The sequence below is a fragment of the Lolium perenne genome, chromosome 6 (genome assembly GCF_019359855.2).
Source record: "Lolium perenne isolate Kyuss_39 chromosome 6, Kyuss_2.0, whole genome shotgun sequence".
Taxonomy (NCBI): domain Eukaryota; kingdom Viridiplantae; phylum Streptophyta; class Magnoliopsida; order Poales; family Poaceae; genus Lolium; species Lolium perenne.
This window is the reverse complement of record NC_067249.2, coordinates 31,227,263-31,299,351: the sequence shown is the minus strand read 5'-3', so window position 1 is coordinate 31,299,351 and position 72,089 is coordinate 31,227,263. Positions and strand designations below refer to the sequence as shown.

Here is a 72,089-nt window from a genome sequence, read left to right as displayed (position 1 = left end):
AACCTAGGATTTGACCAAGATTCAAATCCGTATAAAAATTAAAAAACAAAATAAAAAAACAAGGTCTTCTTATGTTATATAGTAAGCATTCAATTAAGTTGATAAATAAGGTCTAGACATATTCAAACCAGAAAAATCATGTATCTACCCCTAACCCTAAGCATGTATCTCGTTGTTTGCGCTATGATACAATATCTACCTATGTTACACTAATCTCCTCTCTCCTACTTAATTAGCTGCCACATCAGCAGTTTTGTGGGACCAATGTGTATGATACTAGCTATAATACTAGCACTATCATGTGGGTACCTAAATCTCGAGTCAAAGTATGACACGAGACCGATGTGGACTTTATTAATGGTGGAAGGGAGTAACAATCATAAGCACATTATTATTATTGATTGAACAACATTTTATTTGATGTGCCATAAGAAGTTTAGAAACTCCTAGCCCCTGGAGGTGGCGTTTTGGCACACACGTGCATATGCACCGATTATTGGAAATAATACAAAAAACAATTATATAAATGTTAAAAAAATCTGATATAAATTTTTTGGTATACATTGTGACATCCTATGTTCGTTCATAAGTTTTCGTGGAAAAACAATATTTTGTGTGGTGTGTACAAAAAAGGCAAAAAATGTACGTAGTCGTGTTACAGCATCAAAATTTGTCTTTTTTTACAGGAGCCACATATTTTTTTTAAAAAACTTATGTACCAACATAAAATGTCTAGATATACATGTAAAATTTCAGTTTAGAATTTTTGGACACTTTGAAATGTGGATTCACATAATGGATTCCTCTACCTCAACCCCCTTGGATTATGAGCAGGACTTACGGTACTACTAGTAGGGCCTACTATTTATTATTATTATTACCTCTGCAGGCAAAATTTAATCTCATCGAGCGGTAAAATTCCCCGCCAACGCCCAAATATCTCGCGCGCAAAGTTTCAGATCTGCGAATATTTTTTTCCCTCAAAAGAAGGACTGCGAAATTCCCTTCTTCTCCTCTATCGCCCAGCCTTCGCCTAGTTTCGCCCGCAAGCCCTCGGGAGAAACCGCTCCTCTTACCTACCTCCCACCTTCCACGGCCGCCGCACCGGAAAATCACCGCCGCACTTCGCCGTTCAAGCTGCCACGGCTTCAAACCTCGAGGCTGCCCTATCCGCTTGATCTGCACCTACTCCGGCGTCCACCGTACCGTATCTCGTTCGCCGACTATCGACCACCGCACCTGACCAGCTTCGCCGACACCGCCGGCCCCGTGCAGCGCACATCATACGCTTCACCGACCTTCTACTTCGGCCGCACGCTGAACACTTCATCGACCGCCCAGCATGTCCTTCTCCGACCCCCCAAGATCTGCTTCCCCGGCACCCACCGCAACAGCAGTCCCCTCGCCGACCTCCACGTCACCCGTAAGAATGCGGAACACGTCTAAACGCCGCCGTAAATAGGTAACCAGACATCCTGCGCGTTTTGTTACGTTAGGAGTATTGCAGTGATCGTATTTCTGAATTTGTGCTAGTATATTTTTAACTTACAAGTGCTTTCGTTTGTAACCACCTCATCCTTTAGATTTAAACACGACGCATAAGTATTTTTTTCCGTGACCTAACCCACCCATTTGCTGAAACTCTACATGGTATCGTAGCCTATGTTTCCTTCCCCGCTAGTGCTAGCCGCCCCAAACAGTACCATACAAGTTCTTCCTTTGACCACAAAAACCACCGTTGAGATGTACAAATCCAGGCGGCGGGAGGCCGCATCAGGTGCTCTGCGTGGGTTGCGGCTATCACACACAGCGATGCGAGTTGTGTGAGATCGGCGGCTGCTCGCGTGGGGACAAAGAAGAGGGTCAAGATCGTTTTGGTTTAGAAAGGAGAGAAGAGGAAGTGAATCCGTGGCAGAGAGATCTGGATCCGTGCGAGGGGGAGATGTTGGAGGCGTGCGGAGTGGGCCGAGCCTTTGAGCGCAGGGCGGAGCCGGAGGTTGGTGTCGGACGTTGACCAGCGTGAGCCGGTCGATGTGGCCAGGTGCGGTCTGCTGTGTTGGCCGGGCGCGCAGACGAGGCGCCATCCGAGTGGAAGTGAGGAGAAAATGGAGATGTGAGGCTGTGAGGATATGTTGTGATGGAGTTGATGAGGCTGCGATTGAGTCGTGATGGAGTTGATGAGGCTGCGGTTTAGTGGTGATGGTGATGGTTGTGGATATGTCCAGGGGAAAGGCATGCGTGCTCGAGGTGAGATCGGTTGAGGCCTGACCGGGGGATAGGCATGGGTGCTTGAGGAGTGGATGGTTGAGGCAGGAGTTGGCTGGGGGTTTGTGGGAGAGACGGAAGAGGTCAGTGGCTGGGCAGAGTGGAGAAGAGAGGCTGAGGACATTGAGGCGAGTGTGGATGGTTCTGCGGAACTTGTGTGGTGAGGCAGCCGGGGTTGTTGAGGATGTGTATGGTTAGGAGTTGTGCGTATCCCAGATGGTTGAAGCTGGATGTCTTCGACTAGCGATGAAGAGATGAATCGAGATGACAAGATGATGGAAAGTGCAATCTTTGTCATGTATCCTAGGAGTTATCTTTGAAAGTTCATTACTCGTAGTTGTCATATGTGTCATGTTGTTGCAAGATGGCCATGGTTGTTTACCCATGATCATCTTGAGGGGGTGTGTTGGACCATGAGTGAGTTTAGTAGTAGCGCTGTAGTAATATTGTATCCAGTGTGAGGCCCATAGAGGCCCATGTCCAAAGTGGTATTGTAACCCTAACTCGGATGATATAAATACAGAGTGTCGTGGTCTCGAGTGACCTAACCCACCCATTCGCTGAAACTCTACAAAATATGAGCCACCAATCATGAGCCGTTGAATGCTCTACATGTCCACGATTGACAACAACAACAACACCACCAACAACAAAGCTTTATTCCCAAACAAGTTGTGGTAGGCTATACAAGTCCACCATTGACACGATTACAATTTCTCACTATTTGGCCGTAGGCTACTGCTCTAGTTACATCATGTTTGATATCTTTCTGCGATCCTGTATTACATGTTTATGCACGTCATAATGTTTCTACTACTGTTTGGTGTCAATTTAATTATAGCAAATCCTTGACTCAGAATCGTTTGTTGTTATTACACGTGCAGCAGGCACATCTTACACTCGAAACGTAGAGTAAAGCTCGCCTATAATCATGTAAGTACCTGGAATTAGTTGTATATTGCTTAATGCAAACTTCTATATCTTGGATCCTGTTTACATTTACAATTGGCCTCTCCTTCATGCAGAGGAGAAACAGTGTGGCACCAGGTTCTTACGCCCAAGTACCCGATGAGGTCCGTGTGACTCAAAAAAAAGCTCACGTAAGTTCCCCGTTTTTTTTTTGGAATGTTAATTTACCTCCCGTGCGTAGTTCAATTGCATCATTTTCTCGTATGTTGCACTACCTAAGTTGCCTAATGGAATCTAATAAAATATAAACAATGACCATATGGAATATTGCACACTTTGCCTTTGACCCATCGGCATCCGGCATGCTGGGTATAAGTTACATGATTTGGCTATGTTAAACAAGTCCTAAAATTCTATTATGTTAATTTTTTGCCTGTTGCTTCATTGAGTTTGCCTGTTGTTCCATGGCTAGTGCATGAAGTTTGATAGAAATGATCCTAGCTGAAATGATGCACTTCGTGTTTTTTATTGCTTTATTCCTAACCTAGCTTCCTATTCTACTTGAAACATGATTGCTTTATTCCTAACCTAGCTTCCTATTCTACTTGAAACATGATTGCTTTATTCCTAACCTAGCTTCCTATTCTACTTGAAACATTGTGAAAAAATAGTTATATTACTTGTTTAAATGTCTAGCTTTGTTTTTACGAGTCCCATTGACATGATGTGGTATATCCATATTCAAATGATCTTTGTTTATATAATACGCTCCATGTTCAATTGCTTCATTCATTTTCTAGTAATCTACTAGTAAGTAGCACGTGCTTTGCACGTCACGACATATATAATTTTAAAATATATTTCCATATTTTATTTGATGTTGATAATTATTATTTTTGCTAAAATTAGTCACAAAGCCTAAAGTTTGGCTTTTGAAAAACTAATACACCCTAAAAGAAGTAATGGAAGGAGTAATATGTGAGTTCATTACAATTAAGTTTTTTAGTCAGTATGAAATAGAAGTATACCCTAATACGAAAGTGACAAAACTTTTTCATGGACACCCCATTAGGATTATGTATATTTTTGTGATTAGAGTCGAGAATTTTTAAGGATCTATCTTACCTTTTGCGGCATGCATATTGCACGACAAGACTATCTAATTTATATATTTCTACCATATTTTTTGAAATTTAAAATACATTATCCAATATCTATGTATAAATTTACTACCTCAATACTTTTTATGTGACCCACACATGGCCACCGTTAGATTTTATATCAAAACTGGGTTGTCATGGGGAAAAAAGCTAGACCTTAATATGAGTAAATACGAAATATTAGTACTAAATTAATATATATAATATTTTATCAGCCTTGGTTGGTGGACCAATGAACTTCGTATCTTCGAGCTTGAAGATGGTTCTTGTAACATAGTAATTGCTATTTGTTTTCCTAGCACAGAATTATATATCAATATCTTCACATAACCATGTACGATGAAGATGATATCTTTCATAACACAGTGCCAATGTAGACGATGGCTTGTGCTTCTATAAACTCCCAAAATAAAAATGTTTTCTTGAGTAAAACAAAAGAACGGCTGAGATTAAATGATACATGTTTGGTATTAGGGGTGAGATAGCTGAGATTAAATGATACCATGATACCCTTTCGGGGATTACACTATTTTAAATTTTGAGGGTATATGAAAGCTAAGGCCCTGTTTGTTTGGGCTTCTGCTTCTGCTTTTAGAGCTTTTGAGGTCCAAAAGTAGCAGCCCAAACAAACACCAACAATTAGAAAAGCGCTTTGCGAAGCGCCGTGCCTAAATGAACTAGCAATCCGGAAGTTGGGCGAGACCTGCTTCCCGAGCATCTTCTGAGCCCGAGCGGCGGTGGACCAAAATGCCCCTACCACTTGCGGCTATCAAGGAAAAACCTGCCCTCACGTACAACTCTGGCCCGCCCCTTCCAATCGTTCCCCGCCCGAGAGCCCAGTGCCCATTTTCCCCTTCTTCTGTCCCGTTCAATGAAAGGATAGGGTTAGGGTTTCTGCCCGGCCGCCGTCGTCGTTCCGGCCGGCATCGTCGCCGCATCCGCCGCCGCCGTCCCAGTAGTCCGTCCCCACTTGCAAGCTCGTCGGGAACGCCAGAGAGCATGGTGTAGGAGCTCCTGCAGCAGGGGCGCGCCTCCGCCGCGATAGCATGCGTGGCCCCATGGTCAGCCTCGAGGCCGAGGGCCAGGTCGACCGCCTCCTCTGCGCGTAGGCGGACAAGCAGGGAAGCGCGGCCTAGGAGGAGGACGGCGAGCAGTGGAGGCGCGACCTAGGAGGAGGAATACGAGCACGGCCGCCGGCGACAGGAGGTGCTCGAGGCGTCGCGGGGTCGCAATTTCTCATTCAGCAGACCGCCCGGAGCTGCTCTTCCATCGGTTGGTCCATCTTCACTCCGGCGCGAGGCTCTTCACTACCCGCTCGCCGCCGCAGGAAATTCTTCCTCCACGATTCCGTCCAATCCACGGTATTGAAGTATTGATGTACGAGTAATTGGTAGTTTGGTACAGAGCACGGTGTTCATGCGATGCAATTTTATTTTCCTCTCTGTCTTGTATATGGTAGCTACCAGTTTCACATGACGGTGAAGATGAGAAGGATTTGACAATCCTATTCATATATAGTTTATTTTGGATATCATCGTTTACTTCAAGCAATCAAGGCAATACTTCTGCAAAAATCCTTTTGTGCGCTATTTTGCAAATCTTACTTTTCAATATACAGTAGCATATTTTAGAGCTTAGAGCCTGCCCATTTAAAGCAACCTCGCTGATTAAAAATCGACTGATTAATTCCTAAAATTAAGGTGATCGATCAATTAACGGTTAGTGAGATGTCTTGTGATATTGTTTACACTTTTTTTAAAGCCGTAAAAACTTTAACTTAGAAGCCAAAAGCTATATTTAATTCTAAACAACACTCCAAAATATTCCGATACAAAAAGTGTTCAAAATTATTTTAGCAAAAAAGAAAGATAAATTGAAGTATTTTGGGGTTATTAAACATGATAATTATGTAATGAAACTATTATAAATAGCAAATTCGTTTCAAATCTGCATATATTCAACATCTTCAGCACTCAGGGCATTTCAGACATTTCACTCCTAAACCAACAAAGCAGCAGCCTATAAAAAGCACTTCAACCAGACATCACATCTCTGCTTCCAACAATGCTTCTCACAACTGCTTTTTCACAGCCCACCACTACAAACTGCTTCTCAAAAGCTGCAGCCCAAACAAACAGACCCTAAATCCTTAGATTTTGTTGGCAAGTGAATGTTGTCATTGGCCCTGTTATGGATTTTGCATTTCTATTGCCACTACTTGTACTGACATCTCGCTTCATTCTTGTTTAATTCGGTCCCGTTGGTACTCGAACCCGGGTGGGCTGGCTGTGCACTCGCAAGCCTTGCCACTGAGCTAGCACTCAGTTCTCAGATTAAGCAATGCCTCATTATGCTTAATTTAAATGTTATGTCACTTCATACAAGCCATACAATTAATTGTTGCATTGACCTTCTACGTTGTCGAAGGCACTATCTGAGCATGCTTAAATCAATCATACATTATTTTCCTAATTGTATCCAATCCAACATGCACATGTTTTGACTGTATTTGGCAATTTGCTAGATTTCTTCTGTGCAAAGTGACTGGCTTCGTTATTGGGCACATGATGTCTAGTTGCTTGGTTCATTGTATACATCATCGCCATGATCTAGTTTGGTTTGTTCTAGGAGGCATGTGGCTTAACCGGTTTCTTTGTTATATCTGCCCATGGTTCTTTCAAAATTATGTCAATAAAGGTCGTTTGTTTGCCGTGTATTGTATTGCATTTTAACTTGTTTTGTCTTAGTTTCAGCCTGCAAACAAAGCTGTAATGTCAGTAGGGACAACCCATTTATCAAGTGTTGCGGTCATTTCACAGAGCAACAGTGACAGTGGCACGTGCTCTCATTGGTCCACTGAGTCCAGTACACCAACCGTTCTAGAAGAAATAGATGTACGAGGCTCTATTTTGGATTGCTTGCTATGTTATATCAGCTCAATGATGCTCTTGAAATTGGAGGTCTTTTATTGCATCATATGATGTTGTAACTTGTTTTATCTAAATTTCAGGCTTCAAATAAAGCTACAAAGCCGAAGCAAGGGCCAATGCCTCAAGTATTGATGTTTCACAAAGCAAAGTGAGAGTGCATATTGCTCGCATAGGCCCATGGTATCTATTGCTCAACTTAATCCGGCACAAAGAGATTTGGGGATGCACTCCAAGAGGCAGTTGATATATTTGGGCGGGAAAACAAAGATGTTGATGAAATAATTGCCAACACACGCCAAGAGATACATGAATTGAAAAATAGGCAAACTTTGACAGAAAAAGTTCTAAAGAATCTCCTATGCACTTGTCATGGTAAGCCAGTTGTGATGTGTCCGGGAATTGAAGGTGTCTAAATAAACTTTGATTCTGTTGTTCGACCAAGTGGATCGCTGATGCCAATGCTGTAATTAATTACTGCTCAAAATTTCGTTCAAAATTTCCTGGTCTGTAATAATTGCAAATTTTGTTGTTGTACTAAAATTAGATATGTTCCATGTGGCTGCTGTATTTTGTGTGAAATAATATAATGATGTGTACTTCAATTGAACCATAAATCGGCTGCATGCTGAAAATTTGAATATGAGCGCACGTGTGAACTGTTTCGCTCGTAATGCAATAAAGGCTGTTTCTTCGAAGACTATGAACATGGTAGCCCATTAATAATACCTTAATAATTATGCCTCGCTAGCAAGATAGACGGTCCTTATTATAGTCGAGGCATGCCAACTTGTATGATTAAAAGTAGTTCGTACACATTAAATCTACCATCTGCATTTTTCTTTGTAATAACTTTTCTTTTTACATAACTCAAAACTTGTCATGCTAATATGAAATTCGAGATGGCAAAACATGGGAAAGATAAAGATATCTCTTTCTGCGAAATGCTGGGTTTTGAAGCCCAAGTCCAAGTCTTTCTCTGCTCAAGTTTTGGAGGAACAACTCCAAGTAGAACGAGTTGCAACAGCTATGCTAAGAACAAAAGTTAACATGTTGAGATCGAGATTAGAAGCATGTGATGCCCTATTGCACGAGGCCAATCAAGTTCGTTATAATCTTCCAAAGACTTAGAAAATGCCATAGATAATTGGAGATGAACACTACATAGTGAGTACATTGGTCTTGTGAAATGTTTCCTTAGAATAAGGCACCGTTCCTACTATTGTTGGTCGATGCATTTATCTGCGGTTGGGATCAACTTGGTAGTTGTTCCTGTGGATGTTATATAAATTAATTGCATAGCCTTTTTCAATCAGTTCGAACTTAAATGGTATCATAGCCTTGGTCTCAAGTTTGAATTGTCGAACGCGTGGTTTAATTTAATCTCAGTCGGGCGGCAAAATCTCCCACCAATCCTGAAATATTTCAAACGCATTTTTGATTGGGATTAAGAAGATAGGGACATAGATCCAGTGCCCCCACGTTCACAGGGCACATCAAACTTGAGATTAAATTATGCGTTCTAGTTCTATACAAAACCCAGTAGGAGGTTGAGCGCCAGCGGCTAGGGTTTAGTGTGGGAGGAGATGATATGCGTACGCTCCTGTTTATATAGGTCGGAGGCACGCGACGGCCGCTGCACGCGTGGCATCGCCATTCGCAGAGGTAGGTGACGACGCGTGCCACACGAGTCATCGCCATTTTACGCGACCGCAGACTGCCGAAGCGGCGCCGCTGAGAAGACGCATCGACGCTGGGTCACTGCCAAGCGGGCCCGACGAAACGTTCTCCAGACGCGAGCGGATACTTTACGCGTCCACGCAGTGTCCGCGACGGATCCGAGACACATATTTGGGCATGTTTGCGTCGCTGCGAACGGCCCAGTCACTATGCGTCGTCCCGCTGGAGTTTGTACCAGATACACTTTTGGCCCGGACAGATGCGCTCGGAACCGAAATCATCTTCTGTTCCCTTCTCTATTTCTTCGAGTTCGAGAGAACACAAGCAGCTCTTCGGCTCAGCAGAAATTAATCGGGTCACGCCGTTGCTTTCCTTGCCGTTGGATTGAAACGAATGGTGGATGGGAAGCCTCAGGTCACGTTGTGCCCCGTGAACGTGGGGCACCGGATCTCTCGTCCGTAAGATAGATCATGATCATGGTAGTGACCTATATTCAACGTGATGATGATTTGATTTTGCACTCGGCCTTGAACAGAGGTACTAGTACGGTGTCACAATTTTTTATCATTATACTTGGACGGTGGCCAAATTCAAAATCTCATAGCGGCAAAACTTGCCGCCCACAAAATACAAAAATTTCACACGCTTCCAAATTCCTATTCTACCCCTGTGGAGATGGCAGCAAAGTCGGTTGGTGGGGGGGTCTGCTCGTCATTTTTTGGATCACCACCTCCCTAGCCCAGGAAACCCTCCCAAAAAAAAAACATTTCCTTCAGACCACCCACCGGAACTTCCCAAGTCCCTCTCTCCCACCTCCACGACCACCGCACCGGAACATCCCCGCCGGACTTCCCTGGCCTACCCGAGCCCTCGCGATCCTCGTCATCCGGCTGCCTGCCGGAGCCGCTTCATCGACGCCGTCATCAACCGGACCGGATCATCCCCGCCGAACCTCGAAACCATATGCTCATCCAGCAGTCTACCGCAGTCGCTTCAGCTGCGGTATCATCCACCCCACCGGAGCTGCTTCGCGGGATCCGTCGTCCACCGCATCGTATCTTGCTCACCGACACCGCTGTGCATGAACCGGATCTGCTTCACCGGCGCCGTGCATGATCTAAACTCTTAATCTTGGGGGAACCTGTTTGTGCTAACGACGCGCCGTTACGTTTTTGCAGATGAGATGAGTAACCATGAAGTGTAATGGCCGTCTCTCCAACCCCAAGTAGCACATGTAGCGTACTTCATCACCGGATCTATCAACCCCAGGAAGATCTGCTGTGACTCCCACAGAGTACTTCTCCTAATGTAAGTCCCTTGTTTTAGCGCCATGTTCTGGGTTCGGATGCTTGTTTGTGCGAAGCTCTTTTAGTTCATTCCTAGCTATGACCGTAACACGTTGCTATTTTCTACTTCATTGCTAACTTTAAGCGATTGAACATTTTGGTTTGCATTCCCTGCTCTGTAGATGTAGCCATCATAACTTCTATCTTGCTCAGTCGTTGTTACAAAAATTATAGGTATTATAGTAACATCCTGCTATTATTTAGTTCATGGCCAATTTTAAGTAATTGCACATGTTGGTTCGCATTCCCTGCTCTATAGCTTTTGGCATCGTAACTTCTATATTTGGTTTACATTCCCTGCTCTGTAGATCTAGCCATCATAACTTTATCTTGCTCAGTCGTTGTTACAAAAATTATGGCCTGCTACTATGTTGTTTGTGCCAATTTTTTACTCCATGAACATGTTGGCTTGCATTCCCTGTACTACAGTGTGATGCCATTTTTTGTATCTAGTTCATTGTAAGCTAACAAAGTAAGGACTTAGTTTGGCATGCTATCACTCTGCTATCTAGCCTCGTAGTACAAATAAACTTGTCATACTACTAGATAATAATTTTGCGTGCCATCTTGTTCTTCAAAAGCTTGCATTATTGACTTGTTTCTCCGACTTGGCATGACGCTCACAAATTGAAACCTGAACATATTGGTTTGCATTCCCTCTTATACAAGTTCACAGGTGATCCCACTATATTATGTATCTGGTCCATCCTAAGCTCCAGCATTAACTATCCTCTATGTGTTGCTCATTACAAGTTTATATCCCGAAACATCTTGATTTGCATCCCCTTCACTATAAGTTCAGGAGTATTATTTAGTTCACGGCCAAAATGAAGTAATCGCACTTGGCACATGTTGGTTCACATTCCCTCCTCTTTAGCTTTTGCCATTGTAATTTCTATTTTTGGTTTACATTCCCTGCTCTGTAGATGTAGCCATCATAACTTCATCTTGCTCAGTCGTTGTTACAAAATTTATAGCCTGCTACTATGTTGTTCATGCCAATTTTGTACTCCCTGAACATGTTGGTTTGCATGGGACTCGACAGTAGTAAGTCTGCTGTTTCATTCTAACATGCTCTGTTATATTGGCTATTGGTATGCGGCATGCACTCTTTGTTTGCTTATTGTGCGCATTACAATGATCTTGTTATAACGACGAAATGATGAGTTCCAAATTCTTTGGCAAACAATATTGTAGTGTCTTTGCCTTTCCATTGTTGCTGTCTTAACTTGTAATGTCTTTGTTTCGGATATAGGTGCTGCATGGACAACTTAAAAGATTGCCGGATCCCTTCATTGTATTGCTAGGTTTAATTACCATTCAATTTCTCTGGGTTCTGTAATATTTTTTCAATGCCTTGCAGCTGATGTAATATTTAGTTAGTTTTTATAGTTCTTTCGCGCATTTTTTCTTTGGTGCTTGTGGTAAGTGAGGCTATCCGATTTAAATCAATGCTGCGTAAATATTCTCAATATCTAAATCACGAATTCCCATCCCTTAAACGGCCCAATCAAGCGAAATCACATATGTGCCGGCCCGCAAAATCCTAAAGCGCCTATTACGCCGGCATATAAACAGCAACTAAACGGGCTGGCCCACTTACTTATTGGGCCAGCCCACTTGATTTACTGCGGACCCCACACTTTTATTGGGCCAGCCCACTTGCTTTAAGGTGGACCCCACCCACTACTGGGCCGGCCCACTACTAGTTGGGCCAGCCCAATTGCTTTTGTGGTGGCCCCCACATACTAAATGGGCCGGCCCTTTAAGACGAAAGTGGGACCCACCTGTGTTTTTGGCCGACCCACTATCTTGTTGGGCCGCCCACTTGCTATATGGTGGACCCCACATACTAAATGGGCCGGCCCTTTAACTGGAAAGTGGGACCCACATGTGTTTTTGGCCCGGCCCACTCGCGTTTTGGGCCGGCCCACTTGCTATATGGTGGACCCCACATACTAAATGGGCCGCCCTTTAACAGAAAGTGGGACCCACCGGTGTTTTGGCCCTACCCACTATCTTGTTGGGCCGGCCCACTTGCTATATGGTGGACCCCACATACTAAATGGGCCAGCCCTTTAACTGGAAAGTGGGACCCACCTGTGTTTTTGGCCCGGCCCACTGTCTTGTTGGGCCGGCCCACTATCTTGTTGGACCGGCCCACTTGCTATATGGTGGACCCCACATACTAAATGGGCTGGCCCTTTAACAGGAAAGTGGGACCCACTGGTGCTTTTGGCCCGGCCCACTGGCTTGTTGGGCCAGCCCATTTGATCAAATGTGGACCCCACGTACTAAATGGGCCGGCCCGATAGCAGGAAAGTGGGACCCACATGCTTATTGGGCCGGCCCAGTTGCTTTAATGTGGACCCCACTTTGTAAATGGGCCGGCCCGATACCAGGAAAGTGGGTCCCACATGTCTTGTGGGCCGGCCCTTTTGCCTGTTGATCGGTCAAACGAGTGCATTCGGCTCGGCCCACATACTTAGTGGGCCGGCCCATTAAAGTTTTGACCAGTCAACCTTAGAGGTTAGGCCCGGCCCACGTAACTAATTGACCAGCCCAGCTATATAGTTGACCGGTCAAACTAAGTCAGCTGGCCCGGCCCGCAAACTTAATGGGCCGGCCCGCTTAAGACGTGGCAGGCCTCGTGTGGGCCTACCATCTACCACGGGGTTTCAGCCGGTTAACGCCGTTAATCGCGGTTAACGGCGTCGCCACGTGTCGCTTGCATGACGTCAGCAGTCAACGGGCTCCCGGAAACACTTGGGCAACGGTCCGATTTTCCGTGGCGGAAGGGCGCCCAAGCGCGACGGACCGAAAAAATCGTCGTAGGACTTTGCCTGACGCAGTTTCCACAACAGAACCCATATCGTCGGGTTAGGCCCATAGGCGACGAAAAATACCCCTTAGCGGATGATTTTGAGACGTTGTCTATCAGAACTTTTCTTGTAGTGAACGGAGAGCATGCAAGATCATAAACAACACATAGGTAATAGATTGATAATCAACATAACATAGTATTCTCTATCCATCGGATCCCAACAAACACAACATATAGAATTACAGATAGATGATCTTGATCATGTTAGGCAGCTCACAAGACCCGACAATGAAGCACAATTAGGAGAAGACGACCATCTAGCTACTGCTATGGACCCATAGTCCAGGGGTGAACTACTCACTCATCACTCCGGAGGCGACCATGGCGGTGAAGAGTCCTCCGGGAGATGATTCCCCTCTTCGGCAGGGTGCCGGAGGCGATCTCCTGAATCCCCCGAGATGGGATTGGCGGTGGCGGCGTCTCTGGAAGGTTTTCCGTATCGTGGCTCTCGGTACTGGGGGTTTCGCGACGAAGGCTATAAGTAGGCGGAGGAGATAGGTCAGGGGGCCACACGAGGGCCCCACACGCTAGGTCGGCGCGGCCAAGGCTTGGGCCGCGCCCCGGCTGTGTGGCCACCTCGTGGCCCCACTTCGTATCATCTTCGGTCTTCTGGAAGCTTCGTGTGAAAATAGGCCCCTGGGCGTTGATTTCGTCAAATTCCGAGAATATTTTCTTACTAGGATTTCTGAAACCAAAAACAGCAGAAAACAACAACTGGCTCTTCGGCATCTCGTTAATAGGTTAGTGCCGGAAAATGCATAAATATAACATAAAGTATGCATAAAACATGTAGATATCATCAATAATGTGGCATGGAACATAAGAAATTATCGATACGTCGGAGACGTATCAGACTCCACCGCCTCCACTTCGACTCCATGATTTTTTGTTAGTAGTTTCCCCATGGACTACGGGTTCTTAGCTGTAGCTAGTTGGTACTCTCTCTCCCATGTACTTCAATACAATGATCTCATGATCTACCTTATATGATGTAATTGGTGTTGTGTTTGTTGGGGTCCGATAAATTGTGGAATTGTGATCAGATTGTTCATGAAAAGAGATTGTGTGTGAGAGACTCCCCTTGCAGCGTGTCTTGATCTCCCCGGCAACGGCGCCAGAAAAGTAGCTGTTGACGTGGGAGTTGAAAATCTTTGTGGTGTAACTTTTGTGGTGTAACATTTCTTCGTTCCCCGGCAACGGCGCCAGAAAAGTAGCTGCTGGCGTGCGACAGGGATTGCAACGGCGCCAGAAAGTAGCTTCTTGTGACGGTAAAGCACACATCCGTTGGGAACCCCAAGATAGGAAGGTGTGATGCGTACAGCAACAAGTTTTCCCTCAGTAAGAAACCAAGGTTTATCGAACCAGTAGGAGATGAAGGCCACGTGAAGGTTGTTGGTGAAGAAGTGTAGTGCGGCGCAACACCAGGGATTCCAGCGCCAACGTGGAACCTGCACAACACAATCAAGATACTTTGCCCCAACTTAACAGTGAGGTTGTCAATCTCACCGGCTTGCTGTAAACAAAGGATTAAACGTATGGTGTGGAGAATGATGTTTGCTTGCAAAGAACAACATCGAACAATGAATGCAGTAGGTTGTATTTCAGATGTAAAAGAATAGACTGGGGTCCACAGTTCACTAGTGGTGTCTCTCCAATAAGATAAATAACATGTTGGGTGAACAAATTACAGTTGGGAAATTGACAAATAGAGAGGGCATAACAATGTACATACATATCATGATGACTACTATGAGATTTACTTAGGGCATTACGACAAAGAACATAGATCGCTATCCAGCATGCATCCATGCCTAAAAAGTCCACCTTCGGGTTAGCATCCGCACCCATTCCAGTATTAAGTTGCAAACAACAGACAATTGCATTAAGTACTGTGCGTAATGTAAACAATACAAATATCCTTAGACAAAGCATTGATGTTTTATCCCTAGTAGCAACAGCACATCCATAACCTTAGAACTTTCTGTCACTGTCCCAGATTCAATGGAGGCATGAACCCACTATTGAGCATAAGTACTCCCTCTTGGAGTTACAAGTATCAACTTGGTCAGAGCCTCTACTAGCAACGAAGAGCATGCAAGATCATAAACAACACATATAAGATAGATCTATAATCAACTTGACATAGTATTCCATATTCATCGGATCCCAACAAACACAACATGTAGCATTACAAATAGATGATCTTGATCATGATAGGAAGCTCACAAGATCTAAACATGATGGCATAATAGGAGAAGACAACCATCTAGCTACTGCTATGGACCCATAGTCCAAGGATGAACTACTCACGCATCAGTCCGGAGGCGGGCATTGTGATGTAGAGCCCTCCGGTGAAGATTCCCCTCTCCGGCAGGGTGCCGAAGGCGATCTTCAGAATCCCCCGAGATGGGATTGACGGCGGCGGCGTCTCAGTAACTTTTCTCGTATCGTGGCTCTCGGTACTAGGGTTTTCGCGACAGAAGGATTATATAGGAGAAGGGGCAGAGTCGGGGGACGCCCGAGGGGCCCACCCCATATGGCGGCGCGGCCAGGGGTGGGGCCGCGCCCCCTATGGTGTGGCCGCCTCGTGGCCCCTCTTTGTCTCCTCTTCGGTGTTCTGGAGGACTCCGTGGAAAATAAGACCGTGGGCTTTTGTTTCGTCCAATTCCGAGAATATTTCCTGTGTAGGATTTCTGAAACCAAAAACAGCAGAAAACAGGAACTGGCGCTTCGGCATCTTGTTAATAGGTTAGTACCGGAAAATGCATAAAAATGATATAAAGTGTATATAAAACATGTGAGTATTGTCATAAAACTAGCATGAAACATAAGAAATTATAGATACGTTTGAGACGTATCAAGCATCCCCAAGCTTAGTTCCTACTCGCCCTCGAGTAGGTAAACGATAAAAAGGATAATTTCTGAAGTGACATGCTACCATCATAATCTTGATCAATACTATTGTAAAACATATGAGGTGAATGAAGTGATTCAAAGCAATGGTCTATAGTTTGTTAACAAATAGATAATGACTAAACAACTGAATCATATAGCAAAGACTTTTCATGAATAGTACTTTCAAGACGAGCATCAACAAGTCTTGCATCAGAGTTAACTCATAAAGCAATAGACTCTTAATAGAAGGTTTTGAAGCAACACAAAGGAAGATTTAAGTTTCCGCAGTTGCTTTCAACTTTCAACATGCATATCTCATGGATAATTGTCAACACAAAGAAATATGATGAGTGCAAATAAGCAAGTATGTAAGAATCAATGCACACAGTTGACAAAAGTGTTTGCTTCTAAGATAGAAAGAAGTAGGTAAACTGACTCAACATAAAGTAAAAGAAAGATCCTTCGCAGAGGGAAGCAGGGATTACTCATGTGCTAGAGCTTTTTATTTTGAAAATATGGAAACAATTTTGTCAACGGTAGTAATAATTCATATGTGTTATGCATAAAACCCCATATAAGTTGCAAGCCTCATGCATCGAATACTAATAGTGCCCGCTCCTTGTCCTAATTATCTCGGATTTCCATGGATTATCATTGCATTACATATGTTTCAACCAAGTGTCACAAAGGGGTACCTCTATGCCACCTGTACAAAGGTCCAAGGAGATAGATCGCATTTGATCTCTCAATTTTGATAGATCTGAACTTGAGGACATCCATACCGGGACAACATAGAAAACAGATAATGGACTTCTATTTTATGCTTTAAGAATTCAACAACAGATAATATTCTCATAAGAGATTTGAGGATTAATGTCCAAGCTGAAACTTCCACCATGATACGTGGCTTTGGTTGGCGGCCCAAAGTTCTTCTCTAACAATATGCATACTCAAACCATTTAACTCATGGCAAATCTTCCTTACTTCAGACAAGACGAACATGCATAGCAACTCACATGATATTCAACAAAGGTGTGACAGGTTGATGGCGTCCCCAGAAACATGGTTACCGCTCAACAAGAAACTTATAAGAACTAAGATACATAAGCGACATATTCTTTACTATAATAGTTTTTTAGGCTACTTTCCCATGAGCTATGTATTGCAAAGACAAAGAATGAATTTTTTAATGGTAGCACGCAAGCAATTTACTTGGAATGGCAGAAAATACCACATAGTAGGTAGTTATGGTGGACACAAATTGCATAGGTTTTGGCTCAAAGTTTTGGATGCACGAGAAGCATTCCCTCTCAGTACAAGGCTTTGGCTAGCAAGGTTGTTTGAAGCAAACACAAGTATGAACCGGTACAGAAAAGCTTACATAAGAACATATTGCAAGCATTATAAGACTCTACACTGTCTTCCTTGTTGCTCAAACACTTTTACCAGAAAATATCTAGACTTTAGAGAGACCAATCATGCAAACCAAATTTCAACAAGCTCTACGGTAGTTCTCCACTAATAGGTTTAAACCACATGATGCAAGAGCTTAAACATGATCTACTTGATAGCTCAAAACAATTGCCAAGTATCAAATTATTCAAGACAACATACCAATTACCACATGAAGCATTTTCTGTTTCCAACCAAATAGCAATAAATGAAGCGGCTTTCAAATTTCGCCATGAACATTAAAAGTAAAACTAAGAACATCAGTGTTCAATATGAAAAAGCGGAGCATGTCTTTCTCCCACACAAGGAATGCTAGGATCCGAATTTATTCAAATACAAACAAAAATAAAATCACACATACGCTCCAAATAAAGTACATAAGATGTGACGGAATAAAAATATAGTTTCACTAGAGGTGACCTGATAAGTTGTTGATGAAGAAGGGGATGTCTTGGGCATCCCCAAGCTTAGATACTTGAGTCTTCTTGAAATATGCAGGGATGAACCACGGGGGCATCCCCAAGCTTAGACTTTTAACTCTTCTTGATCATATTATATCATCCTCCTCTCTTGATCCTTGAAAACTTCCTTCACACCAAACTCAAAACAATCTCATTAGAGGGTTAGTGCATAATCAAAAATTCACATGTTCAGCAAGGACACAATCATTCCCAACACTTCTGGACATTGCCCAAGGCTACTGAAATTTAATGGAGCAAAGAAATCCACTCAAACACAGTAAAGGAGGTAATATGAAATAAAAGGCAGAATCTGTCAAAACAGAACAGTCTGTAAAGACAAAAAAATTCGGGGCACTTAACATGCGCAGATGAAGAAGATCAAATTGAATGAAAGTTGCGTACATATCTGAGGATTACTCATGAATTTTTACAGAATTTTTAGATTCTCCTACAGAGAGAACAACTCAAATTCGTGACAGCTAAAAATCTGTTTCTGCGTAGAAATCCAAATCTAGTATCAACCTTCTATCAAAGACTTTACTTGACACAACAATGCAATAAAGTAAAGATACAAAGGTATTGCTACAGTAGTAACAAAACACCTTGACTCAAATATAAAACAAAAATTACAGAAAATAAAATAATGGGTTGTCTCCCATAAGCACTTTTCTTTAACGCCTTTCAGCTAGGCGCAGAAAGTGTAAATCAAGTAACATCAAGAGAAGAAGCATCAACATTATAATTTGTTCTAATAACAGAATCAAAAGGCAACTTCATTCTCTTTCTAGGGAAGTTTTCCATACCTTTCTTAAGAGGAAATTGATATTTAATATTTCCTTCTTTCATATCAATAATAGCACCAACGGTTCGAAGAAAAGGTCTTCCCAAAACAATAGGACAAGATGCATTGCATTCAATATCCAAAACAACAAAATCAACGGGGACAAGGTTATTATTAATCGTAATGTGAACATTGTCAATTCTCCCCAAAGGTTTCTTTATAGAATTATCAGCAAGATTAACATCAAAATAACAATACTATTATTTTTAATGAAGTTCACATCAACATGCTCTTCTTGAGCAACCAATGAAGATAAATGAACATTATTAGGATCAACATGAGATCTACCATTAACAAACATAGACATAATAACATCAATCTTATCACTCAAGAAGGAGGTTTCTTCAACAGAATTTACCTTCTTACCTTGAAGAGTCCTTTCAGTGTGTCATTCAGAGTAGTTTATCATCAAGAAGCTTTGTTGCAGCACCCAAAGTGATGGACATAAAAGTACCTCCAGCAGCTGAATCCAATAGGTTCCTTGAAGAAAAATTTAATCCTGCATAAAAGGTTTGGATGATCATCCAAGTAGTTAGTCCATGGGTAGGGCAATTCTTTACCAAAGATTTCATTCTTTCCCATGCTTGGGCAACATGTTCATTATCCAATTGCTTAAAATTCATAATGCTACTTCTCAAAGATATAATTTTAGCAGGAGGATAATATCTTCCAATGAAAGCATCTTTACATTTAGTCCATGAATCAATACTATTCTTAGGCAAAGATAGCAACCAATCTTTAGCTCTTCCTCTTAAGGAGAAAGGAAACAATTTCAGTTTTATAATATCCCCATCTACATCTTTATACTTTTGCATTTCACAAAGTTCAACAAAATTATTAAGATGAGCAGCAGCATCATCAGTATTAACACCAGAAAATTGCTCTCTCATAACAAGATTTAGTAAAGCAGGTTTAATTTCATAAAATTCTGCTGTAGTAGCAGGTGGAGCAATAGGTGTGCATATGAAATCATTATTATTGGTGCTAGTGAAATGACACAACTTAGTGTTCTCAGGAGTATTCATTTTAGCAATAATAAAAATAAGTAAAGCAAACCGAATTAAGTAAAGTAAAACAAGTAACTAAATTTTTAGTGTTTTTGATATAAAGAAAGCAAGCAAGACAGACAATAAAATAAAGCAAGACAATAAACAAAGTAAAGAGATTGGGTGTGAGAGACTCCCCTTGCAGCGTGTCTTGATCTCCCCGGCAACGGCGCCAGAAAAGTAGCTGTTGATGTGGGAGTTGAAAATATTTGTGGTGTAACTTTTGTGGTGTAACTTTTCTTCGTTCCTCGGCAACGGCGCCAGAAAAGTAGCTGCTGGCGTGCGACAGGGATTGCAACGGCGCCAGAAAGTAGCTTCTTGTGACGGTAAAGCGCACGTCCGTTGGGAACCCCAAGAGGAAGGTGTGATGCGTACAGCAGCAAGTTTTCCCTCAGTAAGAAACCAAGGTTTATCGAACCAGTAGGGGATGAAGGCCACGTGAAGGTTGTTGGTGAAGGAGTGTAGTGCGGCGCAACATCAGGGATTCCGGCGCCAACGTGGAACCTGCACAACACAATCAAGATACTTTGCCCCAACTTAACAGTGAGGTTGTCAATCTCACCGGCTTGCTGTAAACAAAGGATTAAACGTATGGTGTGGATAATGATGTTTGTTTGCAAAGAACAACAGAGAACAATGATTGCAGTAGGTTGTATTTCAGATGTAATTAAAAGAATGGACCGGGGTCCACAGTTCACTAGTGGTGTCTCTCCAATAAGATAAATAACATGTTGGGTGAACAAATTACAGTTGGGCAATTGACAAATAGAGAGGGCATAACAATGCACATACATATCATGATGACTACTATGAGATTTACTTAGGGCATTACGACAGAGAACATAGATCGCTATCCAGCATGCATCTATGTCTAAAAAGTCCACCTTCGGGTTAGCATCCGCACCCCTTCTAGTATTAAGTTGCAAACAACAGACAATTGCATTAAGTACTGTGCGTAATGTAAACAATACAAATATCCTTAGACAAAGCATTGATGTTTTATCCCTAGTGGCAACAACACATCCATAACCTTAGAAATTTCTGTCACTGTCCCAGATTCAATGGAGGCATGAACCCACTATCGAGCATAAGTACCCCCTCTTGGAGTTACAAGTATCAACTTGGCCAGAGCCTCTACTAGCAACGGAGAGCATGCATGATCATAAACAACACATATAAGATAGATCTATAATCAACTTGACATAGTATTCCATATTCAACAGATCCCAACAAACACAACATGTAGCATTACAAATAGATGATCTTGATCATGATAGGCAGCTCACAAGATCTAAACATGATGGCATAATAGGAGAAGACAACCATCTAGCTACTGCTATGGACCCATAGTCTAAGGATGAACTACTCACACATCAGTCCGGAGGCGGGCATGGTGATGTAGAGCCCTCTGGTGACGATTCCCCTCTCCATCAGGGTGCCGGAGGCGATCTTCAGAATCCCCCGAGATGGGATTGACGGTGTGATACGTCTCAAACGTATCTATAATTTCTTATGTTCCATGCTACTTTTATGATGATACTCACATGTTTTATACACACTTTATGTCATTATTATGCATTTTCCGGCACTAACCTATTGACAAGATGCCGAAGAGCCGATTCTTGTTTTTCTGCTGTTTTTGGTTTCAGAAATCCTACAAAGGAAATATTCTCGGAATTGGACGAAATCAACGCCCAGGGTCTCATTTTTCCACGAAGCTTCCAGAAGACCGAAGAGTATACGAAGTGGGGCCACGAGGCGCCGCCACGCTAGGGCCACGCGGCCAAGGAGGGGCCCGCACCGCCCTAGTGTGTGGGCCCCTCGTCAGCCCTCCGACTCTGCCCTTCCGCCTACTTAAAGCCTTCGTCGCAAAAACCCCAGTACCGAGAGCCATGATACGGAAAACCTTCCAGAGACGCCGCCGCCGCCAATCCCATCTCGGGGGATTCAGGAGATCGCCTCCGGCACCCTGCCGGAGAGGGGAATCATCTCCCGGAGGACTCTTCATCACCATGATCGCCTCCGGATTGATGCGTAGTAGTTCCTCATTGGACTATGGGTCCATAGCAGTAGCTAGATGGTTATCTTCTCCTAATTGTGCTATCATGTTAGATCTTGTGAGCTGCCTATCATGATCAAGATCATCTATTTGTAATGCTACATGTTGTGTTTGCTGGGATCCGATGAATATGGAATACTATGTCAAGTTGATTATCAATCTATCATATATGTGCTGTTTATGTTCTTGCATGCTCTCCGTTGCTAGTAGAGGCTCTGGCCAAGTTGATACTTGTAACTCCAAGAGGGAGTATTTATGCTCGATAGTGGGTTCATGCCTCCATTGAATCTGGGACAGTGATAGAAAGTTCTAAGGTTGTGGATGTGCTGTTGCCACTAGGGATAAAACATCGATGATTTGTCTAAGGATATTTGTGTTAATTACATTACGCACCATACTTAATGCAATTGTCTGTTGTTTGCAACTTAATACTGGAAGGGGTGCAGATGCTAACCCGAAGGTGGACTTTTTAGGTATAGATGCATGCTGGATAGCGGTCTATGTACTTTGTCGTAATGCCCTGATTAAATCTCATAGTAGTCATCGTGATATGTATGTGCATTGTTATGCCCTCTCTATTTGTCAATTGCACAACTGTAATTTGTTCACCCAACATGCTATTTATCTTATTGGAGAGACACCACTAGTGAACTGTGGACCCCGGTCCATTCTTTTACATCTGAATACAATCTACTGCAAACATTGTTCTTTACTGTTCTTCGCAAACATCATCTTCCACACTATACATTTAATCCTTTGTTTACAACAAGCCGGTGAGATTGACAACCTCACTGTTACGTTGGGGCAAAGTACTTTGATTGTGTTGTGCAGGTTCCACGTTGGCGCCGGAATCCCTGGTGTTGCGCCGCACTACACTCCGTCACCAACAACCTTCACGTGCTTCTTGACTCATACTGGTTCGATAAACCTTGGTTTCTTACTGAGGGAAACTTGCTACCGTACGCATCACACCTTCCACTTGGGGTTCCCAACGGACGTGTGCTTCACACGTATCACGGTGGCGGCGTCTCAGTAACTTTTCTCGTATCGTGGCTCTCGGTACTAGGGTTTTCGTGACGGAAGGATTATATAGGAGAAGGGGCAGAGTCGGGGGACGCCCGAGGGGCCCACCCCATATGGCGGCGCGGCCAGGGGTGGGGCCGCGCCCCCTATGGTGTGGCCGCCTCGTGGCCCCTCTTCGTCTCCTGTTCGGTGTTCTGGAAGACTCCGTGGAAAATAAGATCGTGGGCTTTTGTTTCGTCCAATTCCGAGAATATTTCCTGTGTAGGATTTCTGAAACCAAAAACAGCAGAAAACAGGAACTGGCGCTTCGGCATCTTGTTAATAGGTTCTGAGACGTATCACGCTTCTGCTTCGGCTTCCGCGCGAGAGATGGACCTGGCCGGTCAGCGACAGACGCTTCGTCTTCCGCGCGGAGTAAAGGCTGCCGCCGGTCAGCTCGCCGCGGACGCGTAGCATCCACGCGGCAATAAATCGCCGGCTCCTGGTCGCCTAAATACCCCGCTCGCCGCGACGCGTCGCACCAGTCTTCCTCTTCCTCTTCCTTACCTCGACGAGATCCATGGCCTACAACGACGAAGACGGCGCGGCCAACAACGGCTTCCCTCGCCGGTCGCTCCATGCGTGGGAGGGGCACCTCCTCCACCAGGCGGGGTACCCCTGCCCGCCGGACACGAGGCCTCCCGGCGGCGGGTGGCGGCTTAGTGCGGGCGGCGTGCCAATCCCGCTGCCGCCGCCGCAGGGACGCTACCTCGAAGCTGCCATCGAGGAGGTCCGACTAACGTTGTCGGACCAGGACCGCGCCGAGCCGCGCTACCACCCCGACAACCTGACGGCGTGGAACTATTTCTTCCTTCGCCGGTGGGAGCAGGAGCTCGCCCCGAACGACGGCCCGCCGCCTCCGCCTCCGCGCAACAACGCCGCCGGATGCAAGCAGTGGTGGAGCGTGCCGGGCCGGACGCTCGAGGCCGTCCTCGAGCACATCGAGGGCGGCAACTTCCCCATTCTGACGATGCCCCCACTATCGAGGGCATCGGCCAGCCGCCGCATGGGAAGCTGGCAGCCACGGCGCCTGGCTGCCAGTTCCTCGTCGTCCGGTTCGGCGGCGAGGTCGATCTCCAGGTCGGCGCCATCCTTGGCGCCGGTGAAAAAGGAGGCGTCTTCTCCGCCGAGCAACCGCGCGCGCGGGATCGTCATCCGCGAGCCATCGACGGCACAAGGACGGCGCCGCCCCAAGCGCGAACCCGACACCTCCGGCGAGCGGAAGCGCAAGCCAGCGAAGGTGAAGGTGGAGGAGGCCGAAAGCGCCGAGGATGCCGCGCTCCTCGAGGCTGTCATCGCGAGGTCCCTCCAGGACCTCGTCCCCGCCGAGAACTCCATGCCACTCGACCAGGCAGGGAGCAGTGGGAGAAGGAGGAGGCGGAGCGGCAGGCGAGGCTCCTCGAGGACGTCGCTCGCTACCGCCGGCCTGCGACTCCTCCATCCGGCATCGTCGTCCCCGTCATCGACCTCGAAGCCTCCAACGACGCCTCCGACGACGACTGGTACAAGCCATCGCCGTCCCCGCCTCGCACTGCGGGCCGGGTGGGGGAGACGCCGGCTGCGGGTATGTGCGCAACCAGGCCTGTTAGCTTGACGACGACGGCTCCGACGATGATGGCGGCGACTGCAGCGACTACACGGTGTTCTACCGCCATTTGGGCATGTAGAGCGCCGTGTTTTAAAATTTAGAGTTGTATTCCCCTAGCCGAATTTGAAATATAGTCGAATTCGGTCTCTATGTATGAACTTCGCCCTCTATATAGTAAATATCATTAAAGTTAGTCTAAATTCAGTCGTTTTTGCCGTATTTCGTCAAGTTTACGTTTTTTCAAAATTAAAATCAACGACTACGCCTGGGATCGCGGCTGGGAAACTGGCCCTCCCGGCGCCATTTTTTCGTCCAATCCGAACAAAATTAACCCCAGATTTCAACGTGGGGAGGCCAAACGAGTGGAGATGCTCTAACACTACATTCCAGCCCCCCGCCTCCCTCCGGGCGTCATGGAGGGGCTGCCGCAGCGGATCGGATAGCATCACACACAGTATCAAATGGATGTGATATATTTCATGATGGTTAATCAAACTTAAAGAAATGTAAGTTTTGAAAATAAAAAACTAGCATCCGATTTTGACAAGGACGCAGACACCCGTCACGGCACATGACCCGGACATGGACATGCATCTACATATACATCCAGCCATCCAGGAATTCGCACACCTCTCCACGAGGCGGGCAGACTGGCAGCGCCCGGAAGCCGAGACGTGGAGCCAAAAAACCAGAGATCACTCCAAAGCCCCACCACCACCACCACCACCACCACCACCAGCGTCCGCCACGCCGCGCGATCCAAACCCCCACTAGCCGGATCGGAGCTGTGCAGATCTCGCCCATTGCTCTGCTCCGTCGCTGAACCTCCGCTACCGCGCGCCGGCAGCAGCGGTGCTCCGAGATGTGGCGGCTCAAGATCGCGGAGGGCGGGGGCGACCCCTGGCTGCGCACCAGGAACGCGCACGTGGGCCGCCAGGTCTGGGAGTTCGACGCCGCCGCCGACGACCCGGACGCCCTCGCCGCCGTCGAGGCCGCGCGACGGGACTTCGCCGCCGGCAGACACCGCCTCAAGCACAGCGCCGACCGCCTCATGCGCATCCAGGTAACGACCGAATGCCCCCCTATCTCTCTCCGCCGCGCCGCCCAGCCCTGCCCTGCGTGCCACGATTTTCGAATTCCGGATTAACTTCGTGGTACCCGCAACTCCGCAACTTTTTTCCTATCGTTACATTTTTTAAATTCTCGACTAAAAGGCTGTGGTGGTACTTCTCTGACGACTAGTCCTCGCGTGCGAGCCCGACAGCAGTATACGGAGATACCAGATGGTTACGAGAGGCCGGCCTTGGCTTGAAATATATTTTAATGGGCAACAACTACTTGTACTAGCATATACTAGGAGTACAATAGTTGACAAGGAACGGTTTAATGCGCAGCGACCATGCTGATTGCTGAGATCGGATCTTGCAACTGGCACACGCCCGCTCCCAAGTACACATGGATATGGTCTAAAAAATGCTATACATGGATATTTGAAATGCAAGTGGTACACACTGTGGATGAGAACGGCCCTACTTTCCCGTCGCTGACTAGCTTTTAAGGCGAGGCTAATAACTAATCACAACTGCAAACGACCGGCAAGTATGTTGATTCTGAACATGCGCTCAAGTTTCTATTTTTTATAACGGAATCTGTTGAAAACATGCTTTGTTGCTTGTACATTTCGAAAAAACTGCAAAGTAGTGCTGCTATCCCTATTTAGAGTCATTTTCCTTTTCTTTGGGTTAAAAGGTTTTAACCCAATTAATTACCAAACACATTGTTAAATACTGTTTGGGACCGAATTAAGACCATAAACAAATTTGCCACTGCTCCATTAGCATTTAGCAACAGGGCAGACCAAGGCCGATGTTGGAGTAGTGAGATTTTTGCCACTGCTATGCGATAATATTCTCCCTGATCGCCCAAAGCATTTCTGCTTTTGTACGTGCTGCAGTTTGCAAAAGAAAAACCGCTTAAGCTGGATCTTCCTGCTATCAAGCTGGAGGAGAATGAAGATGTCACCGAGGAAGCCGTGTCGACCTCTTTGAAAAAGGCCATCAGCAGATTTTCTACGCTCCAGGCACATGATGGACACTGGCCTGGGGATTATGGTGGTCCTATGTTCCTTATGCCAGGATTGGTACTTCCTCTGGATCAACAGTTCGTGCTTAAACTAGTTCATGTCAGATGTGGAACTTACTCATTGTATTTTATCTTTTATTTACACAGCTTATAACACTATATGTGACTGGAGCACTGAACACTGTTTTATCATCAGAACATCAGAAGGAGATCCGCCGATATCTCTATAATCACCAGGCAAGGGTCAAGTTGCCAACTGTGCCATTTTACTGTGGATCAAATCGTTAATGTTTTGGTGATTGCGTGTAGAATGATGATGGAGGTTGGGGGTTGCACATTGAGGGTCCAAGCACCATGTTTGGCTCAGCCTTGACCTATGTTTCTTTGAGAATTCTGGGAGAGGGACCAGATAGTGGAGATGGTGCTATGGAAAAAGGCCGAAACTGGATTTTAGACCACGGGGGAGCAACTTATATAACATCATGGGGAAAGTTTTGGCTTGCGGTATGGAATTGACATCTTTTACTCCATATAATTTCCGCTTCCATTTTGTTCATCCTGATTAAGGCATAAAGAATTCTTTGTTCATCCTGATTAAGGCATAAAGAATTCCTGCTAATTCCTTGACATATTTAAGGTACTTGGTGTATTTGATTGGTCTGGTAACAATCCACTGCCACCAGAAATATGGATGTTGTCATATCGCCTGCCAATTCACCCAGGTTTGTTTTGCGCTATTGTAACATTCTTCCATGTTGCTAGCTTATGTCTTACTGATATGCTTGATGCTATTGTGCAGGTCGAATGTGGTGTCACTGCCGAATGGTGTATCTACCCATGTGCTACATTTATGGAAAGAGATTTGTTGGCCGAATTACACCACTTATATTGGAACTAAGAAATGAACTCTACAAAACCCCCTACAGTGAGGTTGATTGGGACAGTGCTCGCAATCTTTGTGCTAAGGTTTGCTTACCTTCACCCTTTCTTATTAATGCTGATGTTTGTGAAACAATTTATCAACAATGTAATACAATTTCTTACGAGGCCATGATGAGCCAGAATTAATGAAAATTCCCAAGTAGATATTGCTGTGCCAAAGCTGTCCTCATAGAGTACATAGTCTTTAAGAAGTCCAATACCAAAAGTACAAAATCTTTAACAAGTCCCATTGCCAAAGTTCTGTCTTTTAGGGTACGTTTGGTTTTCGCCTGTGTGTGCCCTGCCAACGTTGGCCAGCCAGTTTTTTGGCACTGGAATCTTCCACCCGCGGATGACCAAAAATTTGGCAACGGATTGTGAAGGCTGTACCAAACGATCCATTGGCAGCCAAAAAATTGGCAGTAAACCAAACGAGACCCTTAAGAATTCCCATTGACAAAATAGTAAGTTTACATAGCCATTTTTGTTTGAATAGCAATTTATGTCACAAATGTGCCTGTTTGAATAATATAGTTTGAAAAAAATTCAGTTTGAGAGATATTCCTTGTAGCACTTGGTAGTTTACTAGTCCTTGATTTAAGCTTTAACTCCATCATCTGAAGATATAAGCTGCCTACAAGCTTCATTAAGTTGCTGCCTATGGATTCTCAGTTCCATGCTTGTAAGTTGTTACCATACACTGCTTGGTGCAGGAGAAAGCATTATCTTACTGATCCCTTGATGACATAGACTATATGTTCTATGTGAATGGGGTCAACGTCTTCTTTGTTGTACTAGTCACGAGTCACATGCCAATACAGTAGGCGAAAATATGTGTCAAGTTCTCCTATAATTTTATAAAAGGCTAGGCTGCCGTATTTTATCTTGCTTTATCTTCATGGTGTCTATTTATAATCTATCTAAGATTGTTCTTTGAAGGTTTTTTGTTTTCTTTATTGTAGGAAGATCTGTACTATCCACATCCAATGATACAGGATATATTATGGGCCACCCTCCATAAATTTGTCGAACCAGTTATGACGCATTGGCCAGGAAACAAACTGAGGGAGAAAGCTTTGAACCATGTCATGCAGCATGTTCATTATGAAGATGAGAACACTCGATACATTTGCATTGGTCCTGTGAACAAGGTAAACTGAAGAATATGATTGCTTGTTGATCCACCCTTTTTTTTTTCTGTCCTTTTCTTTCTTCAAGTATTTAGAAGAGCGTTGCATCTGTTAAGAGGCAAAATTATCATAATTTCAGTGCTTTGTTATGTGGCATACCTTTTTAATTTTCTGGTGTTGCTGGGCAGATTTTTCAATTTCTACTGTATTATACCCCCGCTCTGAAGCCTTATATGTGAACTGAACTATTTTGTCTAGAGCTACTTAACTATAGTCGCAGCTGCATATTCACCTCGTGTAACTACTGCTGCAAACTGCACAGCGATGATTACATCTTGTGAGTTATAGCATTTGGTTTTGAAACATGTACACTTCTATATCACAAGGACTTGTAGATGCTGGATAGCCTCCAATGTCAAGCTAGTGTATGCTAGTGCAAACCCTACTATAGTCCTCTCTAAAGCATATATACATGCCAAACAAGCACTGTTTGAATGATTTGTCAAGCTTCATATTACGAATGGCTGTCCCTTCTTAATTACACGATGTTAGCAAAACAAGAAACTTTTCTTAACGCCTTAATTTGTAAGATAGTTTTCTTAATCATGTTGGGACATATTCACATTTTCTCCATATCTTGCTTATTTAGTGGAGAAAGGATTCTGAAAACTGATGATGTGTTATCCTTGTCTGTAGATTGTGAACTTGTATACCAGACGTTTGTACCTTAATGTCTAGTTTAGTTTAATATTTGTCAATTATTTATGTTCATATTGTTCAACTGAGCGTGCAAATATCTCTGTGCAGGTATTGAATATGCTTGCTTGTTGGATTGAAGATCCAAATTCGGAAGCATTCAAGCTCCATATTCCAAGAATCCATGATTACTTGTGGGTTGCTGAAGATGGCATGAAGATGCAGGTCATTACTATGCCTTAATGATTTTTTATTTACCTCTACCACATGGCTTATGTGGTTAGCAACCTAAACAAAACAAAAAAAAAGTTTTTATTTACCTCTTTTACTTTCCGTTAAAGCAGCCACTACAACAAAAAACCTACCGATATTTATATTTTACTGTATTTAGATGGCACTGGAAAAAATTTCCATCATATTCTGTTTATCTTAGTCACCTTTAACAATGTACTTAACATGACACATCCATCACTAGCTCCTTTCTTACTTCAGATTTTATTGCTGACTGGGCCTGCCGCCCGGTATCTCCTTTCTTACTTTGACCATAAACAATCCAGTTTCTGTGCACTGTAGGGTTATAATGGCAGCCAGCTCTGGGACACAGCTTTCGCAGTCCAAGCTATTGCGGCTACTGGCCTCATTGATGAGTCCGCTCCCACTCTTAAGCTAGCACATAACTACATTAAGAACTCTCAGGTACATGCTACATGCATGTTTGTTTACAAGCTACCATTTAAGTAAACTTAGTGTGGAGTACTTACCTTTGCTATTGTATGGAAGGTTCTTGACGACTGCCCTGGAGATCTGAGTTATTGGTACCGTCACATATCTAAAGGCGCATGGCCTTTTTCTACTGCTGATCATGGTTGGCCTATATCAGATTGTACCGCAGAAGGACTAAAGGTGATTTAGGTTGTCAGTATTACCAACAGTGAATTTCCTTTTGAAGTTCAAACTTTTCCCTTCTGCGATCTAGGAACGTTTAGTGTTCCACCATATGAAAGTTCTTTGTCATGCATAAGAATCATTGTAACTTTCAGGTGTAGAAGGTTTAGTTCTGTTCCTTGACTTTTTATCTGCTGGTATTCTTTACATATACTGTCAAGTGTCAACTGTCAATTTCATCAGCACAACCATTTAAGAACTTTTATTCTTCCACCATAAGGAAGCTCTCTGTCCTGCATGCATAAGAATCATTGTACCTCTCAGGTGTATAAGATTTCGTTCTGTTTTTGGCTTTTATCTGCTGGTATTTTTGACATACAGTGTCAACTACCAAGAAGCTTAACCTATTTTTTTTTGGCAATTGATAATTTCTTTTATTTTCAGGCTGCATTAGTGCTATCAAAGATTTCTCCAGAAATTGTGGGTGAACCAGTCGAAGTTAACAGACTTTATGATGCCGTCAATTGTCTTATGTCTTATATGGTAAACATTTCAAACTTTTTGGTTTTTGTAATTATTTTATCATTTTACCTACACAAGAGGGGTCATGTAAATATCTCATTCATGTGAGTGCTCAACCTTCGAATTGTGAAATGGCAAAGTTTTTATTTATTTTTATAAAGCAGCTCCATATTCCAAGAATCTATGATCTTGTAGTGTAATCTTGTCAGAAAATGCGTTTATGCCTTCAGGACAAGTACTGGTAAGATGTTTCTTCATATTGAGTAGTGTTTCTATGCTCTTTCAACAAAACTATGTACAGATCATAAAGCAACACTGCTACTAGTAGAGTAGTGCTATTTTGCTAAACAGCCATAGTGGAACCATGGAGTAATCGGCAGTTGCAAATCAGACCAACTTGCTTTAAACTTTGTGTTTTAATTTACTGATTGCGCCACCAGATTTGGCCTAGGACAACATATATATAAATGTGCTGTGAACAAGACTCCTTGAAGAGCAACTAAATATATGTTGAACTGTCCAAAGTTTTGTTGTCATAGTTCTCCCCTCTATGTTTATATGTTTTCCTTACATATACTGCATGCAAATTTCTGTCAGAAGAGAATGCCTAATGAATCTATTTTATTTTCACAGAATGATAATGGTGGCTTTGCAACATATGAGCTGACAAGGTCTTATGCCTGGCTAGAGGTAAGTTGAACTTCTTTGAGGACCCTCTGCCTCTGTTTCTCGTGCTGTGCTGCTATTCAAATGAGCCGTGTACTTTTGGTTCCTAATTTTATTTATGGTATACCAAATCAAAAGATGGCAGGCATTTCTGTTGACAATTCATGTCGAATTAGTACAAGTTTGCTGGACTCTTTCATTCAATGTTTGCTTTGTTTGAAACATGTAGCCAAGCATGCGTAATATCATCTTATATTTTCATTGACAAACATTATTCCATCTGAATATCCAATATGTTTTACCTATATTGATATGCTTTATTAAACTGTTCAGCTTATCAACCCTGCCGAGACCTTCGGGGACATTGTGATTGATTACCCGTAAGATACAATAACCCTTTTATTGTTGGTCTTGTGCTGCCTCCACACATAAGATAAACTGAAAAAAGCGTAACACTCGATTGGTGGCAGGTACGTGGAATGTACTTCAGCAGCAATTCAGGCCCTGGCATCATTTAAAAAGCTCTATCCTGGACACCGCAGGAAAGATGTAGATAACTGTATCAACAAAGCTGCTAATTACATAGAGAGTATTCAAAGAAGCGACGGTTCATGGTTAGTTTTCACACTTCATGTGAAAGAATACAACTACAACATGCATATAACGTTCTGTATTGTTCTCTATCTATTTTTCTGTAGGTATGGCTCTTGGGCTGTTTGTTTCACCTACGGCACATGGTTTGGAGTGAAGGCATTAGTGGCTGCTGGTAGGACGTTTAAGAGTAGTCCTGCAATCAGGAAGGCATGTGACTTTCTGATGTCAAAAGAGCTTTCTTTCGGTGGCTGGGGAGAAAGTTATTTGTCATGTCAAGATCAGGTACATTCATTTCTATTCAGTTTGTGGATATACATGCAATCTTGTTTACTGGAGTACATCGATATATTCCAATCTTCATACCGTGATCAAGATTTTATGTTTGTCTATATGTTCCTACAGTTTACAGTTATATAGTACTGACTTAAAGAAACGGGCATCAACTCAAGAGTCATTTATTATTTTTCTCCCACTTTTACCTTTATCAACTACATGATCTGGCACAGTAGTCACCACTTAAAAAAAATCAGCTTGTAGTTAAAGTATTGTATTCATGCTCGTGGCTCTTGGGCCCATGCTTTCTTGGATCACAAGAAACTTTGTTCCAACCTATGTAATCATCTTTTGACTTGTATCCCATTAGGTTTACACCAATCTTGAAGGCAAGCGAGCTCATGCAGTCAACACTGGTTGGGCCATGCTGACCCTAATTGATGCAGGACAGGTGCGTCTACAATTAACTTTCTGATTGTGATACTATACCATAATGTGCTGATTCACAGTGGTACTTGAATCTTTGTTGGGTACAGGCTGAGAGAGACCCAACACCTCTGCATCGAGCAGCGAAGGTTTTGATCAACTTACAATCAGAGGATGGGGAATTTCCTCAACAAGTAAGTCTAGAACGCTTCACATCTCATGGATTATCAGTGTAAAATTTTGCTCTAGATCCAAAAGAAAAGGATTCTGTAAACAGAACTGTGCATTTTAACTTTTAAGACATACTAGGCAGTTTGAACAAACCAAAACAGCAAAACCTAGTTACTGATCCGCCAGAAGAAACCATATGATGCATGAAGATCCCCATAGAACACATCGAAATTTAACGGATCTTTTTTTTTGCTGGTAAAATTAGCAGATCTCTGGTAGTAGGGAACCTCAGAGTGTTATACAGCTGATTTTGTATTTGCTGCGCATAACAGGAGATCATGGGAGTCTTCAACAAAAACTGCATGATCAGTTATTCTCAGTACAGGGACATCTTCCCCGTCTGGGCACTCGGAGAGTACCGTTGCCGAGTCTTGGCTGCCGGCAAGAAATAGTACCACATTTCTCGGGCCAGAGCATATGGCTATGTGCATCCCATCATTGTGGTTCTATTTGTTTGGGGTGTACATGGTAGAACAGTGTATTTTTGTAATAATGTAGCTATGTTCAGGTTAGATATCGACATCCCCTTTGTTGAAGAAGTAGAGAAATAAATTAGTCTGTACATCCAAATCCGGTGAAGGTTACTCTAAAGGGGGTATGTATGGATACTGCCTGTGAAGGGCGTCAGGTTTCTCGGTGCAATTTGATCCTGAGAAAGTTTGTACATCTGAATCGGGTGAAAATTACTGCACCTGAAGGGGTATGTCTACCAGTGAATGGCATCAGGTTTGTTGGCGCAGTTCTTGACCTGTTAATCCAAGGCTCCGCCACTTTTCTTTTGAAGGAAAGAAGTTACTCCTTACATGATTTCTCTACCTTAGAGCATCTCTAACAAACAGGTGATGTAAAATACATCAAAAAAAATACATCACATGTTCAGTTTTTTTTACATCATCGTAAAATTTTCTATATTCCAGGTGATGTAAAATACATCAGCACGCTCAGGCATCTCTAACTGAAGCCCAAAAGGGCTTTAGAGGAGTTTGCGCTGCCAACAGCCGGAACTGACACTAGGCAAAACCTAACAGACTTAGGAGAGCAATTTTTTTTGCTCATTGGACTCCACGGCTCCTAAATATCCTCCTTCATGGCCGCTCGCCTAAAATTTTGCTTCTCCACCTTCGCCTCGCCCCTCCTCTTGTAGCGCTGCATTGCTGCCACTGGCTTCTCCTCTACCAGTCTGACAACAATACCGTCGTCGACTTTGTGTAGGCTCTCCCGACTCTCCTACCTTCTCCGCGTAGCCACCAACAACCTATATCAAAGAGAGACCCAGCACCTTTGCAGGGGCAGCCGAGGTTTTGTTTAACCTATGGTTAGAGCCTACTTAGAGGATGGCGAGTTCCCTCAGCAAGTAAGTCGTAACGGGCCTTCAGCATCTCTAGCCGCGTCCCCAAAGCGTCTCCAAACAGCGTCAGATCGAACGTTTGAGGATGTATTTCCTTCGTGCCGCTTTGGGGACATCGCTCCCCGGCCGCGTCCCCCAAATAAAATTTTCAGATATTTAAAACTTAAGCGAATTCATTTAAACTTGCTATATATTACATAGATTCGAACGAAATTCGATGAAATTCAAACGACCTCCTACTTGCCGCGCTCGTCGGGCTCGTCGACGGGCTCGTCCTTCACCGCGCCGCTTGGTCCAGCCTCGTCGTCGTCCATGAGGTCGACGAGCGGCTTCCCGATGTCGCGGATGGACATGGCGATCGCCGCGTCGAGGTCGCCCCTCCAGGCGTCCTTGTCGTTCAGCGACGCCGCGAACGCCGCGTGCAGCCCTGGACAGTCCTCGGGGTCGTCGCTGCTCGCGATGAGATGCTACTGACACTCGTACACCGCCAGCAGCGCCGCCTTCCCGACTGCCTCATCGTCCTGCTCCTCCTTCACCTCCAGCTTCGGGATGAGGAGGGCACCGCCGGCGTGCCTTTGCTGCTGCCGCCGCGCCTCGGATTGACAGGCGGTGTCGCGAACTCCGGCTCCTCCTTCACCTCGCGCTTGGGCACAGTGTAGGGCGCGGTGCGACGAGAAAGGCGCCGATCGCGCCGGCCCTGACGAGGAAGAGTTGGAGGAGGACGAGTACGTCCTCCTCGGCTGCCAGCGCGCTGCGGGAGATGGTGGCAGCGACGACGACGTCTCCAACCTCGGCACGCCGTTCTGGATGCCGTCGACGACGTGCTCCAGGGTGCGCCCAGAACGCCCCAGAAGAGGAGGCGCCCATCCTTGTTCCAGCCGTTCCGCCGGACAAATGAGGCCGGTGGTGCTGTTCATCTCGACGCCGTGCTGCGTCTGGAAGTAGGCGACCCACCAGGCGTCGTTGTCGGTGGCCGCCCAGGTTGGATCGGCCCGCTCCTCGGCGGTGAGGCGAGACCGCCGGGCCCTGATCGCGTCCCTCCAGCGCTTCGTGCCCGGCGACGGCGGGACACCTACGCCGTTGACGGCCATCCTCCACCCCCCGTTGCTTGGCAGACGCATGTCCGGCGTGACAGGATATCCCGCGCGGTACAGCGCCCACGCCTCCGCCACGGTGAGGTTGCCACGGTGAGGTTGCCGCGGCGATCTTGCGGGACGACGACATTGGCGTGGGAGGAGGAAATTCGGGAGCGGCGAGAGGTTGGAGCGGCGAGAGATTGTGATGGGGACGAAAGGAGGGGCGCTCTTATTATGCAGCGGCATCGGGCGAAGCGGCACCGGGGCGTTGGACGCAATAAACGCCGGCGCGGATGGCCACACGGCCATGCACGAGGAGACGTGTCCCTGCGTCGCCTGGGAAAGCTGAGACGCCATTAACGTCGCTTGAACAAAGGTAGGCGACGGGGTTTTAGGCTTCCGAGTCGCTGACGCGTCAGACCCGCGTCTCCTCGCCTCGCTTTTCATTGTGTCCGATGTGCCTGGAGCGTCCCTATGTATCGGGGACGGGCTCGGCGCGCCGGCCACCGTATTGGGCCGCGCCGAACGGAAAGACCCTTTAGAGCTCGTGGCTGTGAACGGTTTTTTATCCGACGTGTCTCAAATTCCTTTGGGAACGCTTTGATGGACGCGGCTGGAGATGCCTTTTTTTGTAGAAGCTCTCTGTTCTACGCTTCTAGGTTGCTTAGATTTCAGACACTTGTCATTCAGTTACTGTTCTCTCTCCCTATCGGTCAATTTTTTTTTTCTTGCCATCCATGTAACAGGAGATCATGGGAATCTTGGCCAGAAATTGCAGCATCACCTACTCCCACAGTCCCACTACATGAACATCTTCCCTATCTGTCACTCGGAGAGTACCCGTGCCGGGTCTTGGGCGCCAAATTCCTGGAGGCACATCGCAATGATAGCTGATCCTTGTCAAGTATCAAGTCTCCAATACACAGACTGGTACCTTGCCAAGGCGGGAAAGTGTTAGAGCAACTATAAAAGAGCCCGTAAATGTCGTTGAAATCGAAATTTTCTGGCGGATTTACGGTTTGGGACGCGCAGATCAGATTCTGAACTCGTGGCCCGGCAAAATAATATTCTCGGGGGCCCGAGAAATGCGACGCACACTCCCTATATATACAGGCCGCGGAGGGGAGTTCGGTTCCAAAACCCTACCCCCTCTACCGCTTCCGTCGTCCTGTCGCCCTACTCCGACGAGCAATCCGCGCTCATCCGCCGCCGCATTCGCGCAGCCGCGACCTCCACCTCCACCGCATGGCTCGCGACGGCAGCTCCGGGAGGGGAGGCGATCGGATTGGCGGTGGAAACTCGCCGCCGCGTCCCCCAGCCTTCCGCTCGGAGGCGGAGCAGAAGAAGTGGGACCGCTCCGAGGGCGCGCGGAAGCGGAGGCGTCGCAGAGGGAGGCCCGCATCCGCCGCGTCAAGCAGGAGATCGTGCACCTCGACGCCGAGTAGGCAGCATCCTTCTCCGCCATCCTCCGCCTTGCCGTCGTACGCCTCCCTGTCCTCCGCCGCGCGTAAGGTCGCGCGGGAGGACTACTACATTATGATCTTTATTTTTCGATGCATATATAAATTATATATGTATTACTATGAATTTTGCCGAACTTGTATTGACATGAACAATTCTCTCGCGGAATTTCAATTTTAACTTTTTTGGTTCCGATTTACAGGTTCTGTTCTGCGCTAACTCCAAATTCACTCGAAACTAGTTTTTCGAGAGATTGAAGTGAACGTTTTCAGTTAGCGTATTTTTGGCCTCTGTTAGAGATGCTTTTAGGTGCCACCTCCGAATTCGCTCGAAACTAGTTTTTCGGGAAATTGAACTGAACGTTTTCAGTTACAGTGTTTGGATAGTCTGGAATTGAATTCGACTGGAAATTCCAAATCTAAGATGGAAAGGAAATGGATCTAATTCAAATTATTTAGTTTGGATGTGCTTGGAATTTGATATTAGAATCAAAGGGCGGTACACAATTCCATTTCCTGTTTGGATGTACAAACCATGGAATTGAATGATTTATTAAGCTTGGACAATATAAATTTTTGTACATGTAAAAAAAAACATGTATAATGTATATAGTATATATTAGTTTACACAAATAATAAAATTAAAATAATCGGTATGCAATTTCTTAAAATCATCTTCTCTTCTGTTCAAATATTTATGTACGCAGCTACATAAAGTCGTGCAATTTCTATATGCAATTTCTTCAAATCATGTTCTCTTCGGTTCACTGATTCAGCTAAAAAATTATCCTAAAGAGCCGTTGCCTCCCTCCCTCCTCCTCAGTTTCTCCGCTGCCCGCCGCTCCATCTGCCGTGCGACCGCCAGAGCTCGGTGGACCGCCGCGTCCTCTAGCAGGCGTTGCCGTAGCGCCTCGTTGGCGGCATCCTCGGTCTTCTTGAACGTCTCGAAGGACTCGACTAAAGCCCTATGCTCTGTCGCCTTCTCCTCTGGCTCAGGTTCGTCATAGTCCCACTCGAAGTCGAGTCGTCGGAGGCATCCTCTGCGGCCGCCACCCCCCCGCGGCGTTCCTGCTCCGCGTCGAACGTCGCGTGAGCTGCCTGCTCCTCCTCTGCTTCCCGCTCCGCATCAGCCATGAATTTTGCGTCCATGGCCGCGTCGATGACGTTGTCCACCATATCGTCGTTCTCCTCATCGAAGCTGTCATCGGGGGAGGTGGAGTCATAGGTGGAGACGCAGTAGCCAGGCCGGGCCGTGTCCGTCACTGCTCATGGAAAAGGTGGAGAACAGGCGCGAGGCGGCGCTACGGTGGAGGTTGTGCGGCGGCTAGGGTTTATATAGGAGAATATGAGATGATGAAGCCAAGCGCGCGCCCCTCTTTATACGCCGGAGGCGGCCGAGGGGCGCGACACTCGTGGCATCGTCATTAACTTCGTTGGCAGAGGTGGACGGCGGCCGCTCGACAAGCAAGGCATCGCCATTAACTTAGCATAGATTGTCGAACCGACGCCCGTCGTCGATACTGGCGCCACTGAGAAGACGCATCGAGTCAGGATTGCTGCTAGGCGGGCCGATGAAACGTCCACCCAGACGCTACGTGGTCACGCGGCCCGCAGGGACGCGTTTCCACGGACAGCCCGGTCACTATGCGACGGGCCGCTGGACATGGTTTCTGACGGATTTTTCGACCAAGCGGTGGCAAACGGACGCTAGGTTTTGCTTATTTTTTAATTTTTCAAAAAAAGAGTTTGTACAGTAGGTTTCCCCTTTGTTTTGGAAATGTAGCAGTTGATTTTTCACATGATACCAGTAGTATCATGAATGTCATGTACGCGTGGAGAAATTAGTCTCGCTGCGGCGAGAGATCGTAGTTGAAATCCATGACCTCAGCCATTGCGGCCAGGTGGCTGGAATGGTAGGATGGCGATTCCAACTGCATGACCGGAGAGGCCGACAAGAAAAGGGAGGGACTGGTACCAAGCGAGGGAATGCCATCAAGAAATTCAAAACAGCGATCTCTTGCAGCTACAATTGCAGAAGCAATTCAGATACATAGCAGATGATGGCATGGTCAAATTCTTTTTTCCATGCCTTGCTACACCACTGGATCAGTCTGATCCTAGGTCTTTCAGTGTGCGCCTTTATTATTGGCATCGTCAAACCGCATGCCTCTAGGCAGGCAAGAACAACGAGCAACGAAATTCAGGATTTAGAGAAGAAACAGCGACGCCTGACGGAACCAGGCGCCAAGGAGGGTGACCGGAGCATCATCATCAGTGCATCCGGTCGAAGTGCGAGGTGTGGTCGTATGAAGACTTTGGGAGCTGGAGCTCACTGTCGTGGCCCCCCAAGCGGTTGAAAACCTGGAAGCGTGGATGATCATCGAGTGGTGGGCTGTCTAGCCAGAGTCCTGGCGATGAGCGCAGCGCGTGCACCACAGGGTTGGGGATGCCGGCAGTGGCGGCTATCCCGGGGTGCATCTGGGGACTTTGCTGGAGGTTGGCAGCACCCACTGTGTTGCTTGACAGAAGAGAGAGAGCATGCTGAATATCCGGGGCTCCACTGGAGTCGGAAGCGACAGCAGAAGCTTGGACGCCTGAAACAGGTAAAAAGTAGAATGATTTTTAGTGTTAATGTTCAACGGCAATCAAGAAATTATTTGGAGTGCTTGAACGTGCTTCAAGTTGGTCCTTCTAGTTACTAGTTTAGTAAAGATAAACCCGGCATAGATGAACCCAGATTTTTCATTAGATGATCTGATACTACTTGAAGTAATGATAATTCTAGTACAGCCTAATATTTCTTGTAACTCATAAGCTTTTCTACATGTGTAACATCATCAACAACTTTCCTCTATTAAAAAAACAAAAACAAAACATTATCAACAGCTCATGTTGAGCAACTTAACCATGCCAGATTGTGACAATATGGCAATCCATCACCTAATGACTTCTGGACCACAATTTTTGTAGGCTCAAATGGTGCAAGTCACAATTTAATAATTTATGCTAAATGTCAACATCTAGTCAGTACTCAGTACTAAGAGGATGATGACAGCTCTTCTAAATGGGATGGGTTTCAACGAAAAACATTGCAGGACAGAAAGTACAACCAACTAACTCAAATAAAAGAATGTGATTAAACAGAGGTTACCAACAATAAGAGTAGGTGATTTGGACTTCCTCCAAAAGACAAAACATGGAGAAGAATGTGGCCAAACAATCAGGTCCATTGCAAAAATAAGAACCATGCATATGCTCATGCAAAACAAGCTTATCTAATAGAAAATTGAAACGATATGGTTATATGTTTGGAAAGTGCAGAAAGCTTCATGCAAATTATGTTGGCTTGATATAACTGACAAACAGCTACAGATTAGAAGAATCATGCTTGTATTTGCATCTATCCATGCTTGTATGATTCTATAATGTGGTTCCTGGAAAAAAAACTTAGTAGGTGCATATATTGCCTGGTATTGTAGGAAGAAGAATTCTAATGCAAGTGATGAACCTATATAGGATTATTGTTTCACTATTTCGTTCAGACATCATTGATATAATTTGTATGGAGAAATACCTTGATTAAGGAACTTTGCACCAGTTCCCTTGAATGCCATGAACCCATCAAAACAATGATGTGCACCATGCGGCATAATATTGTCCGACACCTGCTGACTAGATAAGTGCATCCTATCAATACCTGCAGCAGTTGTTGGCTTTAACCAAGGAGCTTTTGTTTCTGTAAATTTGAAGCCTCCTGAGTCATCCCATGAAGAACTTGCATAGCCTCTCATTTGAATATAAGGAGCCTGACCGAATAGAAGACTTGTCTGTTGCCTTGCATCTGTTCGGGATCATCGCAAAAATATCAGCACTTAAGCTAAACATTTTCAGCAAGAGAACATCATTATGTAGCTCTGCTTTCCTTAAGTAAGCAACTCTGATTATCCACAACATAACGATAATATAGTGGACTCAGTATGCATTTTGTGGAAATTTGACCTAATGCTTACTAGATATGTGACATCTTCCTAGTCTCTCCAAATTCCAAAGCATCAATTTCTATATACAGTTCTCCAAATTCCAAAGCACTTTTATTTTTGAAGAAATGTTTTGAGTAATATTAAAAAGAAGAAACGTGGAATTAGACACTTCTCCTTAAATTACTACCGCTTAAACTTGTATCCATGACATCTAAAAAGTGTTATGACTAGTGATGGAATTTGAGCATACAAAGCAGTTAAATGCGTCAGACAGCAAAAGGTCTGTCCTACCAAATTTTATTACCACTTCTCTGGTACCATTATATATATGAAAAATCAAGATTTTTAACAAGAGACGTGTAAGAGTCCTACTTAATGCATCAATTTCACAAAATATAAGGAACGTAGAAGCCTACTACCCTACCATAAAACATGGTAGACATCCTTGATGAACTGAATGAAATTGCTTCTGGCTGTGGCTTCCGTCTGCGGGAATTATGATCATTGAGACGCCTACGGCAGCTTTTCTTTTTCTGGTCAAACTCTCCTAAAGCATGAAACCTGTATACCAGTGGAGTATCAACGAAGAAATGGAAACAGATCAGAATAATAAAAAAAATCCTTACTCACAGATACCAAGATAACGAATTCAATAAAACAAACAGGTATACTGGTTTACAAAAACAGGTGCGCAGTGTAGAGCTAAAGCATCTCACCGGCTACACTGCTGGCAAAAGCGTCGCTCCAGACCAGCGACAACAACTTTGGGTGCCTTAGAATGAAGTTCACAGACTCTGTGCTTTCGGTGGTAGTCTTTAGCAGCAGAGAGATCAACTTTGCAGCCTTCAACTTGACAGTAGGAGTTATGCGGCTTATGATGATCCACCTTTGCCTTCTTGGCCAAAGCAGGAGACTGGTTCGGTGTACTCGCACCAGATGGTGAGCTCTTGGTATTCTGTCCTCCACAAGCATCCTCGAAGTAAGTTCGCTTGCCAAGCTTCAGGCCGATCACCGGCTCTCCGTTGGTCACTGCTACCACCGATGAAGGAGATGTCCCAGTTCTGGTGTAATCAACTTTACCCGACCCAGCATTTTTGCTGGTGTTCCTATCAGGGTTTTTGGCAGGTGCAAACCTGAACTCCATGTTGTTCCCCACCTTGGAGGAAGAATCAATCGATGCAGACATGGAGCTCCTGGAAGAACCATATCCCATCTCCGAGCTGGAAGAGAAAGCGCTGCTGCCGCCAGAGTAATGGAGTGCTTCATTCCCCATGGTAGCTGCAAATCTTGGCTCAGCCTGCATCCCATTCTTAGGGTTCTCGTCAGCATTGATGCCTATCGGCGGCGGCAAATTCTCCCAGTCCCACAGTACTGAACTCTTCAGGTTCCAGTCCATCCCAAACGAGGCCATGCCAGAACTGAAGGTCTCAGCCTCTCAGGTGCTGCTGCTCCTAACGGGTATGTCAAAGCTGCTGACTGCAGCTGAAACACCAAAATGGAAGACAGAGGTGGGGCAAAATTAGGAAAAAAAATCATCTTTGCAAAGTCAACGAAAAAACAGACTTGGAATACATATGAGAACTCAACTATACATCAGTGGAGTAGAGTAAGAGAGAAGTACACAGGATACCAGTAGTATCATGAATGTCATGTACTGAATGCACAACAGAGAGAATGCAGAGCAGTTTCCCTACCTTTACTAGGGGAATATCATCAATCATGGCAAGAACAGCACCATCATAAATTTTCATCATTCCATTTCCAGCAGCAAAAGAGACAAAAAAAAGAGAGAGAGAAGGAAAACACAAGTACCTTGAGGGACCAAAGATCAGTATCTTCTTCCCTTCTTCCTCCTTCTCTCCCAGAAAAAGACAGCAGATTCCTCCTGGAAGCCTGGAGCAGCCTACCTCAGCAGCACGCCAGAGAACTATGGAGCTCCCCTAGTCCGGCGAGCCGGGCTTGCGACGGCGTCGGCGGCGGCGCCACCATCAGTCAAGCAATTGGGAGCGACCAGAGAAAGCGCTTCAGCCCCTCAGCACAAATCTCATCGCTGGCTCGCTGATGAGATCTATATCCTGCTCCTCTTCTCCTCCTCCTCTCGCTTTGAAAACCCAATCACAGCATCAACAACCACTCCGGCGCTGGACCCTACGGCACATCATGACAACCACCCCTCAGTTTCACTTGCTCCAATGAAATCTTGAGGTTTCGTTTCACCAGTAGCACCACCAAGGAAACTACCTCAAGATTGCATTATTTCCTCTGCAACCCAGTGGCCCAAGCACCACATGCAGATTAAATCCGTGGAGATCACAGAGGGACAGGGAACCTATCTATACCACATCAAGTCGTTTGCTTTTTCCTTGGTGGGGGCAGAAAAGAAGCCTTTTTTTACCCCATCTAGTAGACTATACTATAGGTGGAAAAGAAGAACTGCTCCCTTGTGTACTGTATGTAAAAGAAAGGGGAAAAATCAAGAATCATACTTACTGGTACCTCCTTTTTGCTGGAGAATCTTTGTCCCCTTGGAATCGTTCTGCCTGGCAGGCATACATGTACCGGGGAAGACGAGAAAGATGAGATGAGGGCCTCAAAATCCAAAAGACAGGAAAGCGAGGGCTACTAGTACGGTAGTACCAGATAAGAAAGACAAGACTCACAATGATCCAGTCCACACACACAAAAGCTTTTTTTCATGCCCTGATGCCCCCACCTGACTGACTGAGCCTAAGATGAACAGAAAATGTCAAGTGGACGGCTACTGCATCTATCTTCACTCACTCAGCGGCAACAACCAGGCACATGCCATCCCTGACACCATCCCCAAGAGAGACGGGTCGAGGACAGCTAAGCCACTCACTCATCTCCAGTTTACTGTTACTTCTAGTAGTAGTTCTAACTGCAACTACGGTATGTATACTATTTGTATCCACTGTCCTGCTCCTGTGCACCGAAATCTCCTGTGCTGGGAGTCAGAACTCAGGGCATGTTTGATTCATAGGAACGTTGGAGAAAAATCATATGAATAGAAATTTTCCTTTGGTGGGACTATTTATCTATTTGATTCAAAGGAAGGGAGTATCAAAAAAGTATATGAATTTTTCTTTTAGGTTTCATTATGAAAAATAAGGAATTCTACAATATGATAATGATCTAATCTTACCTTTACATTTATTTTAATCATGACTTGATTATGGTTTTAAGGATTTCTATGTTTTTAAGCCAATTTTGCAAATTCCCGTGCTTTTACAACCCTCTTAGATTGCACATACATTTTTATCTTATTCTAGTGTTTTTCCTATTCATATACGTTTGTGAAATCCTGAGAATCAAACATGCCCTCAGAGTTTCTCATCACCTTCTCAAGGATGGCAAAGCACTGACCCCGGTTGCCACATTGGGAAGGATAAGGAGGAAAAAGGAGTGGCAACTGGCAAGCATGATGAGTGACACCACAGTTGCTCATGTGGAGTTGCACTTCAGTTCAGACAGAGCTCTGAGTGCATGCATTCATTCTTTCTTTATCTCTTCTGTGCTTCTGCTGTCTATGTGCTACTCCACTAGTGTACTTTTGGGTTGGATTGAGAGGTTTTGTTGGTGTGGTTTTAGGTGGTGTGCACTTCCTTTGCTTGGCATTCCCTTTTTTTATGTGGATACGTCTGTTTCAGATTACTCATAAGTACCCAACCTTGTTTTAAGCTTGCCAATCAATTATTAGCGTCACCTAGTGGGGATTGTACGTAAAGGCTATGTGAACAATTGACCCCACGACTTTTGAAGAACGCCTGTATTTAACCCAAAGGTCATGAAACTATAGGGAGCTTCAGATTTCGGTTTCGGTTGTTTGCTTTGTTTCCAATGCAAATCAATTGCATATTTATCATGTTAGCTACTGGTTATACAGATGGTCAGGAAAATATAGTTGTCATGGTGTTCAAGAAGAAAGATAAACCACCCAAAAATTAAGCTGTTGATGTATAACGACAGTTTTTTCGCAATTTATCCTAAATTGTTGTTGGGGCTGCCTCTCTGCACGTGTACATGCCTCTTGAGCCTACCTCTCTGCACGTGTTGTCTTTTGGCATAGTTGATTAGCGCATGAAGCTTGACATACAGAGCTAACAAAAATTAAGATGTTGATGTGCAACGACACTTTTTTTTTGTAAAAGTGTAGGGTGTCGAGCACCCTAAATTTTCATTCAAGTCACAAGCATTGTACAGATAATAGTGTTCCACGGTGCACCGCTACAGCTATCGGACAAGCTAAGTTGCTATGAGCTGAGTTTCTGCAAGAACAGATGGGCAATGTTCTAGTAAGAATCATTGCCTGCTGTGCAACGACGATTATGATGCTGACATAGCTGACTGGCTGGACAATCATAGTAACTGCAAACATAGAACATGACCGCAACATGGATTCAAGCATACGGTTGTCTGACACTAAATCCACAATCTGAAACGACTGCTTCAAAGTGCAGATTTGTACGGGCAACTGGCCAAAAGAGTCGACGTCGTCATCTAGAGCCCGACTGTTCAGAAGTACCAGCTCTAAAGTCCAGAGGCCGTCATGCATAAAATGGAAGATACGAGCCGATCTGAACTCATCAACATTTGCAGGTTTCGATAGCCATGCCCCCGCTCACATTCCTGGGTTACAAATGGTTCAGCACATATTCAGCCCAATCACAATGGTACCGGAAGATGAAAGCTACGCTAAGAAGAATTCAACCTTACGGCTGCAACATCCGCATCCACCGAAAAGAAGAAGCATAAAGAAGACTCGAAAAAAGGGTTCCTACATGGATAAACACACTGACAGCAGGCATCAAATATCCTCAAGCTGTCAGACTGTTGGTTGATGCTCTCATGGCACGCAGCCATATCTTGCAAACACAAGCGCCTACGAAAATGACAGACAAAGATGGACAAGTGCAAGAAGAAGCATCAGGAGGGAACTGCTTCGAGCTCGCTGCAGCTTCCACGAGAAAGCTGAGTCAACCTCGATCATGACACCGAATCTGCATGTCCCGGTGCTTGGGTCTTGGCCGGTGGTCGTCGCAAAGCCTGAGAACCCGCAGGCCACGTCGTCTTGATCGTTCTTCTGGAAGAAGCTGTTGTACGCGTACGAGATGTTGCTCCGAATGTCCAGCATTCCGCAAGAGGTCTTGTAGCCAAGACTGGTGCAGTCCGCCATGGAGCACGCGTAACTTATGGTGTCTGGAAGCTTGGGGTCGTCGAGGCTGGCAGAAGGCTTCAGCACACACCATTTCTTTTCAAGGTACTTCACTCCACTTGCTCTCTGAATCTGTGAGTTCGGTGTCCCGAAGTTCAGGTTGTACTTTGGGATGCCATCATAGGTAAAGATGCCCCAGTGACGCTCAAAGTTTCCTGGCTGTATGCTCTTTTCATCCTCATCAATTAGACTGAACAAGTAAGCATCGATCGGTCCAGGCCTCATCGGTGTCCCTCGCCCAGAAGCGATATGTGTCATGAAGCCTTGGTTGAAGCGCTGGGCGAGCTGAGCATTTGCGTTCATGTCACCATCAGTTGGCCACCCTATCTCCCCAATGATGATCGGCAAATTCCCATATCCATTCTTCTTCAAAGCCCATATGAGTGTGTCGTGGTTTGCATCAAACATGTTTGTGTATGTTGCAGAGCCATCAACAATGGGCGATGAGCTTCCATCAAAGAAGGCATACTCAGCAGGGAAGTTTGCATCGATGTAGAGGCTTATGAAAGGGTAGATATTGACAGTAAAAGCACCACCATTGTCACTCAGAAATTTTACAATTTCGAGCATCCGATCATGAATATCTGCGCGAAAATCCGCATCAGAAGGCTTGCCAGTTGTTGATTCGTAGACATCAGCATTTTGAGGAACGGTTACTTTGATTTGGTTGCTCAAACCAGCCCTCACAAGTGCACTTTGTATGTTTCGGAGGGCAGGAAAAGTTGTTTGCAGAAAGCTTCCATTGTATGTCGACAGGAAAGGCTCGTTACCAACCGCAACATACCTATAACAAAATAAACAGAGAAAATCAAGAGGCCACAATGATAATATGCAAATGGTGGATTAACATCAAAAGGTAAATGCTGGCAGGATAAGATCAAACATTAGATTGAGAAAATGAAGCCTAAACTGATCTTGCCATGTTTAGTTGCTTACTACATATAGGGAAGCAGCAAGGACCATTTCATCATATGCTTATCAGTAGTTCAGATGAGTGTTATTACATACTCTGTCCTACTAATTACTATATCTTTAAGCAGGTAGCAGACGTGGAGTTACTACTACTTAAAAGTGTGTCAGCGAACAGTACATGTACTAGCATAGAGCTTTTCAAAATAAATGCTACCTGCACATTGTTATATGATGGAGCTAGAAAGGAAAAGAGATCCCATTTAACTCTGTCTTACTAGGTCAAATTACAAGGTTATTTCAAAAAAAAAAAGTTAATGGTTCATCTCCTGTCAAAAAAGAAGTTTAAACAAGCTAGAGATATGAATATTCCAAATAAAAATATACAAGAAAAGCTAGATATGCAGAACAGTACCAATGAAATAGTTTATAGATTTTGCTAGTTAAATAATAACCAAGCTCAAGAAAGAGCGTTACAAGCTTAGCAATAGAATACTGTGGGAAAAGGAGAGCTGGATGACTATGGTTCCTGTATTGCATTCTGTTACCATGGTTATGTTTTGATTTTAGAACAAACTGCTCACAAGCAGCTGGTGTTACTATGGATCGGGAAGCTAACATAGTTCAACCCAGAATATGTGCAAACCATCTGCTGGAATTCAACACATCACAGACAGTACAAAACAGCCATCATGTTGATATGTTTGCAAAATGATTGGTAATGCTGATATGTTTTCAGTATGTGCTAAGGACTGCAAGTCCTCCACCCTCAGTAAGGAAAATTCCTTGAAATTATGGCACGTACGAGTAACAACATGCCTACCAGGACCACCATACGGTCCAACAGAGAGTGAAACCAGTATAAGCATAGAGATGGCAAGACGCAGTAAGTAGGTAAATTATAATACAGGAGGTATCACTTTTTTTTTTCTGAAAAGGGAGCAAAGCCCTGGCCTCTGCATCAATCGATGCACACAGCCTTTTATTGCATTATTCAGAGTTTCAGTTTCATAAAGTTTTACGGCTCATGGATCACACGGAGGGCAGCTATCATCACCCTCAGAGAAGCAACAGAAATAAAGAGGACTGGACCAAAAAAAAAGGATGCATTTCCTCCATGGTGTAAGGTCCCCCTTCTTCCACCTTGGAGCCTTGAAGGAAAGCCATTGAATGCTACTGTCCATATCAAGCGTTCAGTTCCGCTCGAAATATAGTTTGCACAACTCATAAGTGGTTCATTGTGAAGATCTTCATTTAAAACATGAAACTCATAAACAACGTTGGCACATCGTGAGCATTGTTCCACAGTCCAGATAACTGTAAACGGCTAACTGAATGATCACCCCACATGTCTTGTGTGGTTTTTACTATTTGCGGTTCGCATGAACATATTCCATATTTATGCATTAATTAACAAAATAAGCAGCTAAATATACTGCATTGTTTGTGGTTTTACTATTTGCAGTTTGGATAAACATATTCTATATTTATACATCATTTAACAAAATAAGCATCTAAATATACTGCATTTTTATGGTTGTAGCACCATAAAGATTGGATTGGGTTATGCTTGCTGAATGATTCATATTTTTTTTTTGTAAAGGCTCACAGCCCAGGTTTCATTCAAAGCCAAAAAAAAAAAAATCTTACTACATGTTCTACTACAGTGTTTGTGAGATAAACATGCTCTTAAAACAAACTGGCCTGCTACCGTTTAAGGCCCATTTAGAGCATTAGAAGACTTCGGTATTGGCCTAACATTTAAATTTGATTCAACTCAAAGGATAGGCGTGTCCGGATTTCTTCCCTAAAAAAAGGACTTCTACAATGTGATATTTTTTTCTGAGTGAATTCCCCTTTTACCCTACAGTTGTGTATCTGTGATACATATTACCCCATTTAGTGAAACTTCTACAAAAATATCACATCTAGGAGACTTTGAACATGGTTTTACCCGATTTTAGCATTTTGCTTGTTTTTGTTAGATAGGACCGGAATGTTTCGTCGATGTGGCGTCACAAAATGTGTAAAGATCGGAGGGCATCATCGATGATTATGTCCAGACTTCTCTTATCAAATTACTCCATTCCTAGTACTGATATTTTTGAATGCCGGTCATCACCTCACACCTTACCCAATGGATACGCACTACACAATGAGGGTCAAAATATTCTAGATGATTTTTCACTCAATGGAGTAATTAGTGTCACAAATGCATAAATAGAGTGTAAAAGGTGGAATTCACTCTTCTTTTCTAAACGGAGGGAACCCTTTAATATTTTCTAAAGTAATGATGAGATTCCAGTAGTGCCAACCGTAAGTCTAAAACCATGGAACTTCTTGCTGGGAAATTCCATTTAATTTAAAAAATAGTATTAATTAAAAAGAAAAGTAAATTCTTCAAAACGATGCCAGCATCAATCATGTGGTGCTCGCCCCACTAATTGAAAACACAAAGTGCCCTACTTGGTAACTTTTTTTTTGTTTCCATAGAAACATACACTTCACCGATGCAACCAAGCAGGTGGGCAACCTAGAAGCACCATGAAACCCCAAGACCTACTGAAGAGGTTGAAGGCAATGCTGGAAAATTCTTATTCCCTCCTAATTCTAGAATTGTTACAAAAATCAATATAAACAGAACGCGCATGAAGCCGGAGACGAATATGATTAACCGATGTATCCAAGCATGTGCACAAATTACATGCACCACAAAAAAATGGCGCGAAGCACGTCTCAAAGTTAAGAATTCAGCCAAACATGAGTCTTGGTCACTGCCAACTTATTCTAGACACACCACAGTTCACCCCAAAATCATCAGAACTCACCACACTCCAACTAGCATATATAGCATATACAAATCAACCAATCAAGCATGGCAGTTTGAGTGACCTGAAATGGATGAAGAAGAAGCAGAGAAATGTGTACCTGATGTTGCATCCATCGTTGAGGTAGTTGGATACGTTCTTGTCGACCCACTTCTCTGCGGCCTTCATGCTGGTGGCCATTATCATGAGCAGTTCGTTGGGGATGCCGACCATCACCTCCAGCCCGCTCTTCCTGAGCGCGCTCATGGTGCCGTCCTCGGCGTCGAAGAGCTTCACCTTCTGAAAGCCGTTCCCCTTGAGCATCTTCACCACCGTGTCCGGCGGCAGTGGGTGGCTCGCCTGCGTGCCCCAGTTCGCTCCTATGGCGCCCACCCCCGCGGCCGACCAGAAGAGCATCACCGCCGCCACGACGAGCGCCACCGCTCCTCCATGGCCGGACCAAGAACAGGAACCCATGGACAGAAAAAGGTCGCAGCAGCTGCTCCAAATTAAATCTTGGGCTCCTCGGTTGCTCCAACAAGCTCAGATCTTGGATGAACCAATCCGGCGAGCAAAAACAAGGGGGGATCTTTGTGTTGGGAACAGTGGTAAAGAGGCGAACCTCGAAGAACACACTGAAACCGAAGCTCGGAGCTGAAATCTACACCAAAAGGAGAGAGGTAGAGAGAATCGCGAATGCCAAAGGTCCAAGAAAGAACTGAAGAAGACGCTGAAAATCCCGAGCAATCAAGGCTCCACGAGGTTGAATCTTTTGGGGGAATAAATGAAGCTTGGCCGAACCCCACCTACGCACCGCTCGACCGCGATAGGAGATTTCCAGTGATGGAAATAAGCAGAGATTCACAGAGCGAGCATTGATGGCACGCAGTGAGCAAGCATAGCACTGCAGGTGTGAGTAAATTGGCTGGCGAGGAGGACTGGGCGACAGCACAGGGCAATAATGGGCCTTTGCCAAAGTTGGCACCAGGCAGATCAAACAGAAAAGAGGAGCCTTTCCGAGTAATCCCAGGATTTGCAACAAGGGGAAAAGAGGTTGTGTATCAATGAAAGATGTGATTTGCGTGGGGGAGGCTGGCTGTTTGATCTGATCTAGCAAAGCAGCATGATCAGTCACGTCCCTCTAACGTCCTCAAAAGTTGGTTGCTTATGGCATATTGGCATTCATCCTTCTAGAGCTTTGGACGTGCAACCAGAAGACGGCATAGCATATTGTTAGCATAGGCAGTTAGATACTCTCACTGTCACTATGATGATGATTTTCTTTGGCACTAGTAAACAGAACAGGTACTAGAAAGATTCCTCACTTGTGCAAGAAGACAGTTTGCTTGCACTGCTTGGGCAGAGGAATTTGGAGGCCCAAGGAAAAGATTTGGGGAAAGGCTACAGATATTCCCCCACTGCTCCACTACACTAGGCTAGAAAGCATTTCGCATTGGTAATCTGGCCACTGGACTGGATGCTGCTGCTGCTGACAGTTTTTAATTGCTTTCTTGAGCTTTACTTTTGGCTCACAGTGAGAGGTGAGGCGATTGAAGTAGTTAATTAAGCTAGCGGGCATCTTAGTACTGGCCAGAATCTGGAGTTTGGACAGAGAAGAGATTAGCAAGAGAAAAAGCTAATGAATGAGGACAGCGTGGTGAGTCGATGGTGACTGTGTATAATATGATCTTTTGGAAATGTCAGGTGGAGACACGCCAGCGGCATGGAGCTGAGAGGGCTTTGAGTGTCGTGCTTGACCAATTTGACCATGCACCACGTTGCTGGTGCATGAGAGAGAGGGGAGTCAGGAGTATCAGGATTCAGGAGCTCAGGACCAAGTGACAAAAGTGTGGTGACAGAGTAGAGAGCGTGTGTGTTCATTTTTTATTTCTTTCTTTCTGAAAAGTTAGAGGGTGTGCATAAGTGCATTGGAAAATGTAACCAAAAAGATCATAGCATTTGTGGAGGATTTGTTTTCTTTAACAAATTTAAGCATTTGCACTACATATCCCCGAATCGGTCGGTCGATGCACATATACTTTTTCGCTTCCTAAAATACCCCAGCTAGCTGGCTTTCTCACCGTCTTGTTGGCTTCCGCCCAAATCATTGCGGCTCCCTCCCCTCACCGCACCGCCGCCGCCTTGCTCTCCCAGCCTCATTTCCTTCCGCTATTTCGATGTTGGCGCCGCCGGTGCTGGTTCCCACCCATTGATATACGTGCTTAGCATGGACGCCAAAATTTAACGTCAGATTTTTTATGTCCAAGGCGGTCGATACTTGCGCGATGGTGTTGAATCCTTCGAAAGCATGCACGCTTTTTTCTTTCTCCTCGACCGCTTGTTGCATAATACCAACGTGCCGCCGTTTCTTCTTCTCAATTCCCGGCCGCCACCAGCTTCCTTGATGGCCTCAATGCCCCTCCCCTTCACCTACTGCTTGTGACGTGCGGGCCTCCCATTGGCCACCTCATCTCCACCAACCATATGGACAACAACCTTCATCTGGTCGAGACGGTTGTGAGGAAAAATATAAAGAAAAATATCGAGCCATTGTTTGCATTTTTATTTCCTTCTTTCCGAAAACTTAGAGTGCGTGCATAAGGGCATGCCAATGATTAATAAGACCCATCTTATCTTAACTTGCCACATAATCTAGATATAACAATAAAATATGATATACAATAGGTAATTTTTAGTCTTCTCACTACTAAACAACACGTCCTAAATATGTGGTGAGAGAGATTGTGCTAAAAGATCATCTCTTAATTAAGAGAAGGCAATTCCTTTTTTCAACCTTGTCTTTCTTCCACCTCAGTGTTTATCCTACATGGCACTGCTAAGATATCGTCATTGTACATGTTCTAAGTGCATGCACTTGCAACGCTTGGAAGGTAACTAAAAAAATTACTAGAAGCATTATGGAGGATTGTCTTTTAACATCTTTAAAGATAGGTGGGAAACGTCGTTGAATACTTTATTCTATGAAAAATAGATATTCACCTTTTCACAAATATATTAAGAAATTTAATGTTTGCTAAATATTATTTCCGCTCATCAATATTGCATAACTTTATATTTTTTGGGTGAAATTACAAAAAAAAACATAGATATCAAAAGTATGTTATTTCTTATGTTGACTGTTTACATAGAGAGGATGGAATGAGAAATTATTTTCTATTTCTTGTGAACAACCCACAAGTTTGTAGGTCATCCATAAAAAAAATTCTTGTGGACAAAATCTGTTATATATATGGACAATATTATGGACGGTAAATATGACTATGTTTTATTTGTGGTCAGGTCTTATAGACAACATAGTTGACGCCCTTAGAGCATATGCATAAGTATCTAGCAGGTGTTTTCTCTTTTTTCATAACCTCCATGGACTACCAAGACTACCAACTTTCGGAAAGGTAACTAAAAAGATCACTCGAATCACTTCTAGACAATTTTTTCTTTAACATATTTAACATATTAGGAAACCTAAATATTCTCGCTTCACGAATATAATATACATATTATATTCCCTCCCTCCATCACATCTGATTTAGATAAATCTAAGATATTTATTTATAGATAAAGGTAGTTGAAGTACCATGCTTTCTGAATACTATCCCCACAAATATTTTGTAAATTTAGAGTGTTGTAAAAAATTATACGGAGTATGAAAACATAAAGATCAAAATATGTCATTTCTTGTGTAAATTTTTTTCGCATAGTTGCATGCAAATTTGTTTAAAACTTTAGGTGTGTTCCTTTGTTGTATGGCTACGAACTTTACAAACCCATGTTTAGAACGCGAAAAAACTATGGCTAACTCTATGTCAGCAGCCGTAACAAGACAAGAACAAGTGAATGATTGCGCGTAAAGGGCATGTAGGCAGTGAATCAGATTGAAAGTAAAAGTGGCCAAGAGTAAAATTTTGTGTGTATAGGTGAAATCCATAGATCTCCAAGGTACGACAAAAGTGAAGGCACCTCTCATGGTCTCGAAAGGTCTAGCTCGGTGAATCTGACCAAAAAAAATCATGTACAAAACGTGGATATGTGGAATTGAAATAGCAGATATTCAAGCACGGATACCATGTGCTTGGTCTAGCCAACTATTTTCCTCTCAGTTGTATACCTATTGCGGGTTAAATAATAAATGGTGAAAAACATTTTTATTTTATTTTATTACCAGAGGTTTTGTTTGTTCTACAATCATGAAAGAAATCTTTGACGCTGAACAATTTCTAAGCACTTCAATTATTACTCCAGCAATTCATTTTTTGTTGATTTCTACCACTCCATCAGGCTGGTATTCATGATTTGTTCCCATGGCTGAAACGTGTTAGAGTAAAGGGGTTATCTTTGTCATATAAACTCACATAAATTTTTGAGTTAGTTAGCAGCCATAACGGGCAACGATCTGGGATCTTCTATTGCCCTTTCCATAGTGCGAGACTTTCAATCTTTTTACTGATTAGTTTTTTTTACTATTCTAGGTGATAATTATGATTTATTTTGGAGCGTCGTGGTGAGCAAAAGATTTATAGGGCTAGAAGTAATGGAAAAACATATACTAATCAACAACTATATAGAGTTTATCGATTGTTTTGTAGATTGTTTTGTATGAACTGAATCAAGGATCGCACAAGTAAATTATTGATTCACCCCCACACGATATTTCTAGCACCCACATAGCATATATATCATTTCGTTGACACTTTTCATGTTTTCTTTCTGCAGCAGGAGCACGTACTACTACTGACTCTAGTGCAACCGCTCTTATCCTTGTCATAACCTTGAACGACGCACTTAGCCTTGTGCATGCAACGTTGCCTTTAGCTTGATCCGGAGGTGAACAATAGCTAGTCTTGTGACACAACTACACACTAGTTCTATAGAGCTATCTCAATCAACACAAATAACATGTTTAAATATTTGTTTGTGTGTCCAATTAGGAGGGTAGATATCATGAAAGAATGAAGCCAACCATATCGGTGTCACCTGCTTCTGCATGACCTAACAAGAAACTGGTGGCCATGACCATACGAGCTATGAAGCACAGGGCAAGCGCCTAGTTTCTGGTACGTGCCATGTGAGGTAGTTGACTATTCTTCTTCTTGTAGTGTTGTTGGTCTATGTTAGTGTTGAAGATAGTGTCTTAGAGCTAAATAATAAGGAATATTTATTATTATATCGCAATAGTTTATAATAATTTAGTGACATGATATAATTGTATTAATTGGAAATATTGACACGTGTAAACAAACCAGGGTCCCTAGTAAGTATATACGCAAACTAGCTCATTTTGGTCATTTGATGATCGAGGTTTCCCGGTCATGGGCATTTATGTCAATTGACAATGGGATCATATGAGTGGGTAATGATATGATAAACATACTCAATATATAAGTATTGTAACGCGATCAAGTCACAAAGTTCACCATTGCGATATTTATGAAAGCGTAGCGACCTAATCCTTAGACCGCGAGATCATATCTAATAGCTATCACAGGAGGCTACTTTAATTTGATTGCATCAACCATCACTCCATAACAAGGTGATTATAAAGGTGCTCTCGGGTATTTTGAAGGGGTAGGATGAGGCGTACGTGTCAAGATCTGAATTTGTTCATCCACGTGACAGATAGATACTCTATGCCCACTCGATGAGATTACATCCATGAAGATGCGTAAGACTAAGTCATAAGGATGGAATCACAAGGGAACAAGTTGAATAGCCTTGTTGGTAACGACATCGAACTAGATATGACGATACCGACGATCATATCTTGGACAAGTGCCAGTATCGAAATAAGAAAGGGAATATGACTCAACATAATGGTTCAAACACCGATCATATCTTTGTAGAATATGCACTAGAAGAACTTGGAGTTTCAATGACGGAACTGGACTGACGTTTGAGAAACCCGTCAGCGAATGTAATTTCACGTGACGATTTTGCGTTTTCGCATCACGGATCAAGTTTTGGGCTGCTCGGACCCGAGAAATTGTGACGAGCAGGCTCTAAATGTTAACGGTTGTCCACAAACTCACGTCGCCGAGCATGGGTGACCCGAACTACAGGCTCTGGGGACGTCACAAGATCTAGGCTTCAGGTCGCTCAACACATATGACCCACCACATACACGATTCTGTTCACGTACTTTTTGTTTGTCATCTGCTTCTCCGACCTAGACCCACACCTGCCGCACATGCATCCAAACTTTATATCACTGAGACCTATATTTATAGCACAAGAGTTCAAACCAACCATACCTGTGTCACCTGCTTCTGCATGACCTGACAAGAAACTGGTGGCCATGAACACATGGCAAGTGTGTGGTTCCTCATACGTGACATGGGAGGTAGTTGCCTATTCTTCTTCTTGTAGTGTTGTTGGTCTATGTTAGTGTAGTAATATTCCTTCCATGCACTGGTATTTATATAGAGGAAAAAAGAAATATTGGAGATTAATGTGCAAGCAAATATGTGGAGTGAATTGATTTCTTGCCTTATGTAGTCTCCTAGTAGTATATTAATGCCAGTCTATATCAAGGCATACCATAATCTCAATCGATAAATTCTTGCGATTTTATCATCTTATGTATGAGTGCTTGATTATCCTCTATTGTGCAATTACCATGTGCTAGATCAGATCAAACAGTCCAACCCATGGATGAATTCTTGGTTCAGTTTTTTAACTGGGTAGACTTGGGTCATATTATGGACACAATTCCTGGCTCTCTTTCTTAATTGGGTAGACTTGGGCCATTGTGAAATTACCATACTTTGTGCGACAATGCCCCAAGGGAACCACCTTGAAGGTGTTCACCCCTTTCTTAGAAAAATGGAAAGTAGAAGGTGCTCAGCGACGACCTCTTCTACTCTTACTTTTTTGCCACTCCATCTCTTTGGAGCATCCGTTTCCTCATATTATCGATTCATAAAGATCCATGAAAGGAAAAAAGGACCATTTTCCCTTGCTTCGCGCCTCGTCATAGCCCTGAAAATCTCACTCGGAGTTCTAGTTAACGAATAGGGTATACTTGGTATACTCTTCCCATCAGTCGGCCAACCCATTTATTCTATTCCTTAATTCATGGAATTCTTTAGGCTCAGTGGCCCATTCATGCAACACAAGAGGTGGGACAAAAGTTTAGCCCCGCATTGCTAGTTCTGAAAAATTTGAACCTCCTTATAACAGAGGATTGTTCTAGTTCTTGTATGAGCATGTGAGAAGAGGCCTGGTACATGCGCGGTTCTCCTCCTCCTGCACCTCCGCCGCCCTTCTCTTGGTTGTTGAGCTTTGCGCCGATCAAGTTCTTTCCCATCTCGTCTTGCGGCGTGCACTGCAAGTCGGGCCTATAGGGCTCTGGAACCCCCGCCTCTTGTGATTTTGCAGGGGAGAGCGGCGATAAGGTTTTTGGGGAACGCTTATGTGTGACTACTGCTTTCATCATAAATTCAAACGAGTTCTTCCCCAACACGATTTCTTCCCCAACATCAGCATCCTCTACAATTACATGGGAGACAGCACCGGCAATGCAAATAGGTCTTCTTCCACTATCTCATATATCATCCTAATTCCTGTAGTCAAGATCATGTTGTAATTCTTATTCTAGCATTAGGCTTAGAATTGTTTTACCATATTATATGTTAGATGACATGTCTAGTTCGTTTTCTTTACTTCTAGTCATGTTTTACCTATTGTTTTTCTTGGTTAATTTATAAGGAAAATGGATTATTTTTCTAACAGGGTCGGTTGTTTAGTTTGCAGATCGACCAGCCTAGATGACTGGGGAATGGCTACTTTTGGCAATTTTTTTAAAAAACTTGCCAATCTTAGGAAGGAGCTAGATTCATATTCTCAGGAAGGAGCTAGATTCATATTCATAAAGGGACTTGCGGACACCATATCAGACCCCACCTCCTTGTTGGCAAGACGTTTCTACAAGGATTTTACTAGCCAACCATTGATGCCGACTCGGATGAAGTTGCACGCGCCTGCAACGGATGCTAGTTCTACGCCTGACAGGTCCACATGCTAGCCCAAGAGCTCTGAACCATTCCACTCAGCTGGCCCTTCGCCGTACGGGGATTGGATATGGTTGGACAATTTAGAATAGTTCCTAATGGTTACACACACCTCTTCGTAGCAGCCGACAAATTTACAAAGTGTGTTAAAGCCAAATCGGTGGTATCCACCACCTCAGAGAGCGCGACCGAGTTCATCCTAGGTGTTCATTTCCCCTTGGTTTCGGTCAATTTTGGTAGACTCGAGTCTAAATTTCATGTCTTTTCATAACCACTCACTCACATGGATATTCATGAGCCTAGCTCACTTGGTTAGAGAAGTGGATGCACAACCTAACTATCGAGGTTCAAGTTCTCACGGACGCAGATTAGGGGCCTTATTATTTGGAAAATAAAATTACCGTAGGGGCTCCCTCTACCGCATTCATTTCAGTAAAAAAAAACATGGATATTCGTAATTTGTTCCTGGGTGTTACAACTCCTGAGTATTAGTGGCCATAAAATATAAACCCCTGTTATTTTTTTGAGTCAATTAACTAGTCATAGCTATGAACCAACTAAACCGATTGAAAACTACCCATCTCAGTTATTCGATCGCATAATCCTGATATTGTTAAAGCTATTGCTTTCCTCGTAACCGACCACAAAGATGGATCTTCTATTGCAGGTACTGTATTAATTAATGCGAGACTCTATATCTCTTTGCTGATTAATTTATGTCACTATTATGTGAGATAATTATGATTTATTTTGTTGCATCGTCCTGGCGACCAAATGGTTTTTCTAGAAGGGTGAAAAAACATATGCTGAATTAAAAAGTAAATATATTTTATTGGCTCTTTTGTATGAACTGAATCGAGGTTCGCACAGACAAATTATTCAGTCACGTCCACACACGATATTTCTAGCATGGTACATCGTATAAATAATTTTGATTACATGCATTTCTCACTTCGCGCAGCAGCAGGTGGAACTATTGTCTGGTAAGCAAGCGCTTTTATCCTTGTCATAACCTCGGCTAGCGCAGTAAGCCATACACAAAAGGTTGCCCTGATGTTCTACCGGGGGCGCACAACCTTCTGCAGCAACACACAATTTTGGCCACTCTCCTGTTTTACCTATATGCATAATCAAGTAGTACAACCTAATTAGCTCCGACAAATAGGGATGTAGAGATAAATAGCAAGAACTTTCTATTACATCCAAATATGAGTACTGGTATCATGAAAGAACGAACAAATGAAGAAAGACCGACCTATGTTCGGCCCTGCTGCATGGCTTGACAAGAAAGTAGACATGACCACAAGAGCTAGGAAGCACAGGGTCCGTGTGTGGTTCATGATACGTGCCATGAGAAGTACTAGTTAGCTATTCTTAGTCCAGTACTGCTGGTCGATGTCAGTATGCCACCGAACTCATGTTCCTTGGATGTGCTGGCGTTTATGTACGCTGGAAAATCTAATCTTAGAGATTAATGCCCAATCAAATTCTGGAGTAGCATATTAATGCCGGTTATACCAATAAATTATTGCCATTTTATCGTCTTACATATTAATGTTTCCTTATCTTTACCCAGTAACAAAAAAAAATGGTTTTTTACGACTTTATTTGTCCAACTTAAAACTGTTCATGGATTTGATTAAAAAATACCCAATGTGCCATCCTAAGACATGCGCCGTCGGTTCGTTTTGTTAGCCATTCCTAGCCTGGACTACCTCCAACCGAGTACAACTCCTGAGAAGGAAATGAGGAGTCGTTTTCGTACAGGACTCATCTAGCGCCCAGAGGCACCTTCGAGCGATGATATAGTGCCGTATGAGGTGAAACGAAGGCTGGGCCTGTTTGTGCACTACATTTGGATGCTAACAATGTTTTGTCCTGCAGTTTCGGTCCAGTGATTGCTTGGCCACCATGTGCGCTATGTTGGCTGCCGAGGGGAGAAGTAGCTGTTTCGTTATGTACTAAGCAAAGATGTTGTTACCTCGCTCTTCATAAGGGTGCTTTTACCCCTACCTAGCCGTTACGAAGCCAGTAGCAAGCACTAAAGATAACTCATGCTTAGCTAAATGCACAACCTCTAATCACCATAGGCAGGGCTTAGAAAGATTCCTGAGCAAAAGCAAGGAAGTTCCAGGGCAACATAAGCCCTAGAACCCCTTGATCAAACACTAATCCATGTCTTGTACCCATAAGTTCTGAAGCACCATTACAACTAGAGATCGATAGAATAAACAAACATATATAAGAGGGTCGCCGCCGCCTAGCTGTGATCGGGGCAGGTGTAGAGCATGGTAGTGGAGCAACCCTCCTTGTAGATGATCATCTTCAAGGCGAAGGCCTGCAGGTTGAACTCCACGACATCGTCGTAGTGGATATCGTACTTGTAGACCACCCGCGCCCAGTTCCGGCTGAAGACGACCTGCCCACCATGGTAGGTGACCTGCACCAACTCGTCGCAGAACCGACAGGTAACAAGGCCACACCGTGAGGCAGTGTGATCTTGATCCACTCACGGAGCGCGCCCTGGAACCATGGAGGGATGACAAGCATGTGGAGGTCGTCCCTGTTGAGTTGGACGTAGAACCTCGGTGGCATGAGGGCCCTGGCGATGTGCCCTAGTTTAGGCTGGCGGCCGACGGTGGGAGGTGGCATGAGCACATCCTCCACCCTCCCTAGCACCACCGGCTTCAGAGCGTTCGTCCACTGGTTGAGGACGGTATTGTCCTGGTAGCCTGGTGGAGCGAACCACCCTTTGCTGACCATGTTGCACTGATACATCCCAAATGTATCTACTTTTCCAAGCACTTTGCTCAATGATTTTCTCCGGAATCTCATCATACTTTGATAAAAACTGCTGAATCTGATGATGTTTTTAGCAAAGTCTCCTTTTTGTCAAGTTTTTGCAGGAAATAAAATTGAGGAAAAATACCACGGAAGTTTTTCATGAAAAGGAAGGACCTGGAGCGTTGGATCACGAGAGGGAGCCACGAGGCCCAAACGAGGCCAGGTGGTGCATCCTACTTCTTTGGGCGCGCCATGCATGCTTGTTTGGCCCTCGGTCGCTGTCTCGCCTCCCCCCTTCGCGTCGTGCCTTATATACCCTAAAAACTTACCACCTGGAAGGAGACAATGTTTCGCGAAACAGAGCGCCGCCGAGACCATGATCTTTGTTTTGGGGGTCAGATTGATCCCGCTCTCCACCTCGTAGAGAGGGATTTCGAGAGCTTCTTCATCACCACCGCCACCGACATCATCACCAACCATCATGGACTCACTCTTCATCACCATGTGTGATTAGTTATCTGTAGGCTTAATAAATGGATGTGTTTTGGATGATATTGATCATCTAATCATCCATATTTATCGAGATTTGAGGTGTTTGTCTTGAAGATATTCGTGTATGAGTGTTGGTACACCTTTGCTAAGTTTAATGCTTGTTACTAGGGCCCGAGTAAGATGATTTCAATACTGAATATATATTGCTTTATCATATATATGAGGTTGGTATTTATTTGCAAGGTGTATTACTTGTTATTATGTTGACCCTACAAATCCCTAAGGTGACAGATAGGGAAAAACAAAGGGAATATGTGATATTTCGAGGATTATGTGTGTTCATGAATCTTATTGCTTTGTTTCGGTCGGGTAGACCTTAATTTCTTATACTTCCAAGTTGGCCCCGGTAAAATGGGCAAGCAGGACTAAAGATGTTATGCAAATTCTCTTAGTTAGTACGCATAACTATATTTAGATCACACACCTACACACAACTGAATTAGACATGAATGATATGTTAGTTGGATTACATTATATGATCAATATCATCTATATATTTCCAAATTGCTGCCTCAAGCCTGCGCTTTTAGCCACTGAAAATTACATAATACTTCTTCCGGTGAAAACTGGAAATCTGCTGCTTTTATTTACCATTTGCTTTTACTACTTTGAATCAACTGCTGTAAAATCATCACTTTCTTTGTGAGTTTATTGATATATACAGGTGTGGTTGAGAGTGACGTCTCAATTGATATAGTCTTATTGGTATTCTTGTGCTCCCCTTGAGTCGAACTATAAATTTAGGTAATACTTCCCATCGAAGATTTCAGCGATCCCCTATACTTGTGGGTATCAAGACATTTTCTGGCGGCGTTTCTGGGGAGCCTAGATTTATTGTTAAGAGAACTTGTCATCATTTACTTGTTGCACTTATTTATTTCTCATCATGGGAAAGGATAAGGGACCTGCTAAGAAGGATCTTAGGCCCTCCACTACAAAGAAAGGTACGAATTTGCCTTCTAGACCATATTTTTCGCCTCAAGCTGCTACTACTCCTACTACTACAAAGAAAGCTATTGTTCAAACTATTTCACCATTTTCTATTATGTAAACTATTAATGAAAAATATTTGTTGGATGTTGACAAGGATAAAGAGGGTACATCTGATTTATCTAAGTCTATGTCTGGTGAACATTTGGAATCTGAATTTTGAAGATGATGAACTTTATAATGAAAATGATTAATCTCCGAGCCCTAAAATATCAAATGCTAAAGAATATGGTATTTTCATTTAATACTTTATGAATGCCGAGCTAGATGATTTGGATGAATTTGAAGCTAGCTTGAGTTCTTGCTTAGATGATCTATTTTTTGATGCTAGAAAAAATGAAGCACATGTGATATACATTAAAGATAAAGACTATGAATTTAATATTGAGCCTGAAAAAAATAGAGAGAGATGAAGCTATTAAGTTTAATGGTAGAGAGGATTAACTTCCTTGGGAACACTTAATAAATCTCTCTGAGCTAGCAAATGTGTTTGGTAATACCGAGATCCAAAAGCGATATCACTACAAAGGAAAACATTTTTTTTGACAAATCACTTTCGTCATTTGAAGGCCAGTTTTCGTCAAGGATTACTTCGCGGTGACGAAATTTGATCGTCATGGGGTTCGTCAAGGAAGCTCCGTCATAAAATATCGGGGGTGACGGTATGCATTTTTTCGTCAACGTCAAATGTTTGATGGTGACGACCTGCAAATTCGTCAACATCGAAGGTTTATTGTTGACAGACAGGTTTGTCACGAAAAATTGCAACTTTCGTCAATATCTAAATCTTGGGAAGTTTCTGATTGGTCCAAAAAAAGCATACGTGGCCTTACATGTGGGTCCCATTTGGCTTCTGACAACATGGTCCGACGGCGCTGACATGGTGGGACCCACAAAATATTATGACAAGCTGGACCCTCAATATTCTGACCGGTGGGATCCACAAAATTCAGACAAGTGGGAGCAGGTTGTTGCCGACATATGGGTCCCAATAATGCTGACTGGTGGGACCCACAAATTCTGACAAGTGGGGCCAGAAATTGGTGCCACGTGGTTTCATTTAATAGTGACGTTGTGACATTTTCCGTCACCTTTTGAATTTGACAAAATTTGAGAGTATTTGAATTATTTGCGAAATTTGGGAAACAAAAAAACTGGCGAAATATGAAAAAATAGACAATAAATATCATGCATAAATGGTGGCACAAGAAGTATATATGTCTCTCACAGACCGAAAGATTCATAAGAAAAATTACAATTGGAACACAAAGAAATTAAAAGACCTATGATTAATAATGTTGTAGGACGGTGGTGCAATAGATCAGTTGCCCTGGGATTCAGACATGGATGGTGGCTGGGATGTCCTCAAGAGCAAATTAAGCACGGCATCCGTTTCTCTCGCCTCTTTTCAAAAGCCGAGTCTTTTCTTCTTGGGCTTTCTTGAGCTTCAAGTTCTTCCTCCTGCTTCTTCTGATCTCTTCAAATTTTTGATCTTGTTCTTGCAAGCCTTGCTCGCATCTCACCGTGGTACCTTTCAGCTGCCTGTATGGAGTTCTCGCTCTTGATCTGCTAGTCTTTGTTGTAGCTCTCGGATGCGTGTAGCTGAGACGTAAGACTTCCTGGAGCTTGTTGCGACGCCCAATCTTGGTAGGAATGTGCTGTTGCGTGTGGTGGATGGGCTTTTCTCGCTTCGTAACTAGCTGAACAATTTGCAAATCGATCAAATCAGGTTCATCTTCATTGCGTGGCGCCTTTTTTTTGCCACCATTTTATCCTGCATAAAGATTACAATCATTGCATGGACAACATACAAAACTGGATTATATTATATTGTGCTAATATGAAATATTTCTTACATATGCACTTTTTGCTTCAGCACTCATAATGTTATCCTTGTTAGTGTGTGTGATTCTAAAAAATTCAATTGGAGAGGTTTCTTCTTCCGCCGCTTAGCCTTCGCTTGAAAAATGTAGAATGCACATTACCATTGTACACTCGTGTATGATGAAGTATGAACCGTATGGAGAAATTCAGAACACTTACTATAAGTTTCCAGTGAGCAACATAGCTTCGAGATCCAAAGGTATGGAACTGCTTTCACAGCCTTCTCTCGTTCTTTCCATTTTTTACACACACTACCTATGTTCAAGCACATGCATTTTATTTATCCAGATCGAGAGAAATGTAAGAATTCAAAGAGCTGTTATTGAAAGGAATAACGTTTATGTACCTGGTACTTCTCATTAAACCATCTCTTCACCAGTTCTTTCCAGCTTTTCTCTTCTACATGATCCGGCTTCTTCAGATATGCTTGCTCCAAAGTGTGAGATTTTTAATTTTCGGCCAATACTCCTTTTTAAGCCTATATCGAATCGCCGAATACTAACTTGCAAAGATATCGGTGCACACATCTTGAGCCACCTCATCATTTTTGTCCATACTAAACTTTCCCCGCAAAATAGTGATGCATTAATCGGTAGATTCTTAGATAGTTGATCATGTAGCATACTAATTAGGTTAAACCAAGATTGTACAGGACTCACCGCTCATCGTACTTATAGCATGAGGAATGACATGCTTGAGACTTTCATCTTTCTTGTACTGTGTCCAGTGTGTTGCAAGCGGCATTTTCTCACGGATGTGAATACCAACCTCATCGCTCAGCTTTGCTGATCGGATATAATCCTTGGGTCTCCCGACACCACAGAGAGAATTCAATTGGCATCTTATTGCCACCATGTCTTCTTGTGTACTCATGTAGTCCATGACCCATGGTAGGTCTGCGTCCACCTCTCTTTCTCTTACTACCGCCAGATGTTGTCAATGTCTCTGAAATAAGAGATATGAAATGATTCTCTTTTATATGAAAATATGCGGTACAGTGTTTAGTTTTTACAAACTTTGATACCTTGCGGCTGAAAGTTTACAATTTGATTGTCCTCAGGAGATGAGTTGCTGCCTCCAGATGTCATGATCTGGTTAGGTGAGGGTGCTCCTTCAGTGTTCGACCAGCGATGGCCGTCGGCTCATCGATGACCCACTTCAGGTTCAGCTTGTTGCCAGTGATCTTGTTGCAATGTTGGATGGTGCAACTTCAGGTCTGGATCGCTTCTTCTGTGCAACTGTTGCAGAAGAAGCAACTATCTGCAAGCAAAGTAGAGGCTACATTAGTAGGAAACATTTAGCATGTACGTATTTGCTATCATAGTTCAGACATAGTTCCACAGACCTGAGCTGAAGTTTTGCCGACAGTGCGCTGATCCTCTTCTGAATGAAGATCATCTTCAGCAGTAGCTATCTCTTCTGGATTCGGTTCATACGAAGGGTCCTCTTCGACCTCCTTCTCTTCGCAGTCTGTGTCCTTTAGATTGTTACTAGTTCCTATTTGTATCCCACCATACACTAATGAACGTGCAAAACTAGAGAATTCCTGCTGATTTTTGTGGCCAGGTCCAAATCTTTCAGCCAAAACTTTTTCCATGTGTTCTACATTTTCTTGCATTTGTTTCTCCTTGACAAGCTCATATGCCGGCTTGACGGGGTTTTCTGTCTGCGCTGAAATAATCGGAAGAGCGGAGCGTGAACAAAACATAAGAGGGGGCCAATTCCATAGAAAACAGCAAATAATTGTCTTTGCAAAATATTGTACAGCAGCAAATGATTGAAAACATAAGAGTCTACGTAAGATGTGGACGAACAAAACATAAGAGGGGGCATATGCCAGGCTAAGGGACATCATGTGCTTTTAGATATCTACTCGTAACAAATAATTTTCAATGGGATGCAGCCAAGTCCCTCTACTTTTGTTTGAAGTCGTAATTAGGATGCACCATTTCTACCTGATTAATCCCTTGTCTCAGTTACTAACGCACATGCGCACCAAAAGCATCATTGAGGTTACAAAATTAGAATCAGAAAAGAATTTAAAAGGAAGTATGTTTTGTGATCACCTAGATATGGGTCAATTGTTTTGTAGTTTGGTTGATAGCCTTTGGACCTGATCAACCTCCTAGATGTAGATTTAATTGACACATTGATTTGGGAAACACGTGCAAACTAACTAGATCCATAGAAAACAGCAAACAATTGTTCTAGATCAAACTCTGCTTCCCTCTGAAACTGAGGAATAAAAGTCTGAAGCAATGTCGTTGTTCACTGTAGCTCATCAGGCTGTTTTCGGCAACGGCTGGAATTAGTTCAGTTAAGTGTTTCGGCAAACAATTGTCTACGCAAAAGATTGTACAGAAGCGGGATGGCAAAGATTGCATAGCATGGCATGATTGTCTCTGCAATAAAAACGATAAACCCTAGACGTATGATGTCGGGATTGGATCTATCAAATATGCAAGATCTAGATATAGGTCAAACGGGCGAGGTAGACATGTAAAACGATCTCTCGATCGAACCATCCGAAAAACACAACAACAAGCCGATCACCGACAGATTTACCTCGGGGTTTCTTCGAGCTGGGCGCCTTCTTCGGCGTGTGTGCGCGATTTTCCTTCGCCCCGACGTTTCGACGACTGCCAGCCATGGCGACCACCGGCCGGGGAGATAGATGCGAGATGGAAGAACGTTCGGCGAAGACACCGGATCGAGGTGAGCACGAGAGGATGAGGTCGGGGGGGGGGGGTGGGGAGTTAAGATGCTCGTAAATCATGCGGGAGAGGCACGACGTATATAAGGGAGGGCGAAATATTTGATAGGTGGGGTGCGCGGGAGGAGTGGAGGGAACAAAAAAATTGGGCGTTTTGGCAGCCGGCGTACTACAATTTGGAGGGAAACATTTTAGGTGTTTGTTTATTTTTTTAATTAAAAAATGATAGAAAACGAGTAAAACTCATAATAAATGCTAAATTCAATGTAAAATCATCAGTAACTAGTGGGACTGAGTAAATGTTGTGACATTCATGTGGAAAATTCAAATTTAAATTTTTCATGAGGTTTGGTGTAGTTTGATGTGAATTTACACAAGTGAGGGCATTTTCGGCATAACGGTCGAATCGTCGACCCCGGAAGTTGTAAAACCTTTTGCATGTGAGGTATATGTGAGAACACATCCCACATATACATGTTATTGTTCACACATGTGAGATTTTATCTGAAAACACTTGTGAAACCTCATGTTGGTTGGGTCGATCCATGTGTGGACCCACATTGATCATGTCGGTGAAGGGCTCTTTTTCAAGCAAGCTGCACTTCAAAGACTCAGATTGAGCTGCAAATTTTTGTGAGTGGTCATGAAGGGTAGGTATGTGTGCCTGAGGAGTTTCAGATTTTTCTGACAATTTTAGGTGTTTGTTTATTTTTTTAATTAAAAAATGACAGAAAACGAGTAAAACTCATAATAAATGCTAAATTCAATGTAAAATCATCAGTAACTAGTGGGACTGAGTAAATGTTGTGACATTCATGTGGAAAATTCAAATTTAAATTTTTCATGAGGTTTGGTGTAGTTTGATGTGAATTTACACAAGTGAGGGCATTTTCGGCATTGGGAAAATTGGGAGCACGTGCTGGTCTCATTTGGCGTCACCACATTACCCTACAACAGAAGTTTCACTTCGAAAAAGGTTTGACAACCTCTTAGTGCAATGAGGTCAACCTAGGTTTGACCAAACACTCAAACTTTCATATAAAATTGAAAATTTGTTGAAATCTTTCCAAACCTTGTGTATTGGCCAATGTGTGGCTAACACTTTCCATGGAAAATAACAAACTAGAAAAAAATTTGTTTCCCTACCAAAGCACTCACAAAAGTGAGGTGCGTAGTGAAAGATTATGCCCGTCTACCTCGAACGGGCAGTTCTTGACCATTTTTTGAGGTAGCTAACTTGAAATGGACTGAAATTTGGCATAAGGGTGCATCAACATATGGGTAATGACGCTAGCATGCTATCTTGGCAGTTTGGTTTGAAAATTTTCAAAAATTCATCCCCTAAACTCAAGAAGAGGCTATGTGTGATCACTAATTCGTATTTCAAATATTTTATAGTTTTTAATACCCATACTGAAAATTCTGTGCCTGCCCATCCGTCATGCGTGGGACCCATGTCAAAGTAATGGGAAAGTGGACTGGCTACATGTAGGAATCCACGTTTTCACACGCACGCGTCAGACAGAGGAACCCAAACGGCAGCACCTACTGTATATCCATCGGCCCCATCGTCTCTCCCACCCGCAACTTCTATTCCCCAATCTCTGGCAAAAAACCCTGCTTGCACCTCCACCAGCGCACAATCGACCTCCCCTTCCACCGAAGATCCCGAAGATGAAGCGTGTTCGCGGAGACGAGCCGGAGGCGAGTGCGGTCGTCAACGTCAACAGAGGCGAAGGCGATGCTCCGGTAGTAGTCGACGGCGCGGAGGCGGGATCTTCTTCCGGAACTGGAGCCGCTCTTCGCCGCGCCGTGACCGTGGAGGGCTCCGCCCAACCGGCCGTGGTCGCCGTCGCTGATGAGGCCAAGGGAGACGTCCTCGCTCCCGCGGCACAAGCAAATGACCAGGGCTTCGATCCGAATGACCCGTTCTACCGCCACTCCAAGCAGTACCGCGAGCTATATGGCCCAAGAGAGTGCGACGAGTTCGAAGAGGAGGCCTCCGACAACTGCAGCGAGGTACTCTACTATTCCGATCGATCCCCTGTTTTTCTTGATCTTACTGTTCACCATAGGGTTTGCTCATAGGGTAGATTGATTTGCCCTGTCTGCTACTTCTTGTACAAATTGATGATTCTAGGGTTCTTACTCATCTGATTTATGGTTTGTAGTTACTAGATTTGTAATATTTGATGCACATCTTGATTCAACTGTAATGATTCCTTTTGTGTGATGAATCATACCTGCTTAGTGTAATGCTCAGTGCATTTCAAACTTAAATTCATCCGAATATGAATCATACCAGAGTGATTATGATTACAAGAATTATATTATAGGTACTATTAATTGATCTGATCCATGGATTTTATAATCACCATTTGTCTTAAACTGGTGCTTATTTATACGATGAAACCATAGTGTGTACATCATTTTTATTTGGGGAACAAATGAATTATCAGATGCATGTAATTTATGACCACCATTTTTCTTGAATTCCTGCTTATTGACGTCATGAATCCATATTGTTTTATGAATCAGTACATCTTCAAGGAACAAATGATTGATCCCTGATCCAGGAAATTTATAATCACCATTTTCTCTTAAATTGGTGCTTAGTTATATTACTGAAATAATGATTGGACTACCCATGAACAATTTGTGACAACAGTTTAAATTGGTGCTTATTTATATTAGTGAAGTAATTATGTATGGTTGGATCTGGATCATAAATGTTGATTCTACATGATGATTAATTCTTAATAATGTTCATTGATGTCTACGCCCCCCTCCTTTTCCTGTAGACAGTGTTGGGCCTCCAAGAGCAGAGGTTTGTAGAACAGCAGCAAGTTTTCCCTTAAGTGGATCACCCAAGGTTTATCGAACTCAGGGAGGAAGAGGTCAAAGATATCCCTCTCATGCAACCCTGCAACCACAAAGCAAGAAGTCTCTTGTGTCCCCAACACACCTAATAGGTGCACTAGTTCGGCGAAGAGATAGTGAAATACAGGTGGTATGAATAAGCAGTAGCAACGGCACCAGAAAAGTGCTTTGCCCAGGACAGTAAACAAGCAGTAGTAACGCAGCAAAGAGTAACGCAAAGAAACAAGAAACAAGCAGCGATAGCAGTATTTAGGAACAAGGCCTAGGGATTACACTTTCACTAGTGGACACTCTCAACATTGATCACATAACAGAATAGATAAATGCATACTCTACACTCTCTTGTTGGATGATGAACACATTGCGTAGGATTACACGAACCCTCAATGCCGGAGTTAACAAGCTCCACAATTCAATGTTCATATTTAAATAACCTTAGAGTGCAAGATAGATCAACACAACCAAACCAAGTACTAACATAGCATGCACACCGTAACCTTCACACTATGAAAGGAGGAATAGATCGCATCAATACCATCATAGTAATAGTTAACTTCATAATCTACAAGAGATCACAATCATAAACTATGCCAAGTACTACATGATGCACACACTGTCCACATTACATCATGCAGGAGGAATAGAGTACTTTAATAACATCTCTAGAGTAGCACATAGAATAGTAGTGATACAAAACTCATATGAATCTCAATCATGTAAAGCAGCTCATGAGATTATTGTATTGAGGTACATAGGAGAGAGATTAACCACATAGCTACCGGTACAGCCCCGAGCCTCGATGGAGAACTACTCCCTCCTCATGGGAGACAGCGGCGTTGATGAAGATGGCGGTGGTGTCGATGGAGGAGCCTTCCGGGGGCACTTCCCCGTCCCGGCGGCGTGCCGGAACAGAGACTCCTGTCCCCCAGATCTTGGCTTCGCGATGGCGGCGGCTCTGGATGGTTTCTCGTACCGTGGCTTTTTTCGTATCGAGGTTTTAGGTCCAGGGGCTTTATATAGGGGAAGAGGCGGCGTCAGAGGGTCGAAGGGGCGACGACACTATAGGGTGGCGCGGCCAGGGCCTGGGCCGCGCCGGCCTATGGTCTGGGGGCCCAGTGCCCCCTCTCTGGCGGTTCTCGTGTGTTCTGGATGCTTCCGGGCAAAATAGGAACCTGGGCGTTGATTTCGTCCGATTCCGAGAATATTTCGTTACTAGGATTTCTGAAACCAAAAACAGCAGTAAAACAGAACTCGGCACTTCGGCATCTTGTTAATAGGTTAGTTCCAGAAAATGCACGAATATGACATAAAGTGTGCATAAAACATGTAGATAACATCAATAATGTGGCATGGAACACAAGAAATTATCGATACGTCGGAGACGTATCAGCATCCCCAAGCTTAGTTTCTGCTCGTCCCGAGCAGGTAAACGATAACAAAGATAATTTCTGGAGTGACATGCCATCATAAACTTGATCATAATATTGTAAACACATGTAATGAATGCAGCAATCCAAAACAATGGTAATGACATGAGTAAACAACTGAATCATAAAGCAAAGACTTTTCATGAATAGTACTTTCAAGACAAGCATCAATAAGTCTTGCATAAGAGTTAACTCATAAAGCAATAATTCAAAGTAAAGGTATTGAAGCAACACAAAGGAAGATTAAGTTTCAGCGGTTGCTTTCAACTTATAACATGTATATCTCATGGATATTGTCAACATAGAGTAATACAATAAGTGCAATATGCAAGTATGTAGGAATCAATGCACAGTTCACACAAGTGTTTGCTTCTTGAGGTGGAGAGAAATAGGTGAACTGACTCAACAATAAAAATAAAAGAATGGTCCTCCATAGAGGAAAAGCATCGATTGCTATATTTGTGCTAGAGCTTTGATTTTTTGAAAACATGAAACAATTTTGTCAACGGTAGTAATAAAGCATATGAGTTATGTAAATTATATCTTACAAGTTGCAAGCCTCATGCATAGTATACTAATAGTGCCCGCACCTTGTCCTAATTAGCTTGGACTACCGGATCATCGCAATACACATGTTTTAACCAAGTGTCACAATGGGGTACCTCTATGCCGCCTGTACAAAGGTCTAAGGAGAAAGCTCGCATTGGATTTCTCACTATTGATTATTCTCAACTTAGACATCCATACCGGGACAACATAGACAACAGATAATGGACTCCTCTTTAATGCATAAGCATGTGGCAACAATTATTATTCTCATATGAGATTGAGGATATATGTCCAAAACTGAAACTTCCACCATGGATCATGGCTTTAGTTAGCGGCCCAATGTTCTTCTCTAACAATATGTATGCTTAACCATAAGGTGGTAGATCTCCCTTACTTCAGACAAGACGAACATGCATAGCAACTCACATGATATTCAACAAAGAATAGTTGATGGCGTCCCCAGTGAACATGG

The 72,089-nt window shown here is 43.7% G+C and overlaps 3 protein-coding genes across 7 annotated transcripts; 1 reads left to right on the top strand and 2 right to left on the bottom strand.

The window, feature by feature from the left end:
* Window positions 1-25,250: 25,250 nt before the first annotated feature.
* On the top strand, window positions 25,251-33,756 carry LOC127308415 (cycloartenol synthase). The gene is made up of 18 exons (XM_051339236.2): window positions 25,251-25,638; window positions 26,530-26,715; window positions 26,805-26,894; window positions 26,967-27,161; window positions 27,295-27,379; window positions 27,457-27,623; window positions 28,541-28,729; window positions 29,516-29,629; window positions 29,978-30,100; window positions 30,185-30,307; window positions 30,734-30,832; window positions 31,445-31,501; window positions 31,811-31,857; window positions 31,948-32,091; window positions 32,176-32,353; window positions 32,715-32,795; window positions 32,881-32,964; window positions 33,274-33,756. Exons 1-18 carry the CDS (start codon window positions 25,438-25,440, stop codon window positions 33,391-33,393), a joined length of 2,283 nt encoding a protein of 760 aa, XP_051195196.1. The 5' UTR covers window positions 25,251-25,437; the 3' UTR covers window positions 33,394-33,756.
* Window positions 33,757-38,882: 5,126 nt separating this feature from the next.
* LOC127308417 (squamosa promoter-binding-like protein 3) lies at window positions 38,883-43,696 on the bottom strand. 5 transcript variants are annotated; one of them, XM_051339239.2, is made up of 7 exons: window positions 43,526-43,696; window positions 43,356-43,405; window positions 42,678-43,013; window positions 41,582-42,347; window positions 41,290-41,426; window positions 40,460-40,726; window positions 38,883-39,479 (listed from the first exon to the last, which is right to left on the bottom strand). In XM_051339239.2, exons 4-7 carry the CDS (start codon window positions 42,274-42,276, stop codon window positions 39,157-39,159), a joined length of 1,422 nt encoding a protein of 473 aa, XP_051195199.1. In that variant the 5' UTR covers window positions 42,277-42,347; window positions 42,678-43,013; window positions 43,356-43,405; window positions 43,526-43,696; the 3' UTR covers window positions 38,883-39,156. The 5 variants fall into 5 exon arrangements, with proteins under 5 accessions (XP_051195199.1, XP_051195198.1, XP_051195203.1 ...); XM_051339238.2 differs by lacking the exon at window positions 43,526-43,696 and having other exon boundaries at window positions 43,356-43,500; XM_051339243.2 differs by lacking the exon at window positions 43,526-43,696 and having other exon boundaries at window positions 43,362-43,487.
* Window positions 43,697-45,461: 1,765 nt separating this feature from the next.
* Window positions 45,462-51,023, bottom strand: LOC127308416 (glucan endo-1,3-beta-glucosidase 6). The gene is made up of 2 exons (XM_051339237.2): window positions 49,936-51,023; window positions 45,462-46,882 (listed from the first exon to the last, which is right to left on the bottom strand). Exons 1-2 carry the CDS (start codon window positions 50,289-50,291, stop codon window positions 45,766-45,768), a joined length of 1,473 nt encoding a protein of 490 aa, XP_051195197.1. The 5' UTR covers window positions 50,292-51,023; the 3' UTR covers window positions 45,462-45,765.
* Between the last annotated feature and the right edge of the window lie 21,066 nt (window positions 51,024-72,089).

Coding starts and splice junctions, on each gene's coding strand:
- LOC127308415 (XM_051339236.2), top strand. CDS start 25,438: ATGTGGCGGCTCAAGATCGCGGAGGGCGGGGGCGACCCCTGGCTGCGC. Junction 26,716..26,804: donor TGTTCCTTATGCCAGGATTG/GTACTTCCTCTG, acceptor TTATTTACACAG/CTTATAACACTATATGTGAC. Junction 27,624..28,540: donor CTCGCAATCTTTGTGCTAAG/GTTTGCTTACCT, acceptor TCTTTATTGTAG/GAAGATCTGTACTATCCACA.
- LOC127308417 (XM_051339239.2), bottom strand. CDS start 42,276: ATGGCCTCGTTTGGGATGGACTGGAACCTGAAGAGTTCAGTACTGTGG. Junction 40,727..41,289: donor GATGTCTACCATGTTTTATG/GTAGGGTAGTAG, acceptor GATCCCGAACAG/ATGCAAGGCAACAGACAAGT. Junction 39,480..40,459: donor TGCAAAGTTCCTTAATCAAG/GTATTTCTCCAT, acceptor TACCTGTTTCAG/GCGTCCAAGCTTCTGCTGTC.
- LOC127308416 (XM_051339237.2), bottom strand. CDS start 50,291: ATGGGTTCCTGTTCTTGGTCCGGCCATGGAGGAGCGGTGGCGCTCGTC. Junction 46,883..49,935: donor AACGATGGATGCAACATCAG/GTACACATTTCT, acceptor ATTTTGTTATAG/GTATGTTGCGGTTGGTAACG.